We start from the raw sequence: 72,089 nt of genomic DNA on the forward strand, positions 1-72,089 counted from the left end.
GCCGTCGCAAAATGTGCACTCTTTGAAATAGTGTTTGGTAGATACCAAAAGGCCTATAAGACCAGTACGCTCACACACCCATAGCTGTCAGCAATCTCATAGGCTACTGGTTTCCTAATTGTTTTGTAGTTTTAATGGTGTATGGGTCTCATTGTGTCTACTGGTTCAGATTTCTGGAGGGTATGGACAGCAATCTTCCTTGTCCCTCCAGAGTTCAGAAGTTCCAGGAATGGAGAGTTAGGCAGCAGTTTCATGTATACACAATTTAATACACAATGAGAGCAGCAACTCAGAATGGAACATCACAAAAACTTTGACTGCAAGTAGAGCTGGGTTGCAAGCTTGTGAGCTCCGGCCCATTGGTGCAGTCTCGCCAAACCTAGAGCACCTCAAAAATAAAAAAAGCAGATTGTAGTCTGCAAAAAAAAAAAAAACATTGATCACAAGGGCAGGACACTGCACCACCTGTACTAACAATTGGTACTTCCAACTGTACAGCAGTCACATGCCACTGATGCATGCATGTAAATTCCTTGGGGCATTAACAAGATGAAACATCTCCAACGCCAGGTCAACGCACCACTGGTCTCTCCTGCTGACGGCACCGTATGTTTGGAAGAACTGTTCAAAAACTCTGGCAGGCAAATGAGCCGGGAAAAAGCCCTGTCCACTCTGCTTTCAGCTCCAATGCGATTATGCGCAAGCTACGGCCGTCGGTAACGCGCGTGGCTCGGCATGCTTGGCGTACCACGATCCGATACGCGAATACGCGCCGGCATAGTCTCTTGATACGACTTTTAAGCTTGGAACACGCCTGTGCCAGCCGATTAGACCGGCTATCGACCTCCGAGGCGGCGTGCGCTACCGGCGACCGCCGGCGGGAAGATAGTCGCGTTGAAACCGAAAGTAGAGCATCCCCCGAACCTCGACAGTCAGAGTAATCATCTCGCAGAGGTGCGCCCAAATCTTAAAAAGGCACAGCAAAACTTTATATGGACGCGTATCCGCGTGAAGGGAGGGAGAGAGGGAGGGGGGGCGGAGCAACGCCAACGAGGTAACTGCCGAGCTGTAGCTCGCGCGTCGCAAGAATAAAGCGAGTGTCTGTGAACGCTTAGCATCTGGCACGCCGGCGAAACGGGCGTTACTTTGACTCTCGTGATTATGGGAAATACAAAATGGGGCAGACAAGACATACAGGTGAAGTCAAAAGTAAATGGAAAGTGCGAGAGTGTGGGAAACCGTGATGCAGCGCTTTCTAACGCTGGCTCTGGTAATTGAGTAGCTCGGTTTCCAACAAGCAGCGCGCGGTACGAACAGACCATTATCTGGAGCGTTTACGGTCATCACTTTTGACGGCTCGAACAGATGCTTGTTGCTTTTCAAATGAGACACTAAGGATTTCTCCGGCGCTACCTGCAATTTGTTTGATGAGAGTTTCGAGCCGTTTGATAATACTCAGAAGCGAGCAATGCCACGACTGTTTACGTTTTTGCCGTGAGCGGCGTGCTGTGGAGCACCCGTTTTATTTCTTGTGCTCAGGTTGGAGGGATTGATTGCACCGTTTCCTCGAAACGCGATGCTGTCCAGAATACCTGAAGATGAACGGCGCAGCATAATTCGCCTCTCCAATTGAAGGTGTTCCTCAGCACACTATAAGTCGCCGAGTTGGCCGATCGATCGGCGCAGTGAATAGGATTTGCAGGCATATCGAGATGAGGATGCCCGCGTTGAAGATGCCCAAAGTTCAGGAAGACCACGATCCACATCGACAGAAGTCGACGAACTCATCGTGGCAGCGGTGGTGGCTGATCCATTCGAGTACGCGAGAAATTCGAGAGACCCTATCTCTGAACATCAGTGTGGCTACAATCCGCCGACGCTTGCATGAGGCAGGACTGAGCGGATGCGTGGTCGCTCAGAAACCCTACTTTACTTAACAGATCAGCAGAAGCACGCTCGACTGGGCTTTGTGCGAGCCCACGAAGAATGGTCGGTAGTCGATTGGGGTGAGGTCATATCTATTGACGAGTCCACTGTAATCTCAAGATGGGTCAACAGCGCCGGGTATGGCCCCCGTGCAACTGCCGGTAAGATTTAACCACATTCTCTTAATGATATCACGCTTTGCAATTGCCAGTGCTATATTTTCTACGTGGGTGAATACTTTCATTTCATTTTATTATATTAAAGGTCCCAAAAAAGGGGGTTTTACATATGGGGTGGAAAGAATTAAAAGCACAAATTCACAACAGCAAGAAAGTTTTTACATTTTTAGCGAAAAGACTTGGGCAAGTGATGATGGCAACGTTGTTTGGAAGGCCGTTCCAGCCTGCGGCTGCACGAAGCGAGAAGGAATTCGAAAAAGTGACGGTGCGTGACCGAGGACAAAAACTTGAAGGTGATGGCTGGTGCGATGAGATATGCGTTCTGGGCGAAGATTATAAGGTGGGATGTGCATAGGGCTGTGGAACAATTTGTGAAATAAAGACAGGCTGGCAATGCCACGGCGGAGCGATAAGGGTGATAATCCGGATGCTGTTTTTCTGTGTGCAATGCTTGAGTGGGCATTTGGGAATTTGTTCCAGAGGCCTTTGTCTGGACGCTAAGGATCACGTCTGCACGTCAGCAAAACGAGTTTTAGAGGGGCGCTTGCCCACATTTCTAACGATAACGTTTTGTTTTTGTTTGCACGTAGGTATCAGCCCGGGTACTTGCACAATGTGCTTAGCAGCGGTGGCACGGCTGTGAATGTTTGGGGAGCCGTCTGCAGAGATGGACCGGCCCCACTTGTGTAGCTTCGAGCGAAGATTAACGCGGCGTAATTCTGCAAATGTCCTTGAGAGCTACCTCGTCCCGTTCGCCCTGGACGGGCCCTTTAAAGATGGCTTTTACTGGCTTTAGCAGGACCACAGCCCCGTCCACAAAGCTAAAGTCGTCCAAGACTTTCTAGAAGAGTGAGGAGGTCGACAGCTGCAATGGATGAAAGGGCGCGGACTTCAACATTATACAAAATGTGTGGGGATTTCTGAAATCCAACTTGGCATATATGAACTTGGGTGCAACAAGCAAAGAAGCATTGTGCATCGCTGTTGCAGCTGAATGGGACCGCATTAAGCGATACCGCGAGTTTGTACAATCTGTGCACGATTCTCTGCCCCGGCGCATGGAAGCAACCATTCGCGTTAACGGCAGTCTCACGCGCTTTTGAACCGCGTTTGCTTTTGCACATTGTATTTTTGGTTCTTGTGGAACTACCTCGATGAAATTCTTCCTACTAAGAACAATAAGGATTCCCCTTGTTGCGATCGACGTGCTGATCGTGCATTACTACCTGGCCAATTCGAAATGCATGCACTTCGCGTATTTTACTTCAACTGTTACACAGAGCACACAGACTAAACCAGCATCGTGTCCTTTTGATTATTTTGTGCGTATTCGTTCTTACATACGCGAGGGTATATGCGCAACTTACAATAAACAAAATGAAGGCAGCAAAAAAGCGAGGGCTGATCTTTGCTGGTCCTCATTTCTTGAGCGGACACTGGGGAAGCCAGGATATACCATGTAAACCTAAGAACAAGAAGAAAAAAACACCCCGCGACACGCCCCTCACGGCAAAAGCATAACTAAACAGTCGTGGCAGTGCTCGCTGCTGAGTACAATCATACGGCGCAAATCGCTCTTCAAATACTTCGCAGGTAGGGCCAAAGAAATCCGTGGTGCCGTATTTGAAAAGCAACAAGCATCCGTTCGAGCTTCCAAAAGCGATGGCCGTACGCTCCAGATAAGGGTCGGCTGATAGCGCGCGCTGCTCGCTGGCGACCGAGTTAATCAGTTAAGAGCCGCCTTTAAAAAGCGTTGCGACACGGTTTGCCATGCTCTCGCGCCTTCCATTTGCTTTTGACTGCACCTGTACAATCTGCCGAGCTGAGCCGCCGGGGCACGACTTGCCACTTGAGGAACAGAGATAGCAGCACAGTAGAAAGAAAAATTAAGGTTAAAAACCTTAAATACTCCTAATAAGAAATCGTGCCTAAAATATTAAAACTCTCCCCCACATTAATTTCATCATAACGCGCGATTCAAATTCATTTGTTCGCGTGGCTACGGCCGTTAGCAACGCAACGCCGCAGCGCAAAAAAGAATACAAACCGCAGCCTGCGGTTGTAACTAATGCATACGGACCTCACTAAAAGCCGAACTAGCGCTGGAATGTTGATATCCACGAGAAGCGTCTTGCAGAACTTTGAATTCACGGCAGCGCACACCGCAACAAACCGAACAGCTGACGCGCGCACATGGAAGCTAAAAAAAAAACAATCAAACTTACCCAATGTTGCCGGCTTTTGACTACGTTTTCGCTACCAGTTCGCTAAATTCTGCATAATACTCAGTCGACAACTGAAAACGAGTATGTTAGTAACACTAAAATATCACTGTGGTCTCAGATTGCGGTTTTGGCCACTAGACCGTAACAGAGAAGAAAAAAAATACTTATCGCCATACTCATATGGTCCTACCTTGGAGGGTCGGCATGCGGGCAACCACCACTGGTGGTCATTTTTCTTTCTTGTTTGCTGTCTAGCAGACTTGAGGAGAGAGAAAGTAACTTCCCAGATGCGAGCGATGGTCCTCTCTCTCCGCTGCCGGCACCGCGCTCTCCGCAGCTTGTGGCGTCAAACTCAAACGTAGTTTGAGAGCGTTGCGCGCCGGATCCTCTGGAACTTCAGGCGGCAGTTTTTCTGTATGCCTCAGCGTGCTTTATTCTTAATGTGGCAAATATTTTACGTTACTGCAATGCCTCGTAAGCGCCATGTGTTGATTTTGAGATCAGAGCCTGAGATGAATGATGATCGAAGCAATGAAAAACAACTAGAACCACCAACCGACTGTTTTTGTAGGGCCCATTGACTAGTGCATGTCAGTCCCATGGACAAATAGGTATTGGTCTATGCGGCGAATATGAATCAGTCGATAAGGTGCACTGGATTCTGTATTGGTCTAATGTTTTTCATATTCAGCCCATAGACCGATACAGTTAGTACCATAGCCTATAAGACATATCGATATATATAGTATCGGTTTCTGTTTTGGTCCAGTACAAATGCAGATACAACCCGAAGATAAACTCTAGCACCAATACTAACGAAGATATAAGACCAATAAATTTCCCTATGGTTTTTTTTTTGTTTGCTATAGCAGTTTCACGTCAGTGCCAGAAAAGCCATTTGCGCCATGACTATCGCAAGATCTGCAAAGGGGATTTCACCAAGCAGTTGCGATCAGCGACCGCCAGGACGCCGACCGGAACTAATCACATTTCTAGCACTCCACTTTGGTGAGAACCGGAAGCTGAAGCAGCAGCAGCACACCACAACGGCAGCAGCAAAAGGGAGGCGGAGAGGCTTCGTTCAGTGCACGTGCAAAATTTCACGATGGACAGCCAGCAGCAACTGCTGTATATTGATCAGTTTGGTGCAGCGCACGTACTACAGCCCCTGGGCAAGACTGGTGCCGAAGGTCCCGGTACTGCGGCGATGGACCCGACATTTGACGTCGTTTACGAAGCGGATACGGTCTACCTAAACCTGGACGGCGTCGACGATACTACCACGTCCACAAGTCATGAGCAAGGCACATCACCGGAAGCAAGCAGCGCGTCTAGCGCAGAAGTACCAGAAGACAGACGAGCGCGCCATAACGATGTAGAACGAAAGCGACGAGCCCGGATTAAGAGCGCTTGCGACACCCTCAGAACTCTGGTGCCGAGTTTGGATCGCAGCACGGACGCCGCCACGGTGTTTGAGAGTACTGTGCTGCACATTAAGCACTTACAGCAAGGAATGTCCCACGAGGAACTTTTAAAGACATCCAAAGAGTTTTTTGAAACCCACTGCCTGTATGCTGAGAAATATAGTGAGTGCTGAAATCTACACCATGGTGTGCTGTCCTTTTCAAAAGCTTACATGCCATTGGGTTTGCTTCTGGGCCACATATTGCAACTTACGTCACTCCCAGCACAAAAAATCCCTGGAAGGTGGCAATAACTCGCCTCCTTATGATGTACAATAGCTAAGGGCACTACTATTACTACTGAAACAGCAATGCGCAACAGTGGTCTAAGGCCCACCAAGGTGCTTCACACAGCAGTGAACGAAATCTTCCGTTCCGTTATATATGTCAAAGGCATCAAAATTCTGACCTCTCTACAGGAGTCTCATAAGTGGGGTATATACAGGGTATTTCACACAAGAATACACAATTTCTATTTTAGGCTTTTTGAGTTAGAGGAGCGCTGCTTTTGGCATCATTAGAATACAGTTAAGACATGCCATCTACCAGGTTGGTTAACTAATATTGAACAGTTAACTTTGTAACGTCAATTGTGAGCCTCCTCTAAGAGGCGTGTAGCCCACCATAAGTAATATCCATGTCAGTTTTTAGAATTTCGAAAATACAGTTACCCTCAGCGCTGTGGCCCAAAAAATTTCGGCTGTTTCGACGAATCACGACCACTGAAGAGATCTTTTTGTCCGCAAACTTCTCGAAAGCGCATGCATTTTGGCGCGATGTAGCAAAACTTTGTCGGGACACAGTGCCCAGGGCTACCGCGTCTTCGAAATCCTAAAAACAGATATGGATATTACTTACGGTGGGCCACATGCTTCTCAATAAATAAGGAGCCTAACTATGATAGTTAAGAAGTTAACTATTCAAGATTAGTTAACCAGCACCTTTCAGCTGTTTTCTGATGTACTACACAGCTGACGATGCCATCAAGAAGAAAGCGCTCATCTAAATCAAAAGGCCTTTTTTTTTTTTTAAATTGTGTAAAGTCCTAGGTGAAACGCCCTGTATATGGGACAGAAGTGTGCTCTGTGGATGCATACATGCAGCTAGTATGTTATTAGTGCCCGACTACAGTATGTTTCTTGTGAGCGTGCCTTCATTTCCATGACAGCATATACAATTCTCAGTTTCCATTCTCCTGTGAAAATGTTGGTACCGAGCTGGGCGCTGCCCTGCAGTCCTCACAAATAAGTTTTCCTTTTGCACCTTAATAATATGTAAGGTGATTAAAGGCATAACTGGAACCAATTTCAAAACCCAATTTGAACCTTGGCTCATTGGTTACGGTGCTCGGCTGCTGGTTTGAAAGATGCGGGTTCGACCCTGGCCATGGTGGTCGCAGTTCGATAGAGGTTTTCGAAATGCTAGAGGCCCATGCACTGCGCGCTGTCAGTGCACGTTAAGGAACCACAGGTGGACAAAATTTTCCGGAGCCCTACACTACGGCATTCCTCATAGCCTGAGTCGCTTTGGGACATTAAACCCATAAACATAAACCTTAACCGATTGGAATTGTCTGAAAAAATCACTCGGTTCCAACCGAAATTTCCAATGATTTCTTAAACCAGCAAGTTCCAAATGGTCCCTTCCGCCAGATGGTACCTCTTGCAAGACGCCCCTGTCCAATACCCCACTACATGTGTCCCCACTTATGAAATTTCCACCACTTTGAAAGCTTTACCCTGGCCTGGTGCTCTGGTTCACAGAGGTGAAATGCTTAAAGAAAGGGTCTCTGACCCTGCTTTGTGGAAAGAAAAATGCCTCTTGCTATGGTGCTCTTAGGCCAAAGCTGCCCTTGCGCCATTAAAATTCAACATCCTAACATTATTCCAATATTCAGAGCAACTGGTACACACACTACACGATTTAGAATAACGCAGCATGCTATAAAAAGGAAAATAGCAGACGTCACCTTGCGACAGAGAGCAATGCTAATGAGGGCAAAAATTTGGAAATTAAGAAGAAAATGGACTTGGACGAGCACGAGTTCAAAGAGCTGCCTGGAATACTGTGGCCGCGGCGGACAGCGATAATTGGAGGGAGAGAACTGGGGTACGTTTTTGTCCTGCAGTGGCGATAAGACAGCTGTTTCGAGTTGAACCGAGTATGAAAAACCTAGCTACCATCTCGATTTCAACTGTGTGCGCAGAGGACATGTCCACACGAGGTGATGCGCGCACGGCAGCACCGTGCCTGCACAGGTCGGGCCGTCGCAAAATGTGCACTCTTTGAAATAGTGTTTGGTAGATACCAAAAGGCCTATAAGACCAGTACGCTCACACACCCATAGCTGTCAGCAATCTCATAGGCTACTGGTTTCCTAATTGTTTTGTAGTTTTAATGGTGTATGGGTCTCATTGTGTCTACTGGTTCAGATTTCTGGAGGGTATGGACAGCAATCTTCCTTGTCCCTCCAGAGTTCAGAAGTTCCAGGAATGGAGAGTTAGGCAGCAGTTTCATGTATACACAATTTAATACACAATGAGAGCAGCAACTCAGAATGGAACATCACAAAAACTTTGACTGCAAGTAGAGCTGGGTTGCAAGCTTGTGAGCTCCGGCCCATTGGTGCAGTCTCGCCAAACCTAGAGCACCTCAAAAATAAAAAAAGCAGATTGTAGTCTGCAAAAAAAAAAAAAACATTGATCACAAGGGCAGGACACTGCACCACCTGTACTAACAATTGGTACTTCCAACTGTACAGCAGTCACATGCCACTGATGCATGCATGTAAATTCCTTGGGGCATTAACAAGATGAAACATCTCCAACGCCAGGTCAACGCACCACTGGTCTCTCCTGCTGACGGCACCGTATGTTTGGAAGAACTGTTCAAAAACTCTGGCAGGCAAATGAGCCGGGAAAAAGCCCTGTCCACTCTGCTTTCAGCTCCAATGCGATTATGCGCAAGCTACGGCCGTCGGTAACGCGCGTGGCTCGGCATGCTTGGCGTACCACGATCCGATACGCGAATACACGCCGGCATAGTCTCTTGATACGACTTTTAAGCTTGGAACACGCCTGTGCCAGCCGATTAGACCGGCTATCGACCTCCGAGGCGGCGTGCGCTACCGGCGACCGCCGGCGGGAAGATAGTCGCGTTGAAATCGAAAGTAGAGCATCCCCCGAACCTCGACAGCCGGAGTAATCATCTCGCAGAGGTGCGCCCAAATCTTAAAAAGGCACAGCAAAACTTTATATGGACGCGTATCCGCGTGAAGGGAGGGAGAGAGGGAGGGGTGGCGGAGCAACGCCAACGAGGTAACTGCCGAGCTGTAGCTCGCGCGTCGCAAGAATAAAGCGAGTCTCTGTGAACGCTTAGCATCTGGCACGCCGGCGAAACGGGCGTTACTTTGACTCTCGTGATTATGGGAAATACAAAATGGGGCAGACAAGACATACAGGTGAAGTCAAAAGTAAATGGAAAGTGCGAGAGTGTGGGAAACCGTGATGCAGCGCTTTCGAACGCTGGCTCTGGTAATTGAGTAGCTCGGTTTCCAACAAGCAGCGCGCGGTACGAACAGACCATTATCTGGAGCGTTTACGGTCATCACTTTTGACGGCTCGAACAGATGCTTGTTGCTTTTCAAATGAGACACTAAGGATTTCTCCGGCGCTACCTGCAATTTGTTTGATGAGAGTTTCGAGCCGTTTGATAATACTCAGAAGCGAGCAATGCCACGACTGTTTACGTTTTTGCCGTGAGCGGCGTGCTGTGGAGCACCCGTTTTATTTCTTGTGCTCAGGTTGGAGGGATTGATTGCACCGTTTCCTCGATACGCGATGCTGTCCAGAATACCTGAAGATGAACGGCGCAGCATAATTCGCCTCTCCAATTGAAGGTGTTCCTCAGCACACTATAAGTCGCCGAGTTGGCCGATCGATCGGCGCAGTGAATAGGATTTGCAGGCATATCGAGATGAGGATGCCCGCGTTGAAGATGCCCAAAGTTCAGGAAGACCACGATCCACATCGACAGAAGTCGACGAACTCATCGTGGCAGCGGTGGAGGCTGATCCATTCGAGTACGCGAGAAATTCGAGAGACCCTATCTCTGAACATCAGTGTGGCTACAATCCGCCGACGCTTGCATGAGGCAGGACTGAGCGGATGCGTGGTCGCTCAGAAACCCTACTTTACTTAACAGATCAGCAGAAGCACGCTCGACTGGGCTTTGTGCGAGCCCACGAAGAATGGTCGGTAGTCGATTGGGGTGAGGTCATATCTATTGACGAGTCCACTGTAATCTCAAGATGGGTCAACAGCGCCGGGTATGGCCCCCGTGCAACTGCCGGTAAGATTTAACCACATTCTCTTAATGATATCACGCTTTGCAATTGCCAGTGCTATATTTTCTACGTGGGTGAATACTTTCATTTCATTTTATTATATTAAAGGTCCCAAAAAAGGGGGTTTTACATATGGGGTGGAAAGAATTAAAAGCACAAATTCACAACAGCAAGAAAGTTTTTACATTTTTAGCGAAAAGACTTGGGCAAGTGATGATGGCAACGTTGTTTGGAAGGCCGTTCCAGCCTGCGGCTGCACGAAGCGAGAAGGAATTCGAAAAAGTGACGGTGCGTGACCGAGGACAAAAACTTGAAGGTGATGGCTGGTGCGATGAGATATGCGTTCTGGGCGAAGATTATAAGGTGGGATGTGCATAGGGCTGTGGAACAATTTGTGAAATAAAGACAGGCTGGCAATGCCACGGCGGAGCGATAAGGGTGATAATCCGGATGCTGTTTTTCTGTGTGCAATGCTTGAGTGGGCATTTGGGAATTTGTTCCAGAGGCCTTTGTCTGGACGCTAAGGATCACGTCTGCACGTCAGCAAAACGAGTTTTAGAGGGGCGCTTGCCCACATTTCTAACGATAACGTTTTGTTTTTGTTTGCACGTAGGTATCAGCCCGGGTACTTGCACAATGTGCTTAGCAGCGGTGGCACGGCTGTGAATGTTTGGGGAGCCGTCTGCAGAGATGGACCGGCCCCACTTGTGTAGCTTCGAGCGAAGATTAACGCGGCGTAATTCTGCAAATGTCCTTGAGAGCTACCTCGTCCCGTTCGCCCTGGACGGGCCCTTTAAAGATGGCTTTTACTGGCTTTAGCAGGACCACAGCCCCGTCCACAAAGCTAAAGTCGTCCAAGACTTTCTAGAAGAGTGAGGAGGTCGACAGCTGCAATGGATGAAAGGGCGCGGACTTCAACATTATACAAAATGTGTGGGGATTTCTGAAATCCAACTTGGCATATATGAACTTGGGTGCAACAAGCAAAGAAGCATTGTGCATCGCTGTTGCAGCTGAATGGGACCGCATTAAGCGATACCGCGAGTTTGTACAATCTGTGCACGATTCTCTGCCCCGGCGCATGGAAGCAACCATTCGCGTTAACGGCAGTCTCACGCGCTTTTGAACCGCGTTTGCTTTTGCACATTGTATTTTTGGTTCTTGTGGAACTACCTCGATGAAATTCTTCCTACTAAGAACAATAAGGATTCCCCTTGTTGCGATCGACGTGCTGATCGTGCATTACTACCTGGCCAATTCGAAATGCATGCACTTCGCGTATTTTACTTCAACTGTTACACAGAGCACACAGACTAAACCAGCATCGTGTCCTTTTGATTATTTTGTGCGTATTCGTTCTTACATACGCGAGGGTATATGCGCAACTTACAATAAACAAAATGAAGGCAGCAAAAAAGCGAGGGCTGATCTTTGCTGGTCCTCATTTCTTGAGCGGACACTGGGGAAGCCAGGATATACCATGTAAACCTAAGAACAAGAAGAAAAAAACACCCCGCGACACGCCCCTCACGGCAAAAGCATAACTAAACAGTCGTGGCAGTGCTCGCTGCTGAGTACAATCATACGGCGCAAATCGCTCTTCAAATACTTCGCAGGTAGGGCCAAAGAAATCCGTGGTGCCGTATTTGAAAAGCAACAAGCATCCGTTCGAGCTTCCAAAAGCGATGGCCGTACGCTCCAGATAAGGGTCGGCTGATAGCGCGCGCTGCTCGCTGGCGACCGAGTTAATCAGTTAAGAGCCGCCTTTAAAAAGCGTTGCGACACGGTTTGCCATGCTCTCGCGCCTTCCATTTGCTTTTGACTGCACCTGTACAATCTGCCGAGCTGAGCCGCCGGGGCACGACTTGCCACTTGAGGAACAGAGATAGCAGCACAGTAGAAAGAAAAATTAAGGTTAAAAACCTTAAATACTCCTAATAAGAAATCGTGCCTAAAATATTAAAACTCTCCCCCACATTAATTTCATCATAACGCGCGATTCAAATTCATTTGTTCGCGTGGCTACGGCCGTTAGCAACGCAACGCCGCAGCGCAAAAAAGAATACAAACCGCAGCCTGCGGTTGTAACTAATGCATACGGACCTCACTAAAAGCCGAACTAGCGCTGGAATGTTGATATCCACGAGAAGCGTCTTGCAGAACTTTGAATTCACGGCAGCGCACACCGCAACAAACCGAACAGCTGACGCGCGCACATGGAAGCTAAAAAAAAAACAATCAAACTTACCCAATGTTGCCGGCTTTTGACTACGTTTTCGCTACCAGTTCGCTAAATTCTGCATAATACTCAGTCGACAACTGAAAACGAGTATGTTAGTAACACTAAAATATCACTGTGGTCTCAGATTGCGGTTTTGGCCACTAGACCGTAACAGAGAAGAAAAAAAATACTTATCGCCATACTCATATGGTCCTACCTTGGAGGGTCGGCATGCGGGCAACCACCACTGGTGGTCATTTTTCTTTCTTGTTTGCTGTCTAGCAGCCTTGAGGAGAGAGAAAGTAACTTCCCAGATGCGAGCGATGGTCCACTCTCTCCGCTGCCGGCACCGCGCTCTCCGCAGCTTGTGGCGTCAAACTCAAACGTAGTTTGAGAGCGTTGCGCGCCGGATCCTCTGGAACTTCAGGCGGCAGTTTTTCTGTATGCCTCAGCGTGCTTTATTCTTAATGTGGCAAATATTTTACGTTACTGCAATGCCTCGTAAGCGCCATGTGTTGATTTTGAGATCAGAGCCTGAGATGAATGATGATCGAAGCAATGAAAAACAACTAGAACCACCAACCGACTGTTTTTGTAGGGCCCATTGACTAGTGCATGTCAGTCCCATGGACAAATAGGTATTGGTCTATGCGGCGAATATGAATCAGTCGATAAGGTGCACTGGATTCTGTATTGGTCTAATGTTTTTCATATTCAGCCCATAGACCGATACAGTTAGTACCATAGCCTATAAGACATATCGATATATATAGTATCGGTTTCTGTTTTGGTCCAGTACAAATGCAGATACAACCCGAAGATAAACTCTAGCACCAATACTAACGAAGATATAAGACCAATAAATTTCCCTATGGTTTTTTTTTTGTTTGCTATAGCAGTTTCACGTCAGTGCCAGAAAAGCCATTTGCGCCATGACTATCGCAAGATCTGCAAAGGGGATTTCACCAAGCAGTTGCGATCAGCGACCGCCAGGACGCCGACCGGAACTAATCACATTTCTAGCACTCCACTTTGGTGAGAACCGGAAGCTGAAGCAGCAGCAGCACACCACAACGGCAGCAGCAAAAGGGAGGCGGAGAGGCTTCGTTCAGTGCACGTGCAAAATTTCACGATGGACAGCCAGCAGCAACTGCTGTATATTGATCAGTTTGGTGCAGCGCACGTACTACAGCCCCTGGGCAAGACTGGTGCCGAAGGTCCCGGTACTGCGGCGATGGACCCGACATTTGACGTCGTTTACGAAGCGGATACGGTCTACCTAAACCTGGACGGCGTCGACGATACTACCACGTCCACAAGTCATGAGCAAGGCACATCACCGGAAGCAAGCAGCGCGTCTAGCGCAGAAGTACCAGAAGACAGACGAGCGCGCCATAACGATGTAGAACGAAAGCGACGAGCCCGGATTAAGAGCGCTTGCGACACCCTCAGAACTCTGGTGCCGAGTTTGGATCGCAGCACGGACGCCGCCACGGTGTTTGAGAGTACTGTGCTGCACATTAAGCACTTACAGCAAGGAATGTCCCACGAGGAACTTTTAAAGACATCCAAAGAGTTTTTTGAAACCCACTGCCTGTATGCTGAGAAATATAGTGAGTGCTGAAATCTACACCATGGTGTGCTGTCCTTTTCAAAAGCTTACATGCCATTGGGTTTGCTTCTGGGCCACATATTGCAACTTACGTCACTCCCAGCACAAAAAATCCCTGGAAGGTGGCAATAACTCGCCTCCTTATGATGTACAATAGCTAAGGGCACTACTATTACTACTGAAACAGCAATGCGCAACAGTGGTCTAAGGCCCACCAAGGTGCTTCACACAGCAGTGAACGAAATCTTCCGTTCCGTTATATATGTCAAAGGCATCAAAATTCTGACCTCTCTACAGGAGTCTCATAAGTGGGGTATATACAGGGTATTTCACACAAGAATACACAATTTCTATTTTAGGCTTTTTGAGTTAGAGGAGCGCTGCTTTTGGCATCATTAGAATACAGTTAAGACATGCCATCTACCAGGTTGGTTAACTAATATTGAACAGTTAACTTTGTAACGTCAATTGTGAGCCTCCTCTAAGAGGCGTGTAGCCCACCGTAAGTAATATCCATGTCAGTTTTTAGAATTTCGAAAATACAGTTACCCTCAGCGCTGTGGCCCAAAAAATTTCGGCTGTTTCGACGAATCACGACCACTGAAGAGATCTTTTTGTTCGCAAACTTCTCGAAAGCGCATGCATTTTGGCGCGATGTAGCAAAACTTTGTCGGGACACAGTGCCCAGGGCTACCGCGTCTTCGAAATCCTAAAAACAGATATGGATATTACTTACGGTGGGCCACATGCTTCTCAATAAATAAGGAGCCTAACTATGATAGTTAAGAAGTTAACTATTCAAGATTAGTTAACCAGCACCTTTCAGCTGTTTTCTGATGTACTACACAGCTGACGATGCCATCAAGAAGAAAGCGCTCATCTAAATCAAAAGGCCTTTTTTTTTTTTTAAATTGTGTAAAGTCCTAGGTGAAACGCCCTGTATATGGGACAGAAGTGTGCTCTGTGGATGCATACATGCAGCTAGTATGTTATTAGTGCCCGACTACAGTATGTTTCTTGTGAGCGTGCCTTCATTTCCATGACAGCATATACAATTCTCAGTTTCCATTCTCCTGTGAAAATGTTGGTACCGAGCTGGGCGCTGCCCTGCAGTCCTCACAAATAAGTTTTCCTTTTGCACCTTAATAATATGTAAGGTGATTAAAGGCATAACTGGAACCAATTTCAAAACCCAATTTGAACCTTGGCTCATTGGTTACGGTGCTCGGCTGCTGGTTTGAAAGATGCGGGTTCGACCCTGGCCATGGTGGTCGCAGTTCGATAGAGGTTTTCGAAATGCTAGAGGCCCATGCACTGCGCGCTGTCAGTGCACGTTAAGGAACCACAGGTGGACAAAATTTTCCGGAGCCCTACACTACGGCATTCCTCATAGCCTGAGTCGCTTTGGGACATTAAACCCATAAACATAAACCTTAACCGATTGGAATTGTCTGAAAAAATCACTCGGTTCCAACCGAAATTTCCAATGATTTCTTAAACCAGCAAGTTCCAAATGGTCCCTTCCGCCAGATGGTACCTCTTGCAAGACGCCCCTGTCCAATACCCCACTACATGTGTCCCCACTTATGAAATTTCCACCACTTTGAAAGCTTTACCCTGGCCTGGTGCTCTGGTTCACAGAGGTGAAATGCTTAAAGAAAGGGTCTCTGACCCTGCTTTGTGGAAAGAAAAATGCCTCTTGCTATGGTGCTCTTAGGCCAAAGCTGCCCTTGCGCCATTAAAATTCAACATCCTAACATTATTCCAATATTCAGAGCAACTGGTACACACACTACACGATTTAGAATAACGCAGCATGCTATAAAAAGGAAAATAGCAGACGTCACCTTGCGACAGAGAGCAATGCTAATGAGGGCAAAAATTTGGAAATTAAGAAGAAAATGGACTTGGACGAGCACGAGTTCAAAGAGCTGCCTGGAATACTGTGGCCGCGGCGGACAGCGATAATTGGAGGGAGAGAACTGGGGTACGTTTTTGTCCTGCAGTGGCGATAAGACAGCTGTTTCGAGTTGAACCGAGTATGAAAAACCTAGCTACCATCTCGATTTCAACTGTGTGCGCAGAGGACATGTCCACACGAGGTGATGCGCGCACGGCAGCACCGTGCCTGCACAGGTCGGGCCGTCGCAAAATGTGCACTCTTTGAAATAGTGTTTGGTAGATACCAAAAGGCCTATAAGACCAGTACGCTCACACACCCATAGCTGTCAGCAATCTCATAGGCTACTGGTTTCCTAATTGTTTTGTAGTTTTAATGGTGTATGGGTCTCATTGTGTCTACTGGTTCAGATTTCTGGAGGGTATGGACAGCAATCTTCCTTGTCCCTCCAGAGTTCAGAAGTTCCAGGAATGGAGAGTTAGGCAGCAGTTTCATGTATACACAATTTAATACACAATGAGAGCAGCAACTCAGAATGGAACATCACAAAAACTTTGACTGCAAGTAGAGCTGGGTTGCAAGCTTGTGAGCTCCGGCCCATTGGTGCAGTCTCGCCAAACCTAGAGCACCTCAAAAATAAAAAAAGCAGATTGTAGTCTGCAAAAAAAAAAAAACATTGATCACAAGGGCAGGACACTGCACCACCTGTACTAACAATTGGTACTTCCAACTGTACAGCAGTCACATGCCACTGATGCATGCATGTAAATTCCTTGGGGCATTAACAAGATGAAACATCTCCAACGCCAGGTCAACGCACCACTGGTCTCTCCTGCTGACGGCACCGTATGTTTGGAAGAACTGTTCAAAAACTCTGGCAGGCAAATGAGCCGGGAAAAAGCCCTGTCCACTCTGCTTTCAGCTCCAATGCGATTATGCGCAAGCTACGGCCGTCGGTAACGCGCGTGGCTCGGCATGCTTGGCGTACCACGATCCGATACGCGAATACACGCCGGCATAGTCTCTTGATACGACTTTTAAGCTTGGAACACGCCTGTGCCAGCCGATTAGACCGGCTATCGACCTCCGAGGCGGCGTGCGCTACCGGCGACCGCCGGCGGGAAGATAGTCGCGTTGAAATCGAAAGTAGAGCATCCCCCGAACCTCGACAGCCGGAGTAATCATCTCGCAGAGGTGCGCCCAAATCTTAAAAAGGCACAGCAAAACTTTATATGGACGCGTATCTGCGTGAAGGGAGGGAGAGAGGGAGGGGTGGCGGAGCAACGCCAACGAGGTAACTGCCGAGCTGTAGCTCGCGCGTCGCAAGAATAAAGCGAGTCTCTGTGAACGCTTAGCATCTGGCACGCCGGCGAAACGGGCGTTACTTTGACTCTCGTGATTATGGGAAATACAAAATGGGGCAGACAAGACATACAGGTGAAGTCAAAAGTAAATGGAAAGTGCGAGAGTGTGGGAAACCGTGATGCAGCGCTTTCGAACGCTGGCTCTGGTAATTGAGTAGCTCGGTTTCCAACAAGCAGCGCGCGGTACGAACAGACCATTATCTGGAGCGTTTACGGTCATCACTTTTGACGGCTCGAACAGATGCTTGTTGCTTTTCAAATGAGACACTAAGGATTTCTCCGGCGCTACCTGCAATTTGTTTGATGAGAGTTTCGAGCCGTTTGATAATACTCAGAAGCGAGCAATGCCACGACTGTTTACGTTTTTGCCGTGAGCGGCGTGCTGTGGAGCACCCGTTTTATTTCTTGTGCTCAGGTTGGAGGGATTGATTGCACCGTTTCCTCGAAACGCGATGCTGTCCAGAATACCTGAAGATGAACGGCGCAGCATAATTCGCCTCTCCAATTGAAGGTGTTCCTCAGCACACTATAAGTCGCCGAGTTGGCCGATCGATCGGCGCAGTGAATAGGATTTGCAGGCATATCGAGATGAGGATGCCCGCGTTGAAGATGCCCAAAGTTCAGGAAGACCACGATCCACATCGACAGAAGTCGACGAACTCATCGTGGCAGCGGTGGAGGCTGATCCATTCGAGTACGCGAGAAATTCGAGAGACCCTATCTCTGAACATCAGTGTGGCTACAATCCGCCGACGCTTGCATGAGGCAGGACTGAGCGGATGCGTGGTCGCTCAGAAACCCTACTTTACTTAACAGATCAGCAGAAGCACGCTCGACTGGGCTTTGTGCGAGCCCACGAAGAATGGTCGGTAGTCGATTGGGGTGAGGTCATATCTATTGACGAGTCCACTGTAATCTCAAGATGGGTCAACAGCGCCGGGTATGGCCCCCGTGCAACTGCTGGTAAGATTTAACCACATTCTCTTAATGATATCACGCTTTGCAATTGCCAGTGCTATATTTTCTACGTGGGTGAATACTTTCATTTCATTTTATTATATTAAAGGTCCCAAAAAAGGGGGTTTTACATATGGGGTGGAAAGAATTAAAAGCACAAATTCACAACAGCAAGAAAGTTTTTACATTTTTAGCGAAAAGACTTGGGCAAGTGATGATGGCAACGTTGTTTGGAAGGCCGTTCCAGCCTGCGGCTGCACGAAGCGAGAAGGAATTCGAAAAAGTGACGGTGCGTGACCGAGGACAAAAACTTGAAGGTGATGGCTGGTGCGATGAGATATGCGTTCTGGGCGAAGATTATAAGGTGGGATGTGCATAGGGCTGTGGAACAATTTGTGAAATAAAGACAGGCTGGCAATGCCACGGCGGAGCGATAAGGGTGATAATCCGGATGCTGTTTTTCTGTGTGCAATGCTTGAGTGGGCATTTGGGAATTTGTTCCAGAGGCCTTTGTCTGGACGCTAAGGATCACGTCTGCACGTCAGCAAAATGAGTTTTAGAGGGGCGCTTGCCCACATTTCTAACGATAACGTTTTGTTTTTGTTTGCACGTAGGTATCAGCCCGGGTACTTGCACAATGTGCTTAGCAGCGGTGGCACGGCTGTGAATGTTTGGGGAGCCGTCTGCAGAGATGGACCGGCCCCACTTGTGTAGCTTCGAGCGAAGATTAACGCGGCGTAATACTGCAAATGTCCTTGAGAGCTACCTCGTCCCGTTCGCCCTGGACGGGCCCTTTAAAGATGGCTTTTACTGGCTTTAGCAGGACCACAGCCCCGTCCACAAAGCTAAAGTCGTCCAAGACTTTCTAGAAGAGTGAGGAGGTCGACAGCTGCAATGGATGCCAAAGGGCGCGGACTTCAACATTATACAAAATGTGTGGGGGATTTCTGAAATCCAACTTGGCATATATGAACTTGGGTGCAACAAGCAAAGAAGCATTGTGCCTCGCTGTTGCAGCTGAATGGGACCGCATTAAGCGATACCGCGAGTTTGTACAATCTGTGCACGATTCTCTGCCCCGGCGCATGGAAGCAACCATTCGCGTTAACGGCAGTCTCACGCGCTTTTGAACCGCGTTTGCTTTTGCACATTGTATTTTTGGTTCTTGTGGAACTACCTCGATGAAATTCTTCCTACTAAGAACAATAAGGATTCCCCTTGTTGCGATCGACGTGCTGATCGTGCATTACTACCTGGCCAATTCGAAATGCATGCACTTCGCGTATTTTACTTCAACTGTTACACAGAGCACACAGACTAAACCAGCATCGTGTCCTTTTGATTATTTTGTGCGTATTCGTTCTTACATACGCGAGGGTATATGCGCAACTTACAATAAACAAAATGAAGGCAGCAAAAAAGCGAGGGCTGATCTTTGCTGGTCCTCATTTCTTGAGCGGACACTGGGGAAGCCAGGATATACCATGTAAACCTAAGAACAAGAAGAAAAAAACACCCCGCGACACGCCCCTCACGGCAAAAGCATAACTAAACAGTCGTGGCAGTGCTCGCTGCTGAGTACAATCATACGGCGCAAATCGCTCTTCAAATACTTCGCAGGTAGGGCCAAAGAAATCCGTGGTGCCGTATTTGAAAAGCAACAAGCATCCGTTCGAGCTTCCAAAAGCGATGGCCGTACGCTCCAGATAAGGGTCGGCTGATAGCGCGCGCTGCTCGCTGGCGACCGAGTTAATCAGTTAAGAGCCGCCTTTAAAAAGCGTTGCGACACGGTTTGCCATGCTCTCGCGCCTTCCATTTGCTTTTGACTGCACCTGTACAATCTGCCGAGCTGAGCCGCCGGGGCACGACTTGCCACTTGAGGAACAGAGATAGCAGCACAGTAGAAAGAAAAATTAAGGTTAAAAACCTTAAATACTCCTAATAAGAAATCGTGCCTAAAATATTAAAACTCTCCCCCACATTAATTTCATCATAACGCGCGATTCAAATTCATTTGTTCGCGTGGCTACGGCCGTTAGCAACGCAACGCCGCAGCGCAAAAAAGAATACAAACCGCAGCCTGCGGTTGTAACTAATGCATACGGACCTCACTAAAAGCCGAACTAGCGCTGGAATGTTGATATCCACGAGAAGCGTCTTGCAGAACTTTGAATTCACGGCAGCGCACACCGCAACAAACCGAACAGCTGACGCGCGCACATGAAAGCTAAAAAAAAAACAATCAAACTTACCCAATGTTGCCGGCTTTTGACTACGTTTTCGCTACCAGTTCGCTAAATTCTGCATAATACTCAGTCGACAACTGAAAACGAGTATGTTAGTAACACTAAAATATCACTGTGGTCTCAGATTGCGGTTTTGGCCACTAGACCGTAACAGAGAAGAAAAAAAATACTTATCGCCATACTCATATGGTCCTACCTTGGAGGGTCGGCATGCGGGCAACCACCACTGGTGGTCATTTTTCTTTCTTGTTTGCTGTCTAGCAGCCTTGAGGAGAGAGAAAGTAACTTCCCAGATGCGAGCGATGGTCCTCTCTCTCCGCTGCCGGCACCGCGCTCTCCGCAGCTTGTGGCGTCAAACTCAAACGTAGTTTGAGAGCGTTGCGCGCCGGATCCTCTGGAACTTCAGGCGGCAGTTTTTCTGTATGCCTCAGCGTGCTTTATTCTTAATGTGGCAAATATTTTACGTTACTGCAATGCCTCGTAAGCGCCATGTGTTGATTTTGAGATCAGAGCCTGAGATGAATGATGATCGAAGCAATGAAAAACAACTAGAACCACCAACCGACTGTTTTTGTAGGGCCCATTGACTAGTGCATGTCAGTCCCATGGACAAATAGGTATTGGTCTATGCGGCGAATATGAATCAGTCGATAAGGTGCACTGGATTCTGTATTGGTCTAATGTTTTTCATATTCAGCCCATAGACCGATACAGTTAGTACCATAGCCTATAAGACATATCGATATATATAGTATCGGTTTCTGTTTTGGTCCAGTACAAATGCAGATACAACCCGAAGATAAACTCTAGCACCAATACTAACGAAGATATAAGACCAATAAATTTCCCTATGTTTTTTTTTTGTTTGCTAGAGCAGTTTCACGTCATTGCCAGAAAAGCCATTTGCGCCATGACTATCGCAAGATCTGCAAAGGGGATTTCACCAAGCAGTTGCGATCAGCGACCGCCAGGACGCCGACCGGAACTAATCACATTTCTAGCACTCCACTTTGGTGAGAACCGGAAGCTGAAGCAGCAGCAGCACACCACAACGGCAGCAGCAAAAGGGAGGCGGAGAGGCTTCGTTCAGTGCACGTGCAAAATTTCACGATGGACAGCCAGCAGCAACTGCTGTATATTGATCAGTTTGGTGCAGCGCACGTGCTACAGCCCCTGGGCAAGACTGGTGCCGAAGGTCCCGGTACTGCGGCGATGGACCCGACATTTGACGTCGTTTACGAAGCGGATACGGTCTACCTAAACCTGGACGGCGTCGACGATACTACCACGTCCACAAGTCATGAGCAAGGCACATCACCGGAAGCAAGCAGCGCGTCTAGCGCAGAAGTACCAGAAGACAGACGAGCGCGCCATAACGATGTAGAACGAAAGCGACGAGCCCGGATTAAGAGCGCTTGCGACACCCTCAGAACTCTGGTGCCGAGTTTGGATCGCAGCACGGACGCCGCCACGGTGTTTGAGAGTACTGTGCTGCACATTAAGCACTTACAGCAAGGAATGTCCCACGAGGAACTTTTAAAGACATCCAAAGAGTTTTTTGAAACCCACTGCCTGTATGCTGAGAAATATAGTGAGTGCTGAAATCTACACCATGGTGTGCTGTCCTTTTCAAAAGCTTACATGCCATTGGGTTTGCTTCTGGGCCACATATTGCAACTTACGTCACTCCCAGCACAAAAAATCCCTGGAAGGTGGCAATAACTCGCCTCCTTATGATGTACAATAGCTAAGGGCACTACTATTACTACTGAAACAGCAATGCGCAACAGTGGTCTAAGGCCCACCAAGGTGCTTCACACAGCAGTGAACGAAATCTTCCGTTCCGTTATATATGTCAAAGGCATCAAAATTCTGACCTCTCTACAGGAGTCTCATAAGTGGGGTATATACAGGGTATTTCACACAAGAATACACAATTTCTATTTTAGGCTTTTTGAGTTAGAGGAGCGCTGCTTTTGGCATCATTAGAATACAGTTAAGACATGCCATCTACCAGGTTGGTTAACTAATATTGAACAGTTAACTTTGTAACGTCAATTGTGAGCCTCCTCTAAGAGGCGTGTAGCCCACCGTAAGTAATATCCATGTCAGTTTTTAGAATTTCGAAAATACAGTTACCCTCAGCGCTGTGGCCCAAAAAATTTCGGCTGTTTCGACGAATCACGACCACTGAAGAGATCTTTTTGTCCGCAAACTTCTCGAAAGCGCATGCATTTTGGCGCGATGTAGCAAAACTTTGTCGGGACACAGTGCCCAGGGCTACCGCGTCTTCGAAATCCTAAAAACAGATATGGATATTACTTACGGTGGGCCACATGCTTCTCAATAAATAAGGAGCCTAACTATGATAGTTAAGAAGTTAACTATTCAAGATTAGTTAACCAGCACCTTTCAGCTGTTTTCTGATGTACTACACAGCTGACGATGCCATCAAGAAGAAAGCGCTCATCTAAATCAAAAGGCCTTTTTTTTTTTTTAAATTGTGTAAAGTCCTAGGTGAAACGCCCTGTATATGGGACAGAAGTGTGCTCTGTGGATGCATACATGCAGCTAGTATGTTATTAGTGCCCGACTACAGTATGTTTCTTGTGAGCGTGCCTTCATTTCCATGACAGCATATACAATTCTCAGTTTCCATTCTCCTGTGAAAATGTTGGTACCGAGCTGGGCGCTGCCCTGCAGTCCTCACAAATAAGTTTTCCTTTTGCACCTTAATAATATGTAAGGTGATTAAAGGCATAACTGGAACCAATTTCAAAACCCAATTTGAACCTTGGCTCATTGGTTACGGTGCTCGGCTGCTGGTTTGAAAGATGCGGGTTCGACCCTGGCCATGGTGGTCGCAGTTCGATAGAGGTTTTCGAAATGCTAGAGGCCCATGCACTGCGCGCTGTCAGTGCACGTTAAGGAACCACAGGTGGACAAAATTTTCCGGAGCCCTACACTACGGCATTCCTCATAGCCTGAGTCGCTTTGGGACATTAAACCCATAAACATAAACCTTAACCGATTGGAATTGTCTGAAAAAATCACTCGGTTCCAACCGAAATTTCCAATGATTTCTTAAACCAGCAAGTTCCAAATGGTCCCTTCCGCCAGATGGTACCTCTTGCAAGACGCCCCTGTCCAATACCCCACTACATGTGTCCCCACTTATGAAATTTCCACCACTTTGAAAGCTTTACCCTGGCCTGGTGCTCTGGTTCACAGAGGTGAAATGCTTAAAGAAAGGGTCTCTGACCCTGCTTTGTGGAAAGAAAAATGCCTCTTGCTATGGTGCTCTTAGGCCAAAGCTGCCCTTGCGCCATTAAAATTCAACATCCTAACATTATTCCAATATTCAGAGCAACTGGTACACACACTACACGATTTAGAATAACGCAGCATGCTATAAAAAGGAAAATAGCAGACGTCACCTTGCGACAGAGAGCAATGCTAATGAGGGCAAAAATTTGGAAATTAAGAAGAAAATGGACTTGGACGAGCACGAGTTCAAAGAGCTGCCTGGAATACTGTGGCCGCGGCGGACAGCGATAATTGGAGGGAGAGAACTGGGGTACGTTTTTGTCCTGCAGTGGCGATAAGACAGCTGTTTCGAGTTGAACCGAGTATGAAAAACCTAGCTACCATCTCGATTTCAACTGTGTGCGCAGAGGACATGTCCACACGAGGTGATGCGCGCACGGCAGCACCGTGCCTGCACAGGTCGGGCCGTCGCAAAATGTGCACTCTTTGAAATAGTGTTTGGTAGATACCAAAAGGCCTATAAGACCAGTACGCTCACACACCCATAGCTGTCAGCAATCTCATAGGCTACTGGTTTCCTAATTGTTTTGTAGTTTTAATGGTGTATGGGTCTCATTGTGTCTACTGGTTCAGATTTCTGGAGGGTATGGACAGCAATCTTCCTTGTCCCTCCAGAGTTCAGAAGTTCCAGGAATGGAGAGTTAGGCAGCAGTTTCATGTATACACAATTTAATACACAATGAGAGCAGCAACTCAGAATGGAACATCACAAAAACTTTGACTGCAAGTAGAGCTGGGTTGCAAGCTTGTGAGCTCCGGCCCATTGGTGCAGTCTCGCCAAACCTAGAGCACCTCAAAAATAAAAAAAGCAGATTGTAGTCTGCAAAAAAAAAAAAAACATTGATCACAAGGGCAGGACACTGCACCACCTGTACTAACAATTGGTACTTCCAACTGTACAGCAGTCACATGCCACTGACGCATGCATGTAAATTCCTTGGGGCATTAACAAGATGAAACATCTCCAACGCCAGGTCAACGCACCACTGGTCTCTCCTGCTGACGGCACCGTATGTTTGGAAGAACTGTTCAAAAACTCTGGCAGGCAAATGAGCCGGGAAAAAGCCCTGTCCACTCTGCTTTCAGCTCCAATGCGATTATGCGCAAGCTACGGCCGTCGGTAACGCGCGTGGCTCGGCATGCTTGGCGTACCACGATCCGATACGCGAATACACGCCGGCATAGTCTCTTGATACGACTTTTAAGCTTGGAACACGCCTGTGCCAGCCGATTAGACCGGCTATCGACCTCCGAGGCGGCGTGCGCTACCGGCGACCGCCGGCGGGAAGATAGTCGCGTTGAAATCGAAAGTAGAGCATCCCCCGAACCTCGACAGCCGGAGTAATCATCTCGCAGAGGTGCGCCCAAATCTTAAAAAGGCACAGCAAAACTTTATATGGACGCGTATCCGCGTGAAGGGAGGGAGAGAGGGAGGGGTGGCGGAGCAACGCCAACGAGGTAACTGCCGAGCTGTAGCTCGCGCGTCGCAAGAATAAAGCGAGTCTCTGTGAACGCTTAGCATCTGGCACGCCGGCGAAACGGGCGTTACTTTGACTCTCGTGATTATGGGAAATACAAAATGGGGCAGACAAGACATACAGGTGAAGTCAAAAGTAAATGGAAAGTGCGAGAGTGTGGGAAACCGTGATGCAGCGCTTTCGAACGCTGGCTCTGGTAATTGAGTAGCTCGGTTTCCAACAAGCAGCGCGCGGTACGAACAGACCATTATCTGGAGCGTTTACGGTCATCACTTTTGACGGCTCGAACAGATGCTTGTTGCTTTTCAAATGAGACACTAAGGATTTCTCCGGCGCTACCTGCAATTTGTTTGATGAGAGTTTCGAGCCGTTTGATAATACTCAGAAGCGAGCAATGCCACGACTGTTTACGTTTTTGCCGTGAGCGGCGTGCTGTGGAGCACCCGTTTTATTTCTTGTGCTCAGGTTGGAGGGATTGATTGCACCGTTTCCTCGATACGCGATGCTGTCCAGAATACCTGAAGATGAACGGCGCAGCATAATTCGCCTCTCCAATTGAAGGTGTTCCTCAGCACACTATAAGTCGCCGAGTTGGCCGATCGATCGGCGCAGTGAATAGGATTTGCAGGCATATCGAGATGAGGATGCCCGCGTTGAAGATGCCCAAAGTTCAGGAAGACCACGATCCACATCGACAGAAGTCGACGAACTCATCGTGGCAGCGGTGGAGGCTGATCCATTCGAGTACGCGAGAAATTCGAGAGACCCTATCTCTGAACATCAGTGTGGCTACAATCCGCCGACGCTTGCATGAGGCAGGACTGAGCGGATGCGTGGTCGCTCAGAAACCCTACTTTACTTAACAGATCAGCAGAAGCACGCTCGACTGGGCTTTGTGCGAGCCCACGAAGAATGGTCGGTAGTCGATTGGGGTGAGGTCATATCTATTGACGAGTCCACTGTAATCTCAAGATGGGTCAACAGCGCCGGGTATGGCCCCCGTGCAACTGCTGGTAAGATTTAACCACATTCTCTTAATGATATCACGCTTTGCAATTGCCAGTGCTATATTTTCTACGTGGGTGAATACTTTCATTTCATTTTATTATATTAAAGGTCCCAAAAAAGGGGGTTTTACATATGGGGTGGAAAGAATTAAAAGCACAAATTCACAACAGCAAGAAAGTTTTTACATTTTTAGCGAAAAGACTTGGGCAAGTGATGATGGCAACGTTGTTTGGAAGGCCGTTCCAGCCTGCGGCTGCACGAAGCGAGAAGGAATTCGAAAAAGTGACGGTGCGTGACCGAGGACAAAAACTTGAAGGTGATGGCTGGTGCGATGAGATATGCGTTCTGGGCGAAGATTATAAGGTGGGATGTGCATAGGGCTGTGGAACAATTTGTGAAATAAAGACAGGCTGGCAATGCCACGGCGGAGCGATAAGGGTGATAATCCGGATGCTGTTTTTCTGTGTGCAATGCTTGAGTGGGCATTTGGGAATTTGTTCCAGAGGCCTTTGTCTGGACGCTAAGGATCACGTCTGCACGTCAGCAAAATGAGTTTTAGAGGGGCGCTTGCCCACATTTCTAACGATAATGTTTTGTTTTTGTTTGCACGTAGGTATCAGCCCGGGTACTTGCACAATGTGCTTAGCAGCGGTGGCACGGCTGTGAATGTTTGGGGAGCCGTCTGCAGAGATGGACCGGCCCCACTTGTGTAGCTTCGAGCGAAGATTAACGCGGCGTAATACTGCAAATGTCCTTGAGAGCTACCTCGTCCCGTTCGCCCTGGACGGGCCCTTTAAAGATGGCTTTTACTGGCTTTAGCAGGACCACAGCCCCGTCCACAAAGCTAAAGTCGTCCAAGACTTTCTAGAAGAGTGAGGAGGTCGACAGCTGCAATGGATGCCAAAGGGCGCGGACTTCAACATTATACAAAATGTGTGGGGATTTCTGAAATCCAACTTGGCATATATGAACTTGGGTGCAACAAGCAAAGAAGCATTGTGCCTCGCTGTTGCAGCTGAATGGGACCGCATTAAGCGATACCGCGAGTTTGTACAATCTGTGCACGATTCTCTGCCCCGGCGCATGGAAGCAACCATTCGCGTTAACGGCAGTCTCACGCGCTTTTGAACCGCGTTTGCTTTTGCACATTGTATTTTTGGTTCTTGTGGAACTACCTCGATGAAATTCTTCCTACTAAGAACAATAAGGATTCCCCTTGTTGCGATCGACGTGCTGATCGTGCATTACTACCTGGCCAATTCGAAATGCATGCACTTCGCGTATTTTACTTCAACTGTTACACAGAGCACACAGACTAAACCAGCATCGTGTCCTTTTGATTATTTTGTGCGTATTCGTTCTTACATACGCGAGGGTATATGCGCAACTTACAATAAACAAAATGAAGGCAGCAAAAAAGCGAGGGCTGATCTTTGCTGGTCCTCATTTCTTGAGCGGACACTGGGGAAGCCAGGATATACCATGTAAACCTAAGAACAAGAAGAAAAAAACACCCCGCGACACGCCCCTCACGGCAAAAGCATAACTAAACAGTCGTGGCAGTGCTCGCTGCTGAGTACAATCATACGGCGCAAATCGCTCTTCAAATACTTCGCAGGTAGGGCCAAAGAAATCCGTGGTGCCGTATTTGAAAAGCAACAAGCATCCGTTCGAGCTTCCAAAAGCGATGGCCGTACGCTCCAGATAAGGGTCGGCTGATAGCGCGCGCTGCTCGCTGGCGACCGAGTTAATCAGTTAAGAGCCGCCTTTAAAAAGCGTTGCGACACGGTTTGCCATGCTCTCGCGCCTTCCATTTGCTTTTGACTGCACCTGTACAATCTGCCGAGCTGAGCCGCCGGGGCACGACTTGCCACTTGAGGAACAGAGATAGCAGCACAGTAGAAAGAAAAATTAAGGTTAAAAACCTTAAATACTCCTAATAAGAAATCGTGCCTAAAATATTAAAACTCTCCCCCACATTAATTTCATCATAACGCGCGATTCAAATTCATTTGTTCGCGTGGCTACGGCCGTTAGCAACGCAACGCCGCAGCGCAAAAAAGAATACAAACCGCAGCCTGCGGTTGTAACTAATGCATACGGACCTCACTAAAAGCCGAACTAGCGCTGGAATGTTGATATCCACGAGAAGCGTCTTGCAGAACTTTGAATTCACGGCAGCGCACACCGCAACAAACCGAACAGCTGACGCGCGCACATGAAAGCTAAAAAAAAAACAATCAAACTTACCCAATGTTGCCGGCTTTTGACTACGTTTTCGCTACCAGTTCGCTAAATTCTGCATAATACTCAGTCGACAACTGAAAACGAGTATGTTAGTAACACTAAAATATCACTGTGGTCTCAGATTGCGGTTTTGGCCACTAGACCGTAACAGAGAAGAAAAAAAATACTTATCGCCATACTCATATGGTCCTACCTTGGAGGGTCGGCATGCGGGCAACCACCACTGGTGGTCATTTTTCTTTCTTGTTTGCTGTCTAGCAGCCTTGAGGAGAGAGAAAGTAACTTCCCAGATGCGAGCGATGGTCCTCTCTCTCCGCTGCCGGCACCGCGCTCTCCGCAGCTTGTGGCGTCAAACTCAAACGTAGTTTGAGAGCGTTGCGCGCCGGATCCTCTGGAACTTCAGGCGGCAGTTTTTCTGTATGCCTCAGCGTGCTTTATTCTTAATGTGGCAAATATTTTACGTTACTGCAATGCCTCGTAAGCGCCATGTGTTGATTTTGAGATCAGAGCCTGAGATGAATGATGATCGAAGCAATGAAAAACAACTAGAACCACCAACCGACTGTTTTTGTAGGGCCCATTGACTAGTGCATGTCAGTCCCATGGACAAATAGGTATTGGTCTATGCGGCGAATATGAATCAGTCGATAAGGTGCACTGGATTCTGTATTGGTCTAATGTTTTTCATATTCAGCCCATAGACCGATACAGTTAGTACCATAGCCTATAAGACATATCGATATATATAGTATCGGTTTCTGTTTTGGTCCAGTACAAATGCAGATACAACCCGAAGATAAACTCTAGCACCAATACTAACGAAGATATAAGACCAATAAATTTCCCTATGTTTTTTTTTTGTTTGCTAGAGCAGTTTCACGTCAGTGCCAGAAAAGCCATTTGCGCCATGACTATCGCAAGATCTGCAAAGGGGATTTCACCAAGCAGTTGCGATCAGCGACCGCCAGGACGCCGACCGGAACTAATCACATTTCTAGCACTCCACTTTGGTGAGAACCGGAAGCTGAAGCAGCAGCAGCACACCACAACGGCAGCAGCAAAAGGGAGGCGGAGAGGCTTCGTTCAGTGCACGTGCAAAATTTCACGATGGACAGCCAGCAGCAACTGCTGTATATTGATCAGTTTGGTGCAGCGCACGTGCTACAGCCCCTGGGCAAGACTGGTGCCGAAGGTCCCGGTACTGCGGCGATGGACCCGACATTTGACGTCGTTTACGAAGCGGATACGGTCTACCTAAACCTGGACGGCGTCGACGATACTACCACGTCCACAAGTCATGAGCAAGGCACATCACCGGAAGCAAGCAGCGCGTCTAGCGCAGAAGTACCAGAAGACAGACGAGCGCGCCATAACGATGTAGAACGAAAGCGACGAGCCCGGATTAAGAGCGCTTGCGACACCCTCAGAACTCTGGTGCCGAGTTTGGATCGCAGCACGGACGCCGCCACGGTGTTTGAGAGTACTGTGCTGCACATTAAGCACTTACAGCAAGGAATGTCCCACGAGGAACTTTTAAAGACATCCAAAGAGTTTTTTGAAACCCACTGCCTGTATGCTGAGAAATATAGTGAGTGCTGAAATCTACACCATGGTGTGCTGTCCTTTTCAAAAGCTTACATGCCATTGGGTTTGCTTCTGGGCCACATATTGCAACTTACGTCACTCCCAGCACAAAAAATCCCTGGAAGGTGGCAATAACTCGCCTCCTTATGATGTACAATAGCTAAGGGCACTACTATTACTACTGAAACAGCAATGCGCAACAGTGGTCTAAGGCCCACCAAGGTGCTTCACACAGCAGTGAACGAAATCTTCCGTTCCGTTATATATGTCAAAGGCATCAAAATTCTGACCTCTCTACAGGAGTCTCATAAGTGGGGTATATACAGGGTATTTCACACAAGAATACACAATTTCTATTTTAGGCTTTTTGAGTTAGAGGAGCGCTGCTTTTGGCATCATTAGAATACAGTTAAGACATGCCATCTACCAGGTTGGTTAACTAATATTGAACAGTTAACTTTGTAACGTCAATTGTGAGCCTCCTCTAAGAGGCGTGTAGCCCACCGTAAGTAATATCCATGTCAGTTTTTAGAATTTCGAAAATACAGTTACCCTCAGCGCTGTGGCCCAAAAAATTTCGGCTGTTTCGACGAATCACGACCACTGAAGAGATCTTTTTGTCCGCAAACTTCTCGAAAGCGCATGCATTTTGGCGCGATGTAGCAAAACTTTGTCGGGACACAGTGCCCAGGGCTACCGCGTCTTCGAAATCCTAAAAACAGATATGGATATTACTTACGGTGGGCCACATGCTTCTCAATAAATAAGGAGCCTAACTATGATAGTTAAGAAGTTAACTATTCAAGATTAGTTAACCAGCACCTTTCAGCTGTTTTCTGATGTACTACACAGCTGACGATGCCATCAAGAAGAAAGCGCTCATCTAAATCAAAAGGCCTTTTTTTTTTTTTAAATTGTGTAAAGTCCTAGGTGAAACGCCCTGTATATGGGACAGAAGTGTGCTCTGTGGATGCATACATGCAGCTAGTATGTTATTAGTGCCCGACTACAGTATGTTTCTTGTGAGCGTGCCTTCATTTCCATGACAGCATATACAATTCTCAGTTTCCATTCTCCTGTGAAAATGTTGGTACCGAGCTGGGCGCTGCCCTGCAGTCCTCACAAATAAGTTTTCCTTTTGCACCTTAATAATATGTAAGGTGATTAAAGGCATAACTGGAACCAATTTCAAAACCCAATTTGAACCTTGGCTCATTGGTTACGGTGCTCGGCTGCTGGTTTGAAAGATGCGGGTTCGACCCTGGCCATGGTGGTCGCAGTTCGATAGAGGTTTTCGAAATGCTAGAGGCCCATGCACTGCGCGCTGTCAGTGCACGTTAAGGAACCACAGGTGGACAAAATTTTCCGGAGCCCTACACTACGGCATTCCTCATAGCCTGAGTCGCTTTGGGACATTAAACCCATAAACATAAACCTTAACCGATTGGAATTGTCTGAAAAAATCACTCGGTTCCAACCGAAATTTCCAATGATTTCTTAAACCAGCAAGTTCCAAATGGTCCCTTCCGCCAGATGGTACCTCTTGCAAGACGCCCCTGTCCAATACCCCACTACATGTGTCCCCACTTATGAAATTTCCACCACTTTGAAAGCTTTACCCTGGCCTGGTGCTCTGGTTCACAGAGGTGAAATGCTTAAAGAAAGGGTCTCTGACCCTGCTTTGTGGAAAGAAAAATGCCTCTTGCTATGGTGCTCTTAGGCCAAAGCTGCCCTTGCGCCATTAAAATTCAACATCCTAACATTATTCCAATATTCAGAGCAACTGGTACACACACTACACGATTTAGAATAACGCAGCATGCTATAAAAAGGAAAATAGCAGACGTCACCTTGAGACAGAGAGCAATGCTAATGAGGGCAAAAATTTGGAAATTAAGAAGAAAATGGACTTGGACGAGCACGAGTTCAAAGAGCTGCCTGGAATACTGTGGCCGCGGCGGACAGCGATAATTGGAGGGAGAGAACTGGGGTACGTTTTTGTCCTGCAGTGGCGATAAGACAGCTGTTTCGAGTTGAACCGAGTATGAAAAACCTAGCTACCATCTCGATTTCAACTGTGTGCGCAGAGGACATGTCCACACGAGGTGATGCGCGCACGGCAGCACCGTGCCTGCACAGGTCGGGCCGTCGCAAAATGTGCACTCTTTGAAATAGTGTTTGGTAGATACCAAAAGGCCTATAAGACCAGTACGCTCACACACCCATAGCTGTCAGCAATCTCATAGGCTACTGGTTTCCTAATTGTTTTGTAGTTTTAATGGTGTATGGGTCTCATTGTGTCTACTGGTTCAGATTTCTGGAGGGTATGGACAGCAATCTTCCTTGTCCCTCCAGAGTTCAGAAGTTCCAGGAATGGAGAGTTAGGCAGCAGTTTCATGTATACACAATTTAATACACAATGAGAGCAGCAACTCAGAATGGAACATCACAAAAACTTTGACTGCAAGTAGAGCTGGGTTGGAAGCTTGTGAGCTCCGGCCCATTGGTGCAGTCTCGCCAAACCTAGAGCACCTCAAAAATAAAAAAAGCAGATTGTAGTCTGCAAAAAAAAAAAAACATTGATCACAAGGGCAGGACACTGCACCACCTGTACTAACAATTGGTACTTCCAACTGTACAGCAGTCACATGCCACTGATGCATGCATGTAAATTCCTTGGGGCATTAACAAGATGAAACATCTCCAACGCCAGGTCAACGCACCACTGGTCTCTCCTGCTGACGGCACCGTATGTTTGGAAGAACTGTTCAAAAACTCTGGCAGGCAAATGAGCCGGGAAAAAGCCCTGTCCACTCTGCTTTCAGCTCCAATGCGATTATGCGCAAGCTACGGCCGTCGGTAACGCGCGTGGCTCGGCATGCTTGGCGTACCACGATCCGATACGCGAATACACGCCGGCATAGTCTCTTGATACGACTTTTAAGCTTGGAACACGCCTGTGCCAGCCGATTAGACCGGCTATCGACCTCCGAGGCGGCGTGCGCTACCGGCGACCGCCGGCGGGAAGATAGTCGCGTTGAAATCGAAAGTAGAGCATCCCCCGAACCTCGACAGCCGGAGTAATCATCTCGCAGAGGTGCGCCCAAATCTTAAAAAGGCACAGCAAAACTTTATATGGACGCGTATCCGCGTGAAAGCAGGAGAGAGGGAGGGGTGGCGGAGCAACGCCAACGAGGTAACTGCCGAGCTGTAGCTCGCGCGTCGCAAGAATAAAGCGAGTCTCTGTGAACGCTTAGCATCTGGCACGCCGGCGAAACGGGCGTTACTTTGACTCTCGTGATTATGGGAAATACAAAATGGGGCAGACAAGACATACAGGTGAAGTCAAAAGTAAATGGAAAGTGCGAGAGTGTGGGAAACCGTGATGCAGCGCTTTCGAACGCTGGCTCTGGTAATTGAGTAGCTCGGTTTCCAACAAGCAGCGCGCGGTACGAACAGACCATTATCTGGAGCGTTTACGGTCATCACTTTTGACGGCTCGAACAGATGCTTGTTGCTTTTCAAATGAGACACTAAGGATTTCTCCAGCGCTACCTGCAATTTGTTTGATGAGAGTTTCGAGCCGTTTGATAATACTCAGAAGCGAGCAATGCCACGACTGTTTACGTTTTTGCCGTGAGCGGCGTGCTGTGGAGCACCCGTTTTATTTCTTGTGCTCAGGTTGGAGGGATTGATTGCACCGTTTCCTCGAAACGCGATGCTGTCCAGAATACCTGAAGATGAACGGCGCAGCATAATTCGCCTCTCCAATTGAAGGTGTTCCTCAGCACACTATAAGTCGCCGAGTTGGCCGATCGATCGGCGCAGTGAATAGGATTTGCAGGCATATCGAGATGAGGATGCCCGCGTTGAAGATGCCCAAAGTTCAGGAAGACCACGATCCACATCGACAGAAGTCGACGAACTCATCGTGGCAGCGGTGGTGGCTGATCCATTCGAGTACGCGAGAAATTCGAGAGACCCTATCTCTGAACATCAGTGTGGCTACAATCCGCCGACGCTTGCATGAGGCAGGACTGAGCGGATGCGTGGTCGCTCAGAAACCCTACTTTACTTAACAGATCAGCAGAAGCACGCTCGACTGGGCTTTGTGCGAGCCCACGAAGAATGGTCGGTAGTCGATTGGGGTGAGGTCATATCTATTGACGAGTCCACTGTAATCTCAAGATGGGTCAACAGCGCCGGGTATGGCCCCCGTGCAACTGCCGGTAAGATTTAACCACATTCTCTTAATGATATCACGCTTTGCAATTGCCAGTGCTATATTTTCTACGTGGGTGAATACTTTCATTTCATTTTATTATATTAAAGGTCCCAAAAAAGGGGGTTTTACATATGGGGTGGAAAGAATTAAAAGCACAAATTCACAACAGCAAGAAAGTTTTTACATTTTTAGCGAAAAGACTTGGGCAAGTGATGATGGCAACGTTGTTTGGAAGGCCGTTCCAGCCTGCGGCTGCACGAAGCGAGAAGGAATTCGAAAAAGTGACGGTGCGTGACCGAGGACAAAAACTTGAAGGTGATGGCTGGTGCGATGAGATATGCGTTCTGGGCGAAGATTATAAGGTGGGATGTGCATAGGGCTGTGGAACAATTTGTGAAATAAAGACAGGCTGGCAATGCCACGGCGGAGCGATAAGGGTGATAATCCGGATGCTGTTTTTCTGTGTGCAATGCTTGAGTGGGCATTTGGGAATTTGTTCCAGAGGCCTTTGTCTGGACGCTAAGGATCACGTCTGCACGTCAGCAAAATGAGTTTTAGAGGGGCGCTTGCCCACATTTCTAACGATAACGTTTTGTTTTTGTTTACACGTAGGTATCAGCCCGGGTACTTGCACAATGTGCTTAGCAGCGGTGGCACGGCTGTGAATGTTTGGGGAGCCGTCTGCAGAGATGGACCGGCCCCACTTGTGTAGCTTCGAGCGAAGATTAACGCGGCGTAATTCTGCAAATGTCCTTGAGAGCTACCTCGTCCCGTTCGCCCTGGACGGGCCCTTTAAAGATGGCTTTTACTGGCTTTAGCAGGACCACAGCCCCGTCCACAAAGCTAAAGTCGTCCAAGACTTTCTAGAAGAGTGAGGAGGTCGACAGCTGCAATGGATGCCAAAGGGCGCGGACTTCAACATTATACAAAATGTGTGGGGATTTCTGAAATCCAACTTGGCATATATGAACTTGGGTGCAACAAGCAAAGAAGCATTGTGCCTCGCTGTTGCAGCTGAATGGGACCGCATTAAGCGATACCACGAGTTTGTACAATCTGTGCACGATTCTCTGCCCCGGCGCATGGAAGCAACCATTCGCGTTAACGGCAGTCTCACGCGCTTTTGAACCGCGTTTGCTTTTGCACATTGTATTTTTGGTTCTTGTGGAACTACCTCGATGAAATTCTTCCTACTAAGAACAATAAGGATTCCCCTTGTTGCGATCGACGTGCTGATCGTGCATTACTACCTGGCCAATTCGAAATGCATGCACTTCGCGTATTTTACTTCAACTGTTACACAGAGCACACAGACTAAACCAGCATCGTGTCCTTTTGATTATTTTGTGCGTATTCGTTCTTACATACGCGAGGGTATATGCGCAACTTACAATAAACAAAATGAAGGCAGCAAAAAAGCGAGGGCTGATCTTTGCTGGTCCTCATTTCTTGAGCGGACACTGGGGAAGCCAGGATATACCATGTAAACCTAAGAACAAGAAAAAAAAAACGCCCCGCGACACGTCCCTCACGGCAAAAGCATAACTAAACAGTCGTGGCAGTGCTCGCTGCTGAGTACAATCATACGGCGCAAATCGCTCTTCAAATACTTCGCAGGTAGGGCCAAAGAAATCCGTGGTGCCGTATTTGAAAAGCAACAAGCATCCGTTCGAGCTTCCAAAAGCGATAGCCGTACGCTCCAGATAAGGGTCGGCTGATAGCGCGCGCTGCTCGCTGGCGACCGAGTTAATCAGTTAAGAGCCGCCTTTAAAAAGCGTTGCGACACGGTTTGCCATGCTCTCGCGTCTTCCATTTGCTTTTGACTGCACCTGTACAATCTGCCGAGCTGAGCCGCCGGGGCACGACTTGCCACTTGAGGAACAGAGATAGCAGCACAGCAGAAAGAAAAATTAAGGTTAAAAACCTTAAATACTCCTAATAAGAAATCGTGCCTAAAATATTAACTCTCCCCCACATTAATTTCATCATAACGCGCGATTCAAATTCATTTGTTCGCGTGGCTACGGCCGTTAGCAACGCAACGCCGCAGCGCAAAAAAGAATACAAACCGCAGCCTGCGGTTGTAACTAATGCATACGGACCTCACTAAAAGCCGAACTAGCGCTGGAATGTTGATATCCACGAGAAGCGTCTTGCAGAACTTTGAATTCACGGCAGCGCACACAGCAACAAACCGAACAGCTGACGCGCGCACATGAAAGCTAAAAAAAAAAACAATCAAACTTACCCAATGTTGCCGGCTTTTGACTACGTTTTCGCTACCAGTTCGCTAAATTCTGCATAATACTCAGTCGACAACTGAAAACGAGTATGTTAGTAACACTAAAATATCACTGTGGTCTCAGATTGCGGTTTTGGCCACTCGACCGTAACAGAGAAGAAAAAAATACTTATCGCCTTACTAATATGGTCCTACCTTGGAGGGTCGGCATGCGGGCAACCACCACTGGTGGTCATTTTTCTTTCTTGTTTGCTGTCTAGCAGCCTTGAGGAGAGAGGAAGTAACTTCCCAGATGCGAGCGATGGTCCTCTCTCTCCGCTGCCGGCACCGCGCTCTCCGCGGCTTGTGGCGTCAAACTCAAACGTAGTTTGAGAGCGTTGCGCGCCGGATCCTCTGGAACTTCAGGCGGCAGTTTTTCTGTATGCCTCAGCGTGCTTTATTCTTAATGTGGGAAATATTTTACGTTACTGCAATGCCTCGTAAGCGCCATGGGATCGGCATGTGTTGATTTTGAGATCAGAGCCTGAGATGAATGATGATCGAAGCAATGAAAAACAACTAGAACCACCAACCGACTGTTTTTGTAGGGCCCATTGACTAGTGCATGTCAGTCCCATGGACAAATAGGTATTGGTCTATGCGGCGAATATGAATCAGTCGATAAGGTGCACTGGATTCTGTATTGGTCTAATGTTTTTCGATATATATAGTATCGGTTTCTGTTTTGGTCCAGTACAAATGCAGATACAACCCGAAGATAAACTCTAGCACCAATACTAACGAAGATATAAGACCAATAAATTTCCCTATGGTTTTTTTTTTGTTTGCTAGAGCAGTTTCACGTCAGTGCCAGAAAAGCCATTTGCGCCATGACTATCGCAAGATCTGCAAAGGGGATTTCACCAAGCAGTTGCGATCAGCGACCGCCAGGACGCCGACCGGAACTAATCACATTTCTAGCACTCCACTTTGGTGAGAACCGGAAGCTGAAGCAGCAGCAGCACACCACAACGGCAGCAGCAAAAGGGAGGCGGAGAGGCTTCGTTCAGTGCACGTGCAAAAATTTCACGATGGACAGCCAGCAACAACTGCTGTATATTGATCAGTTTGGTGCAGCGCACGTACTACAGCCCCTGGGCAAGACTGGTGCCGAAGGTCCCGGTACTGCGGCGATGGACCCGACATTTGACGTCGTTTACGAAGCGGATACGGTCTACCTAAACCTGGACGGCGTCGACGATACTACCACGTCCACAAGTCATGAGCAAGGCACATCACCGGAAGCAAGCAGCGCGTCTAGCGCAGAAGTACCAGAAGACAGACGAGCGCGCCATAACGATGTAGAACGAAAGCGACGAGCCCGGATTAAGAGCGCTTGCGACACCCTCAGAACTCTGGTGCCGAGTTTGGATCGCAGCACGGACGCCGCCACGGTGTTTGAGAGTACTGTGCTGCACATTAAGCACTTACAGCAAGGAATGTCCCACGAGGAACTTTTAAAGACATCCAAAGAGTTTTTTGAAACCCACTGCCTGTATGCTGAGAAATATAGTGAGTGCTGAAATCTACACCATGGTGTGCTGTCCTTTTCAAAAGCTTACATGCCATTGGGTTTGCTTCTGGGCCACATATTGCAACTTACGTCACTCCCAGCACTCAAAATCCCTGGAAGGTGGCAATAACTCGCCTCCTTATGATGTACAATAGCTAAGGGCACTACTATTACTACTGAAACAGCAATGCGCAACAGTGGTCTAAGGCCCACCAAGGTGCTTCACACAGCAGTGAACGAAATCTTCCGTTCCGTTATATATGTCAAAGGCATCAAAATTCTGACCTCTCTACAGGAGTCTCATAAGTGGGGTATATACAGGGTATTTCACACAAGAATACACAATTTCTATTTTAGGCTTTTTGAGTTAGAGGAGCGCTGCTTTTGGCATCATTAGAATACAGTTAAGACATGCCATCTACCAGGTTGGTTAACTAATATTGAACAGTTAACTTTGTAACGTCAATTGTGAGCCTCCTCTAAGAGGCGTGTAGCCCACCGTAAGTAATATCCATGTCAGTTTTTAGAATTTCGAAAATACAGTTACCCTCAGCGCTGTGGCCCAAAAAATTTCGGCTGTTTCGACGAATCACGACCACTGAAGAGATCTTTTTGTCCGCAAACTTCTCGAAAGCGCATGCATTTTGGCGCGATGTAGCAAAACTTTGTCGGGACACAGTGCCCAGGGCTACCGCGTCTTCGAAATCCTAAAAACAGATATGGATATTACTTACGGTGGGCCACATGCTTCTCAATAAATAAGGAGCCTAACTATGATAGTTAAAAAGTTAACTATTCAAGATTAGTTAACCAGCACCTTTCAGCTGTTTTCTGATGTACTACACAGCTGACGATGCCATCAAGAAGAAAGCGCTCATCTAAATCAAAAGGCCTTTTTTTTTTTAAATTGTGTAAAGTCCTAGGTGAAACGCCCTGTATATGGGACAGAAGTGTGCTCTGTGGATGCATACATGCAGCTAGTATGTTATTAGTGCCCGACTACAGTATGTTTCTTGTGAGCGTGCCTTCATTTCCATGACAGCATATACAATTCTCAGTTTCCATTCTCCTGTGAAAATGTTGGTACCGAGCTGGGCGCTGCCCTGCAGTCCTCACAAATAAGTTTTCCTTTTGCACCTTAATAATATGTAAGGTGATTAAAGGCATAAGTGGAACCAATTTCAAAACCCAATTTGAACCTTGGCTCATTGGTTACGGTGCTCGGCTGCTGGTTTGAAAGATGCGGGTTCGACCCTGGCCATGGTGGTCGCAGTTCGATAGAGGTTTTCGAAATGCTAGAGGCCCATGCACTGCGCGCTGTCAGTGCACGTTAAGGAACCACAGGTGGACAAAATTTTCCGGAGCCCTACACTACGGCATTCCTCATAGCCTGAGTCGCTTTGGGACATTAAACCCATAAACATAAACCTTAACCGATTGGAATTGTCTGAAAAAATCACTCGGTTCCAACCGAAATTTCCAATGATTTCTTAAACCAGCAAGTTCCAAATGGTCCCTTCCGCCAGATGGTACCTCTTGCAAGACGCCCCTGTCCAATACCCCACTACATGTGTCCCCACTTATGAAATTTCCACCACTTTGAAAGCTTTACCCTGGCCTGGTGCTCTGGTTCACAGAGGTGAAATGCTTAAAGAAAGGGTCTCTGACCCTGCTTTGTGGAAAGAAAAATGCCTCTTGCTATGGTGCTCTTAGGCCAAAGCTGCCCTTGCGCCATTAAAATTCAACATCCTAACATTATTCCAATATTCAGAGCAACTGGTACACACACTACACGATTTAGAATAACGCAGCATGCTATAAAAAGGAAAATAGCAGACGTCACCTTGCGACAGAGAGCAATGCTAATGAGGGCAAAAATTTGGAAATTAAGAAGAAAATGGACTTGGACGAGCACGAGTTCAAAGAGCTGCCTGGAATACTGTGGCCGCGGCGGACAGCGATAATTGGAGGGAGAGAACTGGGGTACGTTTTTGTCCTGCAGTGGCGATAAGACAGCTGTTTCGAGTTGAACCGAGTATGAAAAACCTAGCTACCATCTCGATTTCAACTGTGTGCGCAGAGGACATGTCCACACGAGGTGATGCGCGCACGGCAGCACCGTGCCTGCACAGGTCGGGCCGTCGCAAAATGTGCACTCTTTGAAATAGTGTTTGGTAGATACCAAAAGGCCTATAAGACCAGTACGCTCACACACCCATAGCTGTCAGCAATCTCATAGGCTACTGGTTTCCTAATTGTTTTGTAGTTTTAATGGTGTATGGGTCTCATTGTGTCTACTGGTTCAGATTTCTGGAGGGTATGGACAGCAATCTTCCTTGTCCCTCCAGAGTTCAGAAGTTCCAGGAATGGAGAGTTAGGCAGCAGTTTCATGTATACACAATTTAATACACAATGAGAGCAGCAACTCAGAATGGAACATCACAAAAACTTTGACTGCAAGTAGAGCTGGGTTGCAAGCTTGTGAGCTCCGGCCCATTGGTGCAGTCTCGCCAAACCTAGAGCACCTCAAAAATAAAAAAAGCAGATTGTAGTCTGCAAAAAAAAAAAAACATTGATCACAAGGGCAGGACACTGCACCACCTGTACTAACAATTGGTACTTCCAACTGTACAGCAGTCACATGCCACTGATGCATGCATGTAAATTCCTTGGGGCATTAACAAGATGAAACATCTCCAACGCCAGGTCAACGCACCACTGGTCTCTCCTGCTGACGGCACCGTATGTTTGGAAGAACTGTTCAAAAACTCTGGCAGGCAAATGAGCCGGGAAAAAGCCCTGTCCACTCTGCTTTCAGCTCCAATGCGATTATGCGCAAGCTACGGCCGTCGGTAACGCGCGTGGCTCGGCATGCTTGGCGTACCACGATCCGATACGCGAATACGCGCCGGCATAGTCTCTTGATACGACTTTTAAGCTTGGAACACGCCTGTGCCAGCCGATTAGACCGGCTATCGACCTCCGAGGCGGCGTGCGCTACCGGCGACCGCCGGCGGGAAGATAGTCGCGTTGAAATCGAAAGTAGAGCATCCCCCGAACCTCGACAGTCGGAGTAATCATCTCGCAGAGGTGCGCCCAAATCTTAAAAAGGCACAGCAAAACTTTATATGGACGCGTATCCGCGTGAAGGGAGGGAGAGAGGGAGGGGTGGCGGAGCAACGCCAACGAGGTAACTGCCGAGCTGTAGCTCGCGCGTCGCAAGAATAAAGCGAGTCTCTGTGAACGCTTAGCATCTGGCACGCCGGCGAAACGGGCGTTACTTTGACTCTCGTGATTATGGGAAATACAAAATGGGGCAGACAAGACATACAGGTGAAGTCAAAAGTAAATGGAAAGTGCGAGAGTGTGGGAAACCGTGATGCAGCGCTTTCTAACGCTGGCTCTGGTAATTGAGTAGCTCGGTTTCCAACAAGCAGCGCGCGGTACGAACAGACCATTATCTGGAGCGTTTACGGTCATCACTTTTGACGGCTCGAACAGATGCTTGTTGCTTTTCAAATGAGACACTAAGGATTTCTCCGGCGCTACCTGCAATTTGTTTGATGAGAGTTTCGAGCCGTTTGATAATACTCAGAAGCGAGCAATGCCACGACTGTTTACGTTTTTGCCGTGAGCGGCGTGCTGTGGAGCACCCGTTTTATTTCTTGTGCTCAGGTTGGAGGGATTGATTGCACCGTTTCCTCGAAACGCGATGCTGTCCAGAATACCTGAAGATGAACGGCGCAGCATAATTCGCCTCTCCAATTGAAGGTGTTCCTCAGCACACTATAAGTCGCCGAGTTGGCCGATCGATCGGCGCAGTGAATAGGATTTGCAGGCATATCGAGATGAGGATGCCCGCGTTGAAGATGCCCAAAGTTCAGGAAGACCACGATCCACATCGACAGAAGTCGACGAACTCATCGTGGCAGCGGTGGTGGCTGATCCATTCGAGTACGCGAGAAATTCGAGAGACCCTATCTCTGAACATCAGTGTGGCTACAATCCGCCGACGCTTGCATGAGGCAGGACTGAGCGGATGCGTGGTCGCTCAGAAACCCTACTTTACTTAACAGATCAGCAGAAGCACGCTCGACTGGGCTTTGTGCGAGCCCACGAAGAATGGTCGGTAGTCGATTGGGGTGAGGTCATATCTATTGACGAGTCCACTGTAATCTCAAGATGGGTCAACAGCGCCGGGTATGGCCCCCGTGCAACTGCCGGTAAGATTTAACCACATTCTCTTAATGATATCACGCTTTGCAATTGCCAGTGCTATATTTTCTACGTGGGTGAATACTTTCATTTCATTTTATTATATTAAAGGTCCCAAAAAAGGGGGTTTTACATATGGGGTGGAAAGAATTAAAAGCACAAATTCACAACAGCAAGAAAGTTTTTACATTTTTAGCGAAAAGACTTGGGCAAGTGATGATGGCAACGTTGTTTGGAAGGCCGTTCCAGCCTGCGGCTGCACGAAGCGAGAAGGAATTCGAAAAAGTGACGGTGCGTGACCGAGGACAAAAACTTGAAGGTGATGGCTGCTGCGATGAGATATGCGTTCTGGGCGAAGATTATAAGGTGGGATGTGCATAGGGCTGTGGAACAATTTGTGAAATAAAGACAGGCTGGCAATGCCACGGCGGAGCGATAAGGGTGATAATCCGGATGCTGTTTTTCTGTGTGCAATGCTTGAGTGGGCATTTGGGAATTTGTTCCAGAGGCCTTTGTCTGGACGCTAAGGATCACGTCTGCACGTCAGCAAAACGAGTTTTAGAGGGGCGCTTGCCCACATTTCTAACGATAACGTTTTGTTTTTGTTTGCACGTAGGTATCAGCCCGGGTACTTGCACAATGTGCTTAGCAGCGGTGGCACGGCTGTGAATGTTTGGGGAGCCCTCTGCAGAGATGGACCGGCCCCACTTGTGTAGCTTCGAGCGAAGATTAACGCGGCGTAATTCTGCAAATGTCCTTGAGAGCTACCTCGTCCCGTTCGCCCTGGACGGGCCCTTTAAAGATGGCTTTTACTGGCTTTAGCAGGACCACAGCCCCGTCCACAAAGCTAAAGTCGTCCAAGACTTTCTAGAAGAGTGAGGAGGTCGACCGCTGCAATGGATGCCAAAGGGCGCGGACTTCAACATTATACAAAATGTGTGGGGATTTCTGAAATCCAACTTGGCATACATGAACTTGGGTGCAACAAGCAAAGAAGCATTGTGCATCGCTGTTGCAGCTGAATGGGACCGCATTAAGCGATACCGCGAGTTTGTACAATCTGTGCACGATTCTCTGCCCCGGCGCATGGAAGCAACCATTCGCGTTAACGGCAGTCTCACGCGCTCTTGAACCGCGTTTGCTTTTGCACATTGTATTTTTTGTTCTTGTGGAACTAACTCGATGAAATTCTTCCTACTAAGAACAATAAGGATTCCCCTTGTTGCGATCGACGTGCTGATCGTGCATTACTACCTGGCCAATTCGAAATGCATGCACTTCGCGTATTTTACTTCAACTGTTACACAGAGCACACAGACTAAACCAGCATCGTGTCCTTTTGATTATTTTGTGCGTATTCGTTCTTACATACGCGAGGGTATATGCGCAACTTACAATAAACAAAATAAAGGCAGCAAAAAAGCGAGGGCTGATCTTTGCTGGTCCTCATTTCTTGAGCGGACACTGGGGAAGTCAGGATATACCATGTAAACCTAAGAACAAGAAGAAAAAAACGCCCCGCGACACGCCCCTCACGGCAAAAGCATAACTAAACAGTCGTGGCAGTGCTCGCTGCTGAGTACAATCATACGGCGCAAATCGCTCTTCAAATACTTCGCAGGTAGGGCCAAAGAAATCCGTGGTGCCGTATTTGAAAAGCAACAAGCATCCGTTCGAGCTTCTAAAAGCGATGGCCGTACGCTCCAGATAAGGGTCGGCTGATAGCGCGCGCTGCTCGCTGGCGACCGAGTTAATCAGTTAACAGCCGCCTTTAAAAAGCGCTGCGACACGGTTTGCCATGCTCTCGCGCCTTCCATTTGCTTTTGACTGCACCTGTACAATCTGCCGAGCTGAGCCGCCGGGGCACTACTTGCCACTTGAGGAACAGAGATAGCAGCACAGTAGAAAGAAAAATTAAGGTTAAAAACCTTAAATACTGCTAATAAGAAATCGTGCCTAAAATATTAAAACTCTCCCCCACATTAATTTCATCATAACGCGCGATTCAAATTCATTTGTTCGCGTGGCTACGGCCGTTAGCAACGCAACGCCGCAGCGCATAAAAGAATACAAACCGCAGCCTGCGGTTGTAACTAATGCATACGGACCTCACTAAAAGCCGAACTAGCGCTGGAATGTTGATATCCACGAGAAGCGTCTTGCAGAACTTTGAATTCACGGCAGCGCACACCGCAACAAACCGAACAGCTGACGCGCGCACATGAAAGCTAAAAAAAAAAACAATCAAACTTACCCAATGTTGCCGGCTTTCGACTACGTTTTCGCTACCAGTTCGCTAAATTCTGCATAATACTCAGTCGACAACTGAAAACGAGTATGTTAGTAACACTAAAATATCACTGTGGTCTCAGATTGCGGTTTTGGCCACTAGACCGTAACAGAGAAGAAAAAAAATACTTATCGCTATACTCATATGGTGCTACCTTGGAGGGTCGGCATGCGGGCAACCACCACTGGTGGTCATTTTTCTTTCTTGTTTGCTCTCCTGCAGCCTTGAGGAGAGAGAAAGTAACTTCCCAGCAGATAAACGATGGTCCTCTCTCTCCGCTGCCGGCACCGCGTTCTCCGCGGCTTGTGGCGTCAAACTCAAACGTAGTTTGAGAGCGTTGCGCGCCGGATCCTCTGGAACTTCAGGCGGCAGTTTTTCTGTATGCCTCAGCGTGCTTTATTCTTAATGTGGCAAATATTTTACGTTACTGCAATGCCTCGTAAGCGCCATGGGATCGGCATGTGTTGATTTTGAGATCAGAGCCTGAGATGAATGATGATCGAAGCAATGAAAAACAACTAGAACCACCAACCGACTGTTTTTGTAGGGCCCATTGACTAGTGCATGACAGTCCCATGGACAAATAGGTATTGGTCTATGCGGCGAATATGAATCAGTCGATAAGGTGCACTGGATTCTGTATTGGTCTAATGTTTTTCATATTCAGCCCATAGACCGATACAGTTAGTACCACAGCCTATAAGACATATCGATATATATAGTATCGGTTTCTGTTTTGGTCCAGTACAAATGCAGATACAACCCGAAGATAAACTCTAGCACCAATACTAACGAAGATATAAGACCAATAAATTTCCCTATGGTTTTTTTTTTGTTTGCTAGAGCAGTTTCACGTCAGTGCCAGAAAAGCCATTTGCGCCATGACTATCGCAAGATCTGCAAAGGGGATTTCACCAAGCAGTTGCGATCAGCGACCGCCAGGACGCCGACCGGAACTAATCACATTTCTAGCACTCCACTTTGGTGAGAACCGGAAGCTGAAGCAGCAGCAGCACACCACAACGGCAGCAGCAAAAGGGAGGCGGAGAGGCTTCGTTCAGTGCACGTGCAAAATTTCACGATGGACAGCCAGCAGCAACTGCTGTATATTGATCAGTTTGGTGCAGCGCACGTACTACAGCCCCTGGGCAAGACTGGTGCCGAAGGTCCCGGTACTGCGGCGATGGACCCGACATTTGACGTCGTTTACGAAGCGGATACGGTCTACCTAAACCTGGACGGCGTCGACGATACTACCACGTCCACAAGTCATGAGCAAGGCACATCACCGGAAGCAAGCAGCGCGTCTAGCGCAGAAGTACCAGAAGACAGACGAGCGCGCCATAACGATGTAGAACGAAAGCGACGAGCCCGGATTAAGAGCGCTTGCGACACCCTCAGAACTCTGGTGCCGAGTTTGGATCGCAGCACGGACGCCGCCACGGTGTTTGAGAGTACTGTGCTGCACATTAAGCACTTACAGCAAGGAATGTCCCACGAGGAACTTTTAAAGACATCCAAAGAGTTTTTTGAAACCCACTGCCTGTATGCTGAGAAATATAGTGAGTGCTGAAATCTACACCATGGTGTGCTGTCCTTTTCAAAAGCTTACATGCCATTGGGTTTGCTTCTGGGCCACATATTGCAACTTACGTCACTCCCAGCACTCAAAATCCCTGGAAGGTGGCAATAACTCGCCTCCTTATGATGTACAATAGCTAAGGGCACTACTATTACTACTGAAACAGCAATGCGCAACAGTGGTCTAAGGCCCACCAAGGTGCTTCACACAGCAGTGAACGAAATCTTCCGTTCCGTTATATATGTCAAAGGCATCAAAATTCTGACCTCTCTACAGGAGTCTCATAAGTGGGGTATATACAGGGTATTTCACACAAGAATACACAATTTTTATTTTAGGCTTTTTGAGTTAGAGGAGCGCTGCTTTTGGCATCATTAGAATACAGTTAAGACATGCCATCTACCAGGTTGGTTAACTAATATTGAACAGTTAACTTTGTAACGTCAATTGTGAGCCTCCTCTAAGAGGCGTGTAGCCCACCGTAAGTAATATCCATGTCAGTTTTTAGAATTTCGAAAATACAGTTACCCTCAGCGCTGTGGCCCAAAAAATTTCGGCTGTTTCGACGAATCACGACCACTGAAAAGATCTTTTTGTCCGCAAACTTCTCGAAAGCGCATGCATTTTGGCGCGATGTAGCAAAACTTTGTCGGGACACAGTGCCCAGGGCTACCGCGTCTTCGAAATCCTAAAAACAGATATGGATATTACTTACGGTGGGCCATATGCTTCTCAATAAATAAGGAGCCTAACTATGATAGTTAAAAAGTTAACTATTCAAGATTAGTTAACCAGCCTGCTTGTTAGCACCTTTCAGCTGTTTTCTGATGTACTACACAGCTGACGATGCCATCAAGCAGAAAGCGCTCATCTAACTCAAAAGGCCTTTTTTTTTTTAATTGTGTAAAGTCCTAGGTGAAACGCCCTGTATATGGGACAGAAGTGTGCTCTGTGGATGCATACATGCAGCTAGTATGTTATTAGTGCCCGACTACAGTATGTTTCTTGTGAGCGTGCCTTCATTTCCATGACAGCATACACAATTCTCAGTTTCCATTCTCCTGTGAAAATGTTGGTACCGAGCTGGGCGCTGCCCTGCAGTCCTCACAAATAAGTTATCCTTTTGCACCTTAATAATATGTAAGGTGATTAAAGGCATAACTGGAACCAATTTCAAAACCCAATTTGAACCTTGGCTCATTGGTTACGGTGCTCGGCTGCTGGTTTGAAAGATGCGGGTTCGACCCTGGCCATGGTGGTCGCAGTTCGATAGAGGTTTTCGAAATGCTAGAGGCCCATGCACTGCGCGCTGTCAGTGCACGTTAAGGAACCACAGGTGGACAAAATTTTCCGGAGCCCTACACTACGGCATTCCTCATAGCCTGAGTCGCTTTGGGACATTAAACCCATAAACATAAACCTTAACCGATTGGAATTGTCTGAAAAAATCACTCGGTTCCAACCGAAATTTCCAATGATTTCTTAAACCAGCAAGTTCCAAATGGTCCCTTCCGCCAGATGGTACCTCTTGCAAGACGCCCCTGTCCAATACCCCACTACATGCGTCCCCACTTATGAAATTTCCACCACTTTGAAAGCTTTACCCTGGCCTGGTGCTCTGGTTCACAGAGGTGAAATGCTTAAAGAAAGGGTCTCTGACCCTGCTTTGTGGAAAGAAAAATGCCTCTTGCTATGGTGCTCTTAGGCCAAAGCTGCCCTTGCGCCATTAAAATTCAACATCCTAACATTATTCCAATATTCAGAGCAACTGGTACACACACTACACGATTTAGAATAACGCAGCATGCTATAAAAAGGAAAATAGCAGACATCACCTTGAGACAGAGAGCAATGCTAATGAGGGCAAAAATTTGGAAATTAAGAAGAAAATGGACTTGGACGAGCACGAGTTCAAAGAGCTGCCTGGAATACTGTGGCCGCGGCGGACAGCGATAATTGGAGGGAGAGAACTGGGGTACGTTTTTGTCCTGCAGTGGCGATAAGACAGCTGTTTCGAGTTGAACCGAGTATGAAAAACCTAGCTACCATCTCGATTTCAACTGTGTGCGCAGAGGACATGTCCACACGAGGTGATGCGCGCACGGCAGCACCGTGCCTGCACAGGTCGGGCCGTCGCAAAATGTGCACTCTTTGAAATAGTGTTTGGTAGATACCAAAAGGCCTATAAGACCAGTACGCTCACACACCCATAGCTGTCAGCAATCTCATAGGCTACTGGTTTCCTAATTGTTTTGTAGTTTTAATGGTGTATGGGTCTCATTGTGTCTACTGGTTCAGATTTCTGGAGGGTATGGACAGCAATCTTCCTTGTCCCTCCAGAGTTCAGAAGTTCCAGGAATGGAGAGTTAGGCAGCAGTTTCATGTATACACAATTTAATACACAATGAGAGCAGCAACTCAGAATGGAACATCACAAAAACTTTGACTGCAAGTAGAGCTGGGTTGCAAGCTTGTGAGCTCCGGCCCATTGGTGCAGTCTCGCCAAACCTAGAGCACCTCAAAAATAAAAAAAGCAGATTGTAGTCTGCAAAAAAAAAAAAACATTGATCACAAGGGCAAGACACTGCACCACCTGTACTAACAATTGGTACTTCCAACTGTACAGCAGTCACATGCCACTGATGCATGCATGTAAATTCCTTGGTGCATTAAAAAGATGAAACATCTCCAACGCCAGGTCAACGCACCACTGGTCTCTCCTGCTGACGGCACCGTATGTTTGGAAGAACTGTTCAAAAACTCTGGCAGGCAAATGAGCCGGGAAAAAGCCCTGTCCACTCTGCTTTCAGCTCCAATGCGATTATGCGCAAGCTACGGCCGTCGGTAACGCGCGTGGCTCGGCATGCTTGGCGTACCACGATTTGATACGCGAATACGCGCCGGCATAGTCTCTTGATACGACTTTTAAGCTTGGAACACGCCTGTGCCAGCCGATTAGACCGGCTATCGACCTTCGAGGCGGCGTGCGCTACCGGCGACCGCCGGCGGGAAGATAGTCGCGTTGAAATCGAAAGTAGAGCATCCCCCGAACCTCGACAGCCGGAGTAATCATCTCGCAGAGGTGCGCCCAAATCTTAAAAAGGCACAGCAAAACTTTATATGGACGCGTATCCGCGTGAAGGGAGGGAGAGAGGGAGGGGTGGCGGAGCAACGCCAACGAGGTAACTGCCGAGCTGTAGCTCGCGCGTCGCAAGAATAAAGCGAGTCTCTGTGAACGCTTAGCATCTGGCACGCCGGCGAAACGGGCGTTACATTGACTCTCGTGATTATGGGAAATACAAAATGGGGCAGACAAGACATACAGGTGAAGTCAAAAGTAAATGGAAAGTGCGAGAGTGTGGGAAACCGTGATGCAGCGCTTTCTAACGCTGGCTCTGGTAATTGAGTAGCTCGGTTTCCAACAAGCAGCACGCGGTACGAACAGACCATTATCTGGAGCGTTTACGGTCATCACTTTTGACGGCTCGAACAGATGCTTGTTGCTTTTCAAATGAGACACTAAGGATTTCTCCGGCGCTACCTGCAATTTGTTTGATGAGAGTTTCGAGCCGTTTGATAATACTCAGAAGCGAGCAATGCCACGACTGTTTACGTTTTTGCCGTGAGCGGCGTGCTGTGGAGCACCCGTTTTATTTCTTGTGCTCAGGTTGGAGGGATTGATTGCACCGTTTCCTTGAAACGCGATGCTGTCCAGAATATCTGAAGATGAACGGCGCAGCATAATTCGCCTCTCCAATTGAAGGTGTTCCTCAGCACACTATAAGTCGCCGAGTTGGCCGATCGATCGGCGCAGTGAATAGGATTTGCAGGCATATCGAGACGAGGATGCCCGCGTTGAAGATGCCCAAAGTTCAGGAAGACCACGATCCACATCGACAGAAGTCGACGAACTCATCGTGGCAGCGGTGGTGGCTGATCCATTCGAGTACGCGAGAAATTCGAGAGACCCTATCTCTGAACATCAGTGTGGCTACAATCCGCCGACGCTTGCATGAGGCAGGACTGAGCGGATGCGTGGTCGCTCAGAAACCCTACTTTACTTAACAGATCAGCAGAAGCACGCTCGACTGGGCTTTGTGCGAGCCCACGAAGAATGGTCGGTAGTCGATTGGGGTGAGGTCATATCTATTGATGAGTCCACTGTAATCTCAAGATGGGTCAACAGCGCCGGGTATGGCCCCCGTGCAACTGCCGGTAAGATTTAACCACATTCTCTTAATGCTATCACGCTTTGCAATTGCCAGTGCTATATTTTCTACGTGGGTGAATACTTTCATTTCATTTTATTATATTAAAGGTCCCAAAAAAGGGGGTTTTACATATGGGGTGGAAAGAATTAAAAGCACAAATTCACAACAGCAAGAAAGTTTTTACATTTTTAGCGAAAAGACTTGGGCAAGTGATGATGGCAACGTTGTTTGGAAGGCCGTTCCAGCCTGCGGCTGCACGAAGCAAGAAGGAATTCGAAAAAGTGACGGTGCGTGACCGAGGACAAAAACTTGAAGGTGATGGCTGGTGCGATGAGATATGCGTTCAGGGCGAAGATTATAAGGTGGGATGTGCATAGGGCTGTGGAACAATTTGTGAAATAAAGACAGGCTGGCAATGCCACGGCGGAGCGATAAGGGTGATAATCCGGATGCTGTTTTTCTGTGTGCAATGCTTGAGTGGGCATTTGGGAATTTGTTCCAGAGGCCTTTGTCTGGACGCTAAGGATCACGTCTGCACGTCAGCAAAACGAGTTTTAGAGGGGCGCTTGCCCACATTTCTAACGATAACGTTTTGTTTTTGTTTGCACGTAGGTATCAGCCCGGGTACTTGCACAATGTGCTTAGCAGCGGTGGCACGGCTGTGAATGTTTGGGGAGCCGTCTGCAGAGATGGACCGGCCCCACTTGTGTAGCTTCGAGCGAAGATTAACGCGGCGTAATACTGCAAATGTCCTTGAGAGCTACCTCGTCCCGTTCGCCCTGGACGGGCCCTTTAAAGATGGCTTTTACTGGCTTTAGCAGGACCACAGCCCCGTCCACAAAGCTAAAGTCGTCCAAGACTTTCTAGAAGAGTGAGGAGGTCGACAGCTGCAATGGATGCCAAAGGGCGCGGACTTCAACATTATACAAAATGTGTGGGGATTTCTGAAATCCAACTTGGCATATATGAACTTGGGTGCAACAAGCAAAGAAGCATTGTGCCTCGCTGTTGCAGCTGAATGGGACCGCATTAAGCGATACCGCGAGTTTGTACAATCTGTGTACGATTCTCTGCCCCGGCGCATGGAAGCAACCATTCGCGTTAACGGCAGTCTCACGCGCTTTTGAACCGCGTTTGCTTTTGCACATTGTATTTTTTGTTCTTGTGGAACTAACTCGATGAAATTCTTCCTACTAAGAACAATAAGGATTCCCCTTGTTGCGATCGACGTGCTGATCGTGCATTACTACCTGGCCAATTCGAAATGCATGCACTTCGCGTATTTTACTTCAACTGTTACACAGAGCACACAGACTAAACCAGCATCGTGTCCTTTTGATTATTTTGTGCGTATTCGTTCTTACATACGCGAGGGTATATGCGCAACTTACAATAAACAAAATGAAGGCAGCAAAAAAGCGAGGGCTGATCTTTGCTGGTCCTCATTTCTTGAGCGGACACTGGGGAAGCCAGGATATACGATGTAAACCTAAGAACAAGAAGAAAAAAACGCCCCGCGACACGCCCCTCACGGCAAAAGCATAACTAAACAGTCGTGGCAGTGCTCGCTGCTGAGTACAATCATACGGCGCAAATCGCTCTTCAAATACTTCGCAGGTAGGGCCAAAGAAATCCGTGGTGCCGTATTTGAAAAGCAACAAGCATCCGTTCGAGCTTCCAAAAGCGATGGCCGTACGCTCCAGATAAGGGTCGGCTGATAGCGCGCGCTGCCCGCTGGCGACCGAGTTAATCAGTTAAGAGCCGCCTTTAAAAAGCGTTGCGACACGGTTTGCCATGCTCTCGCGCCTTCCATTTGCTTTTGACTGCACCTGTACAATCTGCCGAGCTGAGCCGCCGGGGCACTACTTGCCACTTGAGGAACAGAGATAGCAGCACAGTAGAAAGAAAAATTAAGGTTAAAAACCTTAAATACTCCTAATAAGAAATCGTGCCTAAAATATTAAAACTCTCCCCCACATTAATTTCATCATAACGCGCGATTCAAATTCATTTGTTCGCGTGGCTACGGCCGTTAGCAACGCAACGCCGCAGCGCAAAAAAGAATACAAACCGCAGCCTGCGGTTGTAACTAATGCATACGGACCTCACTAAAAGCCGAACTAGCGCTGGAATGTTGATATCCACGAGAAGCGTCTTGCAGAACTTTGAATTCACGGCAGCGCACGCCGCAACAAACCGAACAGCTGACGCGCGCACATGAAAGCTAAAAAAAAAAACAATCAAACTTACCCAATGTTGCCGGCTTTCGACTACGTTTTCGCTACCAGTTCGCTAAATTCTGCATAATACTCAGTCGACAACTGAAAACGAGTATGTTAGTAACACTAAAATATCACTGTGGTCTCAGATTGCGGTTTTGGCCACTAGACCGTAACAGAGAAGAAAAAAAATACTTATCGCCATACTCATATGGTCCTACCTTGGAGGGTCGGCATGCGGGCAACCACCACTGGTAGTCATTTTTCTTTCTTGTTTGCTCTCCTGCAGCCTTGAGGAGAGAGAAAGTAACTTCCCTGATGCGAGCGATGGTCCTCTCTCTCCGCTGCCGGCACCGCGTTCTCCGCGGCTTGTGGCGTCAAACTCAAACGTAGTTTGAGAGCGTTGCGCGCCGGATCCTCTGGAACTTCAGGCGGCAGTTTTTCTGTATGCCTCAGCATGCTTTATTCTTAATGTGGCAAATATTTTACGTTACTGCAATGCCTCGTAAGCGCCATGGGATCGGCATGTGTTGATTTTGAGATCAGAGCCTGAGATGAATGATGATCGAAGCAATGAAAAACAACTAGAACCACCAACCGACTGTTTTTGTAGGGCCCATTGACTAGTGCATGACAGTCCCATGGACAAATAGGTATTGGTCTATGCGGCGAATATGAATCAGTCGATAAGGTGCACTGGATTCTGTATTGGTCTAATGTTTTTCATATTCAGCCCATAGACCGATACAGTTAGTACCATAGCCTATAAGACATATCGATATATATAGTATCGGTTTCTGTTTTGGTCCAGTACAAATGCAGATACAACCCGAAGATAAACTCTAGCACCAATACTAACGAAGATATAAGACCAATAAATTTCCCTATGGTTTTTTTTTTTTTGTTTGCTAGAGCAGTTTCACGTCAGTGCCAGAAAAGCCATTTGCGCCATGACTATCGCAAGATCTGCAAAGGGGATTTCACCAAGCAGTTGCGATCAGCGACCGCCAGGACGCCGACCGGAACTAATCACATTTCTAGCACTCCACTTTGGTGAGAACCGGAAGCTGAAGCAGCAGCAGCACACCACAACGGCAGCAGCAAAAGGGAGGCGGAGAGGCTTCGTTCAGTGCACGTGCAAAATTTCACGATGGACAGCCAGCAGCAACTGCTGTATATTGATCAGTTTGGTGCAGCGCACGTACTACAGCCCCTGGGCAAGACTGGTGCCGAAGGTCCCGGTACTGCGGCGATGGACCCGACATTTGACGTCGTTTACGAAGCGGATACGGTCTACCTAAACCTGGACGGCGTCGACGATACTACCACGTCCACAAGTCATGAGCAAGGCACATCACCGGAAGCAAGCAGCGCGTCTAGCGCAGAAGTACCAGAAGACAGACGAGCGCGCCATAACGATGTAGAACGAAAGCGACGAGCCCGGATTAAGAGCGCTTGCGACACCCTCAGAACTCTGGTGCCGAGTTTGGATCGCAGCACGGACGCCGCCACGGTGTTTGAGAGTACTGTGCTGCACATTAAGCACTTACAGCAAGGAATGTCCCACGAGGAACTTTTGAAGACATCCAAAGAGTTTTTTGAAACCCACTGCCTGTATGCTGAGAAATATAGTGAGTGCTGAAATCTACACCATGGTGTGCTGTCCTTTTCAAAAGCTTACATGCCATTGGGTTTGCTTCTGGGCCACATATTGCAACTTACGTCACTCCCAGCACTCAAAATCCCTGGAAGGTGGCAATAACTCGCCTCCTTATGATGTACAATAGCTAAGGGCACTACTATTACTACTGAAACAGCAATGCGCAACAGTGGTCTAAGGCCCACCAAGGTGCTTCACACAGCAGCGAACGAAATCTTCCGTTCCGTTATATATGTCAAAGGCATCAAAATTCTGACCTCTGTACAGGAGTCTCATAAGTGGGGTATGTACAGGGTATTTCACACAAGAATACACAATTTTTATTTTAGGCTTTTTGAGTTAGAGGAGCGCTGCTTTTGGCATCATTAGAATACAGTTAAGACATGCCATCTACCAGGTTGGTTAACTAATATTGAACAGTTAACTTTGTAACGTCAATTGTGAGCCTCCTCTAAGAGGCGTGTAGCCCACCGTAAGTAATATCCATGTCAGTTTTTAGAATTTCGAAAATACAGTTACCCTCAGCGCTGTGACCCAAAAAATTTCGGCTGTTTCGACGAATCACGACCACTGAAAAGATCTTTTTGTCCGCAAACTTCTCGAAAGCGCATGCATTTTGGCGCGATGTAGCAAAACTTTGTCGGGACACAGTGCCCAGGGCTACCGCGTCTTTGAAATCCTAAAAACAGATATGGATATTACTTACGGTGGGCCATATGCTTCTCAATAAATAAGGAGCCTAACTATGATAGTTAAAAAGTTAACTATTCAAGATTAGTTAACCAGCCTGCTTGTTAGCACCTTTCAGCTGTTTTCTGATGTACTACACAGCTGACGATGCCATCAAGCAGAAAGCGCTCATCTAACTCAAAAGGCCTTTTTTTTTTTAAATTGTGTAAAGTCCTAGGTGAAACGCCCTGTATATGGGACAGAAGTGTGCTCTGTGGATGCATACATGCAGCTAGTATGTTATTAGTGCCCGACTACAGTATGTTTCTTGTGAGCGTGCCTTCATTTCCATGACAGCATATACAATTCTCAGTTTCCATTCTCCTGTGAAAATGTTGGTACCGAGCTGGGCGCTGCCCTGCAGTCCTCACAAATAAGTTTTCCTTTTGCACCTTAATAATATGTAAGGTGATTAAAGGCATAACTGGAACCAATTTCAAAACCCAATTTGAACCTTGGCTCATTGGTTACGGTGCTCGGCTGCTGGTTTGAAAGATGCGGGTTCGACCCTGGCCATGGTGGTCGCAGTTCGATAGAGGTTTTCGAAATGCTAGAGGCCCATGCACTGCGCGCTGTCAGTGCACGTTAAGGAACCACAGGTGGACAAAATTTTCCGGAGCCCTACACTACGGCATTCCTCATAGCCTGAGTCACTTTGGGACATTAAACCCATAAACATAAACCTTAACCGATTGGAATTGTCTGAAAAAATCACTCGGTTCCAACCGAAATTTCCAATGATTTCTTAAACCAGCAAGTTCCAAATGGTCCCTTCCGCCAGATGGTACCTCTTGCAAGACGCCCCTGTCCAATACCCCACTACATGCGTCCCCACTTATGAAATTTCCACCACTTTGAAAGCTTTACCCTGGCCTGGTGCTCTGGTTCACAGAGGTGAAATGCTTAAAGAAAGGGTCTCTGACCCAGCTTTGTGGAAAGAAAAATGCCTCTTGCTATGGTGCTCTTAGGCCAAAGCTGCCCTTGCGCCATTAAAATTCAACATCCTAACATTATTCCAATATTCAGAGCAACTGGTACACACACTACACGATTTAGAATAACGCAGCATGCTATAAAAAGGAAAATAGCAGACATCACCTTGAGACAGAGAGCAATGCTAATGAGGGCAAAAATTTGGAAATTAAGAAGAAAATGGACATGGACGAGCACGAGTTCAAAGAGCTGCCTGGAATACTGTGGCCGCGGCGGACAGCGATAATTGGAGGGAGAGAACTGGGGTACGTTTTTGTCCTGCAGTGGCGATAAGACAGCTGTTTCGAGTTGAACCGAGTATGAAAAACCTAGCTACCATCTCGATTTCAACTGTGTGCGCAGAGGACATGTCCACACGAGGTGATGCGCGCACGGCAGCACCGTGCCTGCACAGGTCGGGCCGTCGCAAAATGTGCACTCTTTGAAATAGTGTTTGGTAGATACCAAAAGGCCTATAAGACCAGTACGCTCACACACCCATAGCTGTCAGCAATCTCATAGGCTACTGGTTTCCTAATTGTTTTGTAGTTTTAATGGTGTATGGGTCTCATTGTGTCTACTGGTTCAGATTTCTGGAGGGTATGGACAGCAATCTTCCTTGTCCCTCCAGAGTTCAGAAGTTCCAGGAATGGAGAGTTAGGCAGCAGTTTCATGTATACACAATTTAATACACAATGAGAGCAGCAACTCAGAATGGAACATCACAAAAACTTTGACTGCAAGTAGAGCTGGGTTGCAAGCTTGTGAGCTCCGGCCCATTGGTGCAGTCTCGCCAAACCTAGAGCACCTCAAAAATAAAAAAAGCAGATTGTAGTCTGCAAAAAAAAAAAAAACATTGATCACAAGGGCAAGACACTGCACCACCTGTACTAACAATTGGTACTTCCAACTGTACAGCAGTCACATGCCACTGATGCATGCATGTAAATTCCTTGGTGCATTAAAAAGATGAAACATCTCCAACGCCAGGTCAACGCACCACTGGTCTCTCCTGCTGACGGCACCGTATGTTTGGAAGAACTGTTCAAAAACTCTGGCAGGCAAATGAGCCGGGAAAAAGCCCTGTCCACTCTGCTTTCAGCTCCAATGCGATTATGCGCAAGCTACGGCCGTCGGTAACGCGCGTGGCTCGGCATGCTTGGCGTACCACGATTTGATACGCGAATACGCGCCGGCATAGTCTCTTGATACGACTTTTAAGCTTGGAACACGCCTGTGCCAGCCGATTAGACCGGCTATCGACCTTCGAGGCGGCGTGCGCTACCGGCGACCGCCGGCGGGAAGATAGTCGCGTTGAAATCGAAAGTAGAGCATCCCCCGAACCTCGACAGCCGGAGTAATCATCTCGCAGAGGTGCGCCCAAATCTTAAAAAGGCACAGCAAAACTTTATATGGACGCGTATCCGCGTGAAGGGAGGGAGAGAGGGAGGGGTGGCGGAGCAACGCCAACGAGGTAACTGCCGAGCTGTAGCTCGCGCGTCGCAAGAATAAAGCGAGTCTCTGTGAACGCTTAGCATCTGGCACGCCGGCGAAACGGGCGTTACATTGACTCTCGTGATTATGGGAAATACAAAATGGGGCAGACAAGACATACAGGTGAAGTCAAAAGTAAATGGAAAGTGCGAGAGTGTGGGAAACCGTGATGCAGCGCTTTCTAACGCTGGCTCTGGTAATTGAGTAGCTCGGTTTCCAACAAGCAGCACGCGGTACGAACAGACCATTATCTGGAGCGTTTACGGTCATCACTTTTGACGGCTCGAACAGATGCTTGTTGCTTTTCAAATGAGACACTAAGGATTTCTCCGGCGCTACCTGCAATTTGTTTGATGAGAGTTTCGAGCCGTTTGATAATACTCAGAAGCGAGCAATGCCACGACTGTTTACGTTTTTGCCGTGAGCGGCGTGCTGTGGAGCACCCGTTTTATTTCTTGTGCTCAGGTTGGAGGGATTGATTGCACCGTTTCCTTGAAACGCGATGCTGTCCAGAATATCTGAAGATGAACGGCGCAGCATAATTCGCCTCTCCAATTGAAGGTGTTCCTCAGCACACTATAAGTCGCCGAGTTGGCCGATCGATCGGCGCAGTGAATAGGATTTGCAGGCATATCGAGACGAGGATGCCCGCGTTGAAGATGCCCAAAGTTCAGGAAGACCACGATCCACATCGACAGAAGTCGACGAACTCATCGTGGCAGCGGTGGTGGCTGATCCATTCGAGTACGCGAGAAATTCGAGAGACCCTATCTCTGAACATCAGTGTGGCTACAATCCGCCGACGCTTGCATGAGGCAGGACTGAGCGGATGCGTGGTCGCTCAGAAACCCTACTTTACTTAACAGATCAGCAGAAGCACGCTCGACTGGGCTTTGTGCGAGCCCACGAAGAATGGTCGGTAGTCGATTGGGGTGAGGTCATATCTATTGATGAGTCCACTGTAATCTCAAGATGGGTCAACAGCGCCGGGTATGGCCCCCGTGCAACTGCCGGTAAGATTTAACCACATTCTCTTAATGCTATCACGCTTTGCAATTGCCAGTGCTATATTTTCTACGTGGGTGAATACTTTCATTTCATTTTATTATATTAAAGGTCCCAAAAAAGGGGGTTTTACATATGGGGTGGAAAGAATTAAAAGCACAAATTCACAACAGCAAGAAAGTTTTTACATTTTTAGCGAAAAGACTTGGGCAAGTGATGATGGCAACGTTGTTTGGAAGGCCGTTCCAGCCTGCGGCTGCACGAAGCAAGAAGGAATTCGAAAAAGTGACGGTGCGTGACCGAGGACAAAAACTTGAAGGTGATGGCTGGTGCGATGAGATATGCGTTCAGGGCGAAGATTATAAGGTGGGATGTGCATAGGGCTGTGGAACAATTTGTGAAATAAAGACAGGCTGGCAATGCCACGGCGGAGCGATAAGGGTGATAATCCGGATGCTGTTTTTCTGTGTGCAATGCTTGAGTGGGCATTTGGGAATTTGTTCCAGAGGCCTTTGTCTGGACGCTAAGGATCACGTCTGCACGTCAGCAAAACGAGTTTTAGAGGGGCGCTTGCCCACATTTCTAACGATAACGTTTTGTTTTTGTTTGCACGTAGGTATCAGCCCGGGTACTTGCACAATGTGCTTAGCAGCGGTGGCACGGCTGTGAATGTTTGGGGAGCCGTCTGCAGAGATGGACCGGCCCCACTTGTGTAGCTTCGAGCGAAGATTAACGCGGCGTAATACTGCAAATGTCCTTGAGAGCTACCTCGTCCCGTTCGCCCTGGACGGGCCCTTTAAAGATGGCTTTTACTGGCTTTAGCAGGACCACAGCCCCGTCCACAAAGCTAAAGTCGTCCAAGACTTTCTAGAAGAGTGAGGAGGTCGACAGCTGCAATGGATGCCAAAGGGCGCGGACTTCAACATTATACAAAATGTGTGGGGATTTCTGAAATCCAACTTGGCATATATGAACTTGGGTGCAACAAGCAAAGAAGCATTGTGCCTCGCTGTTGCAGCTGAATGGGACCGCATTAAGCGATACCGCGAGTTTGTACAATCTGTGTACGATTCTCTGCCCCGGCGCATGGAAGCAACCATTCGCGTTAACGGCAGTCTCACGCGCTTTTGAACCGCGTTTGCTTTTGCACATTGTATTTTTTGTTCTTGTGGAACTAACTCGATGAAATTCTTCCTACTAAGAACAATAAGGATTCCCCTTGTTGCGATCGACGTGCTGATCGTGCATTACTACCTGGCCAATTCGAAATGCATGCACTTCGCGTATTTTACTTCAACTGTTACACAGAGCACACAGACTAAACCAGCATCGTGTCCTTTTGATTATTTTGTGCGTATTCGTTCTTACATACGCGAGGGTATATGCGCAACTTACAATAAACAAAATGAAGGCAGCAAAAAAGCGAGGGCTGATCTTTGCTGGTCCTCATTTCTTGAGCGGACACTGGGGAAGCCAGGATATACCATGTAAACCTAAGAACAAGAAGAAAAAAACGCCCCGCGACACGCCCCTCACGGCAAAAGCATAACTAAACAGTCGTGGCAGTGCTCGCTGCTGAGTACAATCATACGGCGCAAATCGCTCTTCAAATACTTCGCAGGTAGGGCCAAAGAAATCCGTGGTGCCGTATTTGAAAAGCAACAAGCATCCGTTCGAGCTTCCAAAAGCGATGGCCGTACGCTCCAGATAAGGGTCGGATAGCGCGCGCTGCCCGCTGGCGACCGAGTTAATCAGTTAAGAGCCGCCTTTAAAAAGCGTTGCGACACGGTTTGCCATGCTCTCGCGCCTTCCATTTGCTTTTGACTGCACCTGTACAATCTGCCGAGCTGAGCCGCCGGGGCACTACTTGCCACTTGAGGAACAGAGATAGCAGCACAGTAGAAAGAAAAATTAAGGTTAAAAACCTTAAATACTCCTAATAAGAAATCGTGCCTAAAATATTAAAACTCTCCCCCACATTAATTTCATCATAACGCGCGATTCAAATTCATTTGTTCGCGTGGCTACGGCCGTTAGCAACGCAACGCCGCAGCGCAAAAAAGAATACAAACCGCAGCCTGCGGTTGTAACTAATGCATACGGACCTCACTAAAAGCCGAACTAGCGCTGGAATGTTGATATCCACGAGAAGCGTCTTGCAGAACTTTGAATTCACGGCAGCGCACGCCGCAACAAACCGAACAGCTGACGCGCGCACATGAAAGCTAAAAAAAAAACAATCAAACTTACCCAATGTTGCCGGCTTTCGACTACGTTTTCGCTACCAGTTCGCTAAATTCTGCATAATACTCAGTCGACAACTGAAAACGAGTATGTTAGTAACACTAAAATATCACTGTGGTCTCAGATTGCGGTTTTGGCCACTAGACCGTAACAGAGAAGAAAAAAAATACTTATCGCCATACTCATATGGTCCTACCTTGGAGGGTCGGCATGCGGGCAACCACCACTGGTAGTCATTTTTCTTTCTTGTTTGCTCTCCTGCAGCCTTGAGGAGAGAGAAAGTAACTTCCCTGATGCGAGCGATGGTCCTCTCTCTCCGCTGCCGGCACCGCGTTCTCCGCGGCTTGTGGCGTCAAACTCAAACGTAGTTTGAGAGCGTTGCGCGCCGGATCCTCTGGAACTTCAGGCGGCAGTTTTTCTGTATGCCTCAGCATGCTTTATTCTTAATGTGGCAAATATTTTACGTTACTGCAATGCCTCGTAAGCGCCATGGGATCGGCATGTGTTGATTTTGAGATCAGAGCCTGAGATGAATGATGATCGAAGCAATGAAAAACAACTAGAACCACCAACCGACTGTTTTTGTAGGGCCCATTGACTAGTGCATGACAGTCCCATGGACAAATAGGTATTGGTCTATGCGGCGAATATGAATCAGTCGATAAGGTGCACTGGATTCTGTATTGGTCTAATGTTTTTCATATTCAGCCCATAGACCGATACAGTTAGTACCATAGCCTATAAGACATATCGATATATATAGTATCGGTTTCTGTTTTGGTCCAGTACAAATGCAGATACAACCCGAAGATAAACTCTAGCACCAATACTAACGAAGATATAAGACCAATAAATTTCCCTATGGTTTTTTTTTTGTTTGCTAGAGCAGTTTCACGTCAGTGCCAGAAAAGCCATTTGCGCCATGACTATCGCAAGATCTGCAAAGGGGATTTCACCAAGCAGTTGCGATCAGCGACCGCCAGGACGCCGACCGGAACTAATCACATTTCTAGCACTCCACTTTGGTGAGAACCGGAAGCTGAAGCAGCAGCAGCACACCACAACGGCAGCAGCAAAAGGGAGGCGGAGAGGCTTCGTTCAGTGCACGTGCAAAATTTCACGATGGACAGCCAGCAGCAACTGCTGTATATTGATCAGTTTGGTGCAGCGCACGTACTACAGCCCCTGGGCAAGACTGGTGCCGAAGGTCCCGGTACTGCGGCGATGGACCCGACATTTGACGTCGTTTACGAAGCGGATACGGTCTACCTAAACCTGGACGGCGTCGACGATACTACCACGTCCACAAGTCATGAGCAAGGCACATCACCGGAAGCAAGCAGCGCGTCTAGCGCAGAAGTACCAGAAGACAGACGAGCGCGCCATAACGATGTAGAACGAAAGCGACGAGCCCGGATTAAGAGCGCTTGCGACACCCTCAGAACTCTGGTGCCGAGTTTGGATCGCAGCACGGACGCCGCCACGGTGTTTGAGAGTACTGTGCTGCACATTAAGCACTTACAGCAAGGAATGTCCCACGAGGAACTTTTAAAGACATCCAAAGAGTTTTTTGAAACCCACTGCCTGTATGCTGAGAAATATAGTGAGTGCTGAAATCTACACCATGGTGTGCTGTCCTTTTCAAAAGCTTACATGCCATTGGGTTTGCTTCTGGGCCACATATTGCAACTTACGTCACTCCCAGCACTCAAAATCCCTGGAAGGTGGCAATAACTCGCCTCCTTATGATGTACAATAGCTAAGGGCACTACTATTACTACTGAAACAGCAATGCGCAACAGTGGTCTAAGGCCCACCAAGGTGCTTCACACAGCAGTGAACGAAATCTTCCGTTCCGTTATATATGTCAAAGGCATCAAAATTCTGACCTCTGTACAGGAGTCTCATAAGTGGGGTATGTACAGGGTATTTCACACAAGAATACACAATTTTTATTTTAGGCTTTTTGAGTTAGAGGAGCGCTGCTTTTGGCATCATTAGAATACAGTTAAGACATGCCATCTACCAGGTTGGTTAACTAATATTGAACAGTTAACTTTGTAACGTCAATTGTGAGCCTCCTCTAAGAGGCGTGTAGCCCACCGTAAGTAATATCCATGTCAGTTTTTAGAATTTCGAAAATACAGTTACCCTCAGCGCTGTGGCCCAAAAAATTTCGGCTGTTTCGACGAATCACGACCACTGAAAAGATCTTTTTGTCCGCAAACTTCTCGAAAGCGCATGCATTTTGGCGCGATGTAGCAAAACTTTGTCGGGACACAGTGCCCAGGGCTACCGCGTCTTCGAAATCCTAAAAACAGATATGGATATTACTTACGGTGGGCCATATGCTTCTCAATAAATAAGGAGCCTAACTATGATAGTTAAAAAGTTAACTATTCAAGATTAGTTAACCAGCCTGCTTGTTAGCACCTTTCAGCTGTTTTCTGATGTACTACACAGCTGACGATGCCATCAAGCAGAAAGCGCTCATCTAACTCAAAAGGCCTTTTTTTTTTAAATTGTGTAAAGTCCTAGGTGAAACGCCCTGTATATGGGACAGAAGTGTGCTCTGTGGATGCATACATGCAGCTAGTATGTTATTAGTGCCCGACTACAGTATGTTTCTTGTGAGCGTGCCTTCATTTCCATGACAGCATATACAATTCTCAGTTTCCATTCTCCTGTGAAAATGTTGGTACCGAGCTGGGCGCTGGCCTGCAGTCCTCACAAATAAGTTTTCCTTTTGCACCTTAATAATATGTAAGGTGATTAAAGGCATAACTGGAACCAATTTCAAAACCCAATTTGAACCTTGGCTCATTGGTTACGGTGCTCGGCTGCTGGTTTGAAAGATGCGGGTTCGACCCTGGCCATGGTGGTCGCAGTTCGATAGAGGTTTTCGAAATGCTAGAGGCCCATGCACTGCGCGCTGTCAGTGCACGTTAAGGAACCACAGGTGGACAAAATTTTCCGGAGCCCTACACTACGGCATTCCTCATAGCCTGAGTCACTTTGGGACATTAAACCCATAAACATAAACCTTAACCGATTGGAATTGTCTGAAAAAATCACTCGGTTCCAACCGAAATTTCCAATGATTTCTTAAACCAGCAAGTTCCAAATGGTCCCTTCCGCCAGATGGTACCTCTTGCAAGACGCCCCTGTCCAATACCCCACTACATGCGTCCCCACTTATGAAATTTCCACCACTTTGAAAGCTTTACCCTGGCCTGGTGCTCTGGTTCACAGAGGTGAAATGCTTAAAGAAAGGGTCTCTGACCCAGCTTTGTGGAAAGAAAAATGCCTCTTGCTATGGTGCTCTTAGGCCAAAGCTGCCCTTGCGCCATTAAAATTCAACATCCTAACATTATTCCAATATTCAGAGCAACTGGTACACACACTACATGATTTAGAATAACGCAGCATGCTATAAAAAGGAAAATAGCAGACGTCACCTTGAGACAGAGAGCAATGCTAATGAGGGCAAAAATTTGGAAATTAAGAAGAAAATGGACTTGGACGAGCACGAGTTCAAAGAGCTGCCTGGAATACTGTGGCCGCGGCGGACAGCGATAATTGGAGGGAGAGAACTGGGGTACGTTTTTGTCCTGCAGTGGCGATAAGACAGCTGTTTCGAGTTGAACCGAGTATGAAAAACCTAGCTACCATCTCGATTTCAACTGTGTGCGCAGAGGACATGTCCACACGAGGTGATGCGCGCACGGCAGCACCGTGCCTGCACAGGTCGGGCCGTCGCAAAATGTGCGCTCTTTGAAATAGTGTTTGGTAGATACCAAAAGGCCTATAAGACCAGTACGCTCACACACCCATAGCTGTCAGCAATCTCATAGGCTACTGGTTTCCTAATTGTATTGTAGTTTTAATGGTGTATGGGTCTCATTGTGTCTACTGGTTCAGATTTCTGGAGGGTATGGACAGCAATCTTCCTTGTCCCTCCAGAGTTCAGAAGTTCCAGGAATGGAGAGTTAGGCAGCAGTTTCATGTATACACAATTTAATACACAATGAGAGCAGCAACTCAGAATGGAACATCACAAAAACTTTGACTGCAAGTAGAGCTGGGTTGCAAGCTTGTGAGCTCCGGCCCATTGGTGCAGTCTCGCCAAACCTAGAGCACCTCAAAAATAAAAAAAGCAGATTGTAGTCTGCAAAAAAAAAAAACATTGATCACAAGGGCAGGACACTGCACCACCTGTACTAACAATTGGTACTTCCAACTGTACAGCAGTCACATGCCACTGATGCATGCATGTAAATTCCTTGGTGCATTAAAAAGATGAAACATCTCCAACGCCAGGTCAACGCACCACTGGTCTCTCCTGCTGACGGCACCGTATGTTTGGAAGAACTGTTCAAAAACTCTGGCAGGCAAATGAGCCGGGAAAAAGCCGTGTCCACTCTGCTTTCAGCTCCAATGCGATTATGCGCAAGCTACGGCCGTCGGTAACGCGCGTGGCTCGGCATGCTTGGCGTACCACGATCCGATACGCGAATACGCGTCGGCATAGTCTCTTGATACGACTTTTAAGCTTGGAACACGCCTGTGCCAGCCGATTAGACCGGCTATCGACCTCCGAGGCGGCGTGCGCTACCGGCGACCGCCGGCGGGAAGATAGTCGCGTTGAAATCGAAAGTAGAGCATCCCCCGAACCTCGACAGCCGGAGTAATCATCTCGCAGAGGTGCGCCCAGATCTTAAAAAGGCACAGCAAAACTTTATATGGACGCGTATCCGCGTGAAGGGAGGGAGAGAGGGAGGGGTGGCGGAGCAACGCCAACGAGGTAACTGCCGAGCTGTAGCTCGCGCGTCGCAAGAATAAAGCGAGTCTCTGTGAACGCTTAGCATCTGGCACGCCGGCGAAACGGGCGTTACATTGACTCTCGTGATTATGGGAAATACAAAATGGGGCAGACAAGACATACAGGTGAAGTCAAAAGTAAATGGAAAGTGCGAGAGTGTGGGAAACCGTGATGCAGCGCTTTCTAACGCTGGCTCTGGTAATTGAGTAGCTCGGTTTCCAACAAGCAGCACGCGGTACGAACAGACCATTATCTGGAGCGTTTACGGTCATCACTTTTGACGGCTCGAACAGATGCTTGTTGCTTTTCAAATGAGACACTAAGGATTTCTCCGGCGCTACCTGCAATTTGTTTGATGAGAGTTTCGAGCCGTTTGATAATACTCAGAAGCGAGCAATGCCACGACTGTTTACGTTTTTGCCGTGAGCGGCGTGCTGTGGAGCACCCGTTTTATTTCTTGTGCTCAGGTTGGAGGGATTGATTGCACCGTTTCCTTGAAACGCGATGCTGTCCAGAATACCTGAAGATGAACGGCGCAGCATAATTCGCCTCTCCAATTGAAGGTGTTCCTCAGCACACTATAAGTCGCCGAGTTGGCCGATCGATCGGCGCAGTGAATAGGATTTGCAGGCATATCGAGACGAGGATGCCCGCGTTGAAGATGCCCAAAGTTCAGGAAGACCACGATCCACATCGACAGAAGTCGACGAACTCATCGTGGCAGCGGTGGTGGCTGATCCATTCGAGTACGCGAGAAATTCGAGAGACCCTATCTCTGAACATCAGTGTGGCTACAATCCGCCGACGCTTGCATGAGGCAGGACTGAGCGGATGCGTGGTCGCTCAGAAACCCTACTTTACTTAACAGATCAGCAGAAGCACGCTCGACTGGGCTTTGTGCGAGCCCACGAAGAATGGTCGGTAGTCGATTGGGGTGAGGTCATATCTATTGATGAGTCCACTGTAATCTCAAGATGGGTCAACAGCGCCGGGTATGGCCCCCGTGCAACTGCCGGTAAGATTTAACCACATTCTCTTAATGATATCACGCTTTGCAATTGCCAGTGCTATATTTTCTACGTGGGTGAATACTTTCATTTCATTTTATTATATTAAAGGTCCCAAAAAAGGGGGTTTTACATATGGGGTGGAAAGAATTAAAAGCACAAATTCACAACAGCAAGAAAGTTTTTACATTTTTAGCGAAAAGACTTGGGCAAGTGATGATGGCAACGTTGTTTGGAAGGCCGTTCCAGCCTGCGGCTGCACGAAGCAAGAAGGAATTCGAAAAAGTGACGGTGCGTGACCGAGGACAAAAACTTGAAGGTGATGGCTGGTGCGATGAGATATGCGTTCTGGGCGAAGATTATAAGGTGGGATGTGCATAGGGCTGTGGAACAATTTGTGAAATAAAGACAGGCTGGCAATGCCACGGCGGAGCGATAAGGGTGATAATCCGGATGCTGTTTTTCTGTGTGCAATGCTTGAGTGGGCATTTGGGAATTTGTTCCAGAGGCCTTTGTCTGGACGCTAAGGATCACGTCTGCACGTCAGCAAAACGAGTTTTAGAGGGGCGCTTGCCCACATTTCTAACGATAACGTTTTGTTTTTGTTTGCACGTAGGTATCAGCCCGGGTACTTGCACAATGTGCTTAGCAGCGGTGGCACGGCTGTGAATGTTTGGGGAGCCGTCTGCAGAGATGGACCGGCCCCACTTGTGTAGCTTCGAGCGAAGATTAACGCGGCGTAATACTGCAAATGTCCTTGAGAGCTACCTCGTCCCGTTCGCCCTGGACGGGCCCTTTAAAGATGGCTTTTACTGGCTTTAGCAGGACCACAGCCCCGTCCACAAAGCTAAAGTCGTCCAAGACTTTCTAGAAGAGTGAGGAGGTCGACAGCTGCAATGGATGCCAAAGGGCGCGGACTTCAACATTATACAAAATGTGTGGGGATTTCTGAAATCCAACTTGGCATATATGAACTTGGGTGCAACAAGCAAAGAAGCATTGTGCCTCGCTGTTGCAGCTGAATGGGACCGCATTAAGCGATACCGCGAGTTTGTACAATCTGTGCACGATTCTCTGCCCCGGCGCATGGAAGCAACCATTCGCGTTAACGGCAGTCTCACGCGCTTTTGAACCGCGTTTGCTTTTGCACATTGTATTTTTTGTTCTTGTGGAACTAACTCGATGAAATTCTTCCTACTAAGAACAATAAGGATTCCCCTTGTTGCGATCGACGTGCTGATCGTGCATTACTACCTGGCCAATTCGAAATGCATGCACTTCGCGTATTTTACTTCAACTGTTACACAGAGCACACAGACTAAACCAGCATCGTGTCCTTTTGATTATTTTGTGCGTATTCGTTCTTACATACGCGAGGGTATATGCGCAACTTACAATAAACAAAATGAAGGCAGCAAAAAAGCGAGGGCTGATCTTTGCTGGTCCTCATTTCTTGAGCGGACACTGGGGAAGCCAGGATATACCATGTAAACCTAAGAACAAGAAGAAAAAAACGCCCCGCGACACGCCCCTCACGGCAAAAGCATAACTAAACAGTCGTGGCAGTGCTCGCTGCTGAGTACAATCATACGGCGCAAATCGCTCTTCAAATACTTCGCAGGTAGGGCCAAAGAAATCCGTGGTGCCGTATTTGAAAAGCAACAAGCATCCGTTCGAGCTTCCAAAAGCGATGGCCGTACGCTCCAGATAAGGGTCGGCTGATAGCGCGCGCTGCCCGCTGGCGACCGAGTTAATCAGTTAAGAGCCGCCTTTAAAAAGCGTTGCGACACGGTTTGCCATGCTCTCGCGCCTTCCATTTGCTTTTGACTGCACCTGTACAATCTGCCGAGCTGAGCCGCCGGGGCACTACTTGCCACTTGAGGAACAGAGATAGCAGCACAGTAGAAAGAAAAATTAAGGTTAAAAACCTTAAATACTCCTAATAAGAAATCGTGCCTAAAATATTAAAACTCTCCCCCACATTAATTTCATCATAACGCGCGATTCAAATTCATTTGTTCGCGTGGCTACGGCCGTTAGCAACGCAACGCCGCAGCGCAAAAAAGAATACAAACCGCAGCCTGCGGTTGTAACTAATGCATACGGACCTCACTAAAAGCCGAACTAGCGCTGGAATGTTGATATCCACGAGAAGCGTCTTGCAGAACTTTGAATTCACGGCAGCGCACGCCGCAACTAACCGAACAGCTGACGCGCGCACATGAAAGCTAAAAAAAAAAACAATCAAACTTACCCAATGTTGCCGGCTTTCGACTACGTTTTCGCTACCAGTTCGCTAAATTCTGCATAATACTCAGTCGACAACTGAAAACGAGTATGTTAGTAACACTAAAATATCACTGTGGTCTCAGATTGCGGTTTTGGCCACTAGACCGTAACAGAGAAGAAAAAAAATACTTATCGCCATACTCATATGGTCCTACCTTGGAGGGTCGGCATGCGGGCAACCACCACTGGTGGTCATTTTTCTTTCTTGTTTGCTTTCCTGCAGCCTTGAGGAGAGAGAAAGTAACTTCCCAGATGCGAGCGATGGTCCTCTCTCTCCGCTGCCGGCACCGCGTTCTCCGCGGCTTGTGGCGTCAAACTCAAACGTAGTTTGAGAGCGTTGCGCGCCGGATCCTCTGGAACTTCAGGCGGCAGTTTTTCTGTATGCCTCAGCGTGCTTTATTCTTAATGTGGCAAATATTTTACGTTACTGCAATGCCTCGTAAGCGCCATGGGATCGGCATGTGTTGATTTTGAGATCAGAGCCTGAGATGAATGATGATCGAAGCAATGAAAAACAACTAGAACCACCAACCGACTGTTTTTGTAGGGCCCATTGACTAGTGCATGACAGTCCCATGGACAAATAGGTATTGGTCTATGCGGCGAATATGAATCAGTCGATAAGGTGCACTGGATTCTGTATTGGTCTAATGTTTTTCATATTCAGCCCATAGACCGATACAGTTAGTACCATAGCCTATAAGACATATCGATATATATAGTATCGGTTTCTGTTTTGGTCCAGTACAAATGCAGATACAACCCGAAGATAAACTCTAGCACCAATACTAACGAAGATATAAGACCAATAAATTTCCCTATGGTTTTTTTTTTGTTTGCTAGAGCAGTTTCACGTCAGTGCCAGAAAAGCCATTTGCGCCATGACTATCGCAAGATCTGCAAAGGGGATTTCACCAAGCAGTTGCGATCAGCGACCGCCAGGACGCCGACCGGAACTAATCACATTTCTAGCACTCCACTTTGGTGAGAACCGGAAGCTGAAGCAGCAGCAGCACACCACAACGGCAGCAGCAAAAGGGAGGCGGAGAGGCTTCGTTCAGTGCACGTGCAAAATTTCACGATGGACAGCCAGCAGCAACTGCTGTATATTGATCAGTTTGGTGCAGCGCACGTACTACAGCCCCTGGGCAAGACTGGTGCCGAAGGTCCCGGTACTGCGGCGATGGACCCGACATTTGACGTCGTTTACGAAGCGGATACGGTCTACCTAAACCTGGACGGCGTCGACGATACTACCACGTCCACAAGTCATGAGCAAGGCACATCACCGGAAGCAAGCAGCGCGTCTAGCGCAGAAGTACCAGAAGACAGACGAGCGCGCCATAACGATGTAGAACGAAAGCGACGAGCCCGGATTAAGAGCGCTTGCGACACCCTCAGAACTCTGGTGCCGAGTTTGGATCGTAGCACGGACGCCGCCACGGTGTTTGAGAGTACTGTGCTGCACATTAAGCACTTACAGCAAGGAATGTCCCACGAGGAACTTTTAAAGACATCCAAAGAGTTTTTTGAAACCCACTGCCTGTATGCTGAGAAATATAGTGAGTGCTGAAATCTACACCATGGTGTGCTGTCCTTTTCAAAAGCTTACATGCCATTGGGTTTGCTTCTGGGCCACATATTGCAACTTACGTCACTCCCAGCACTCAAAATCCCTGGAAGGTGGCAATAACTCGCCTCCTTATGATGTACAATAGCTAAGGGCACTACTATTACTACTGAAACAGCAATGCGCAACAGTGGTCTAAGGCCCACCAAGGTGCTTCACACAGCAGTGAACGAAATCTTCCGTTCCGTTATATATGTCAAAGGCATCAAAATTCTGACCTCTGTACAGGAGTCTCATAAGTGGGGTATGTACAGGGTATTTCACACAAGAATACACAATTTTTATTTTAGGCTTTTTGAGTTAGAGGAGCGCTGCTTTTGGCATCATTAGAATACAGTTAAGACATGCCATCTACCAGGTTGGTTAACTAATATTGAACAGTTAACTTTGTAACGTCAATTGTGAGCCTCCTCTAAGAGGCGTGTAGCCCACCGTAAGTAATATCCATGTCAGTTTTTAGAATTTCGAAAATACAGTTACCCTCAGCGCTGTGGCCCAAAAAATTTCGGCTGTTTCGACGAATCACGACCACTGAAAAGATCTTTTTGTCCGCAAACTTCTCGAAAGCGCATGCATTTTGGCGCGATGTAGCAAAACTTTGTCGGGACACAGTGCCCAGGGCTACCGCGTCTTCGAAATCCTAAAAACAGATATGGATATTACTTACGGTGGGCCATATGCTTCTCAATAAATAAGGAGCCTAACTATGATAGTTAAAAAGTTAACTATTCAAGATTAGTTAACCAGCCTGCTTGTTAGCACCTTTCAGCTGTTTTCTGATGTACTACACAGCTGACGATGCCATCAAGCAGAAAGCGCTCATCTAACTCAAAAGGCCTTTTTTTTTTAAATTGTGTAAAGTCCTAGGTGAAACGCCCTGTATATGGGACAGAAGTGTGCTCTGTGGATGCATACATGCAGCTAGTATGTTATTAGTGCCCGACTACAGTATGTTTCTTGTGAGCGTGCCTTCATTTCCATGACAGCATATACAATTCTCAGTTTCCATTCTCCTGTGAAAATGTTGGTACCGAGCTGGGCGCTGGCCTGCAGTCCTCACAAATAAGTTTTCCTTTTGCACCTTAATAATATGTAAGGTGATTAAAGGCATAACTGGAACCAATTTCAAAACCCAATTTGAACCTTGGCTCATTGGTTACGGTGCTCGGCTGCTGGTTTGAAAGATGCGGGTTCGACCCTGGCCATGGTGGTCGCAGTTCGATAGAGGTTTTCGAAATGCTAGAGGCCCATGCACTGCGCGCTGTCAGTGCACGTTAAGGAACCACAGGTGGACAAAATTTTCCGGAGCCCTACACTACGGCATTCCTCATAGCCTGAGTCACTTTGGGACATTAAACCCATAAACATAAACCTTAACCGATTGGAATTGTCTGAAAAAATCACTCGGTTCCAACCGAAATTTCCAATGATTTCTTAAACCAGCAAGTTCCAAATGGTCCCTTCCGCCAGATGGTACCTCTTGCAAGACGCCCCTGTCCAATACCCCACTACATGCGTCCCCACTTATGAAATTTCCACCACTTTGAAAGCTTTACCCTGGCCTGGTGCTCTGGTTCACAGAGGTGAAATGCTTAAAGAAAGGGTCTCTGACCCAGCTT

This window comes from Amblyomma americanum, chromosome 1 (genome assembly GCF_052857255.1).
Source record: "Amblyomma americanum isolate KBUSLIRL-KWMA chromosome 1, ASM5285725v1, whole genome shotgun sequence".
Classification (NCBI taxonomy): domain Eukaryota; kingdom Metazoa; phylum Arthropoda; class Arachnida; order Ixodida; family Ixodidae; genus Amblyomma; species Amblyomma americanum.